Raw genomic sequence first — 72,089 nt, forward strand, 5'->3', positions numbered from 1 at the left:
AGATACCTATAGGAATAGTTTCATTGTTTTATTAGTGTGGCTTTGTGCTATACCTGTGCAAAGATGTTTAGGAATATGTCTAACCAACTGGTTTTATTTCTCCTTCATCAGCTGTTTAGATATAAATCAAGTTGCTCTTATAGGGCAATACTATTCTTCCATCCATAACACTACTCATTTTACGATTGTAACATGTTTAATGCCCTGACAATACCAGGCTGGCAGGCCAGAATTGACAACAGTAAAAGATTTGTATTTTTCCCGATTTTCCTAGATGTTTCTCCACCCCCATGTCCTTTCTGAATGATTTTCTCATTTATTTCAAGTTTTTATTGTATACATTTACACACAAAGATACATACAGTTGTCATCTCAAGTGATACTGATAACTGTATACTGCCCAGAATTCTTGATTTGGGCGCAATACAAATTTTGTGAACACAAACGTACCTGCTGAGTGTTTCATGCTGACTATGCTAATCAGAAATACAGGGTAATAATATCCCAGAAAAGTAAATGCACTTCAGAAAAAAAGTTATCAAATTACAATTTTTACACATTTTTTTTATCATAGACATTTTGATTCTTCCATATGTATTGTTAATACCTGGGATAGGGGATGGGAAAGTGTTTTTGATGACAGTGGCTAAAATATTCTGTTTCTCATGGAAAATTTAGTTTAAATACTTTATCTTATCACATGCAATAAATTGTATGGCATTTAATCACTCTCCCCAGTTTGTAGAAACCAACTGTATCACAGAGGATGGACTATAGAGGTATAGATGTGAACAGTGCTCTCTCTCTCTCTCTCTCTCTCTCTCTCTCTCTCTCTCTCTCTCTATATATATATATATATATATATATATATATATATATATATATATATGTGCCAGAACTCACACAGTGCTATATATATATATATATATATATATATATATATATATATATATATATGTAGGTCTTTGGTTGTTCGGGTTTTCTCCCGCGTAAAATTGGAAGTGTCTTGGCGACGTTTCGACGAAGTCCCATTCGTCATCTTCAGGCTGGAGTTTTCAGCTTCGTGCTTCGAGCAGCAAATCACGAAGCTGAAAACACCAGCCTGAAGATGACGAATGGGACTTCGTCGAAACGTCGCCAAGACACTTCCAATTTTACGCGGGAGAAAACCCGAGCAACCAAAGACCTACATACAAATACCCGCGAAAACCTCAGAAAACAAATATATATATATATATATATATATATATATATATATATATATATATATACACATACATACATACATACATACATACATATGATACAAATAAAATACGAACACCAGGAGAGTATAAATATAAAAATATACTTTACTAAAAGCTGCCAAGCTTTCGTTTGGAAACTCCAAACATCATCAGGGCTAAGGAGCCAGTAAACAATGATGACTTAAATGGGTTTTGCCGGCATATCTACCCTACAAGGTTCCATCCAAAAAAGGGGCTGGAACTCCGTTCTGGGCGTTCTATGAGAAAAAAAGCCCTGGATGTAGATATATAGTGAATTTGACATTCCATTTTGAAGCAGGCATCAATATCTTAAAAGAGAACTAGATAGGGTTACATTCAGCAAAATATGCATGAGATTTTTCTACAAAAAATATCCCACTGGCTTCAGTTTGGTTTAATACAAGATATAGTTTGTTTTGTTTTAAGATATAGATTTTATCTGAGAATGTTTTTAAAATACATAGACTATTTGCATGGAGTGGCATTTCCAAGTACTTAGAAAAATAACAATAGTGAAGTTAATCATGTGTATGGATTGCATTTCATGTAAGCTTTCCATTTTTGAAATATTAGAAATGATTGACTGATGACATAGTTCTGTAATTGTAATTTGTATAAAATAGTTATCGATCATTTCTTATTACAAGTAATCTTAAAACAGTTTATAATAAACATAAAACAATACTTCACAAAGCAATCCATGGAAAATATAAGCATTAAGTCATTTAGCAAATTGCATTATTTGATATTTCAATTAAAAATAGCACAACAGAATACCAGTGAGGCATACAAATCAGCATAATAAACAGCAATAGTTTATCAAATTAAACTGCTTTTTGTTTCATTTTTCTTTCGATATTTCTTTTCATGTAGTGATTTTTGAGAGTTATAGGTACAAGTAAACAAGTTGAATATAACATTTGAGGTTAGATAATAATACTTTTATGTTTTTTAATCATTTAGCTTCAAGTGACAGATTTTATTACTTTTGAACTTAAAATCTGTACAAAGTGATTCCAGGGCTGCACATTTGTGTTAAAATCCTGCCAAACATTAAGTCATCTTTTCTAGAGATGAGCTGTTCTTAAATAACTAAGTTTAATCAGTCTATACTACCTGAAGTCTCTGTCAGTGCACACACATGCACACAAACAGATGCCAATGTTTATGATGGAAAAGCCTCAGAAACAAATTATACAGTAGATGTTTGCTGCCTTAAAGATTAACACTTAGACTAAAAGTTTGTCTTCACAACCTCCTTGGCATGGTGTGATCATGACTTATTGTTTCTGAAAGACAGAGTGCACAACATAATTCTTAGTCAACACTCATCCCACAGTGAAGGCAATGTCCACTTATCTTCTGTTGCTCTATATCAAGAGTACAGTTGTTGACTTCTGGTTCCGGTTCGCGGCATCACTAGTCGTATGGGCAGACTTCTCTCCTCGTCGACTAGGTTTCCCTCCGTCGGTGGACCCTTATACAGGTCCAAAGTCGCCCTGGAGGGTGCGACTTCTATCAAGGAGGCTGTGGTCTGCCTGCGGAGGAGTGGTGGCTCCTCCAGCTGTCCAGACGAAACTTGAGGACCGACGGAGAAGAAGATAGGCCATGAAAATGGCCAATTGCCCTGCCGCTTCAGACCGTAAGTTGATCAACATCTAAGCTTTTAGTGCCCCCGTGGTGAATCCGGGTGAGAATTTCTTTTTATTTTTCTCTCTTTTCCATTTATTTTTTCGATTGTGTGCCTGTAAAGAGCTTTTGAAATTATTTCCCTGGCTTGGAAAGGCAGCTTATGCTTTTTTATGGGAAGAAAGGCATTTCATAAACACTGAAAGGCTATAATCTATTTTTATTGGGACACTAAAAAGGAAAAAAAAGGAAAAGATTTCTCTCTCTTTTCTTTTTAAGAAATTTACTATTTCTACATATATATATATATAGAGCGAAAACCTCAGAAAACATATATAGTGATATATATATGTATGTATGTATATATATATATATATATATATATATATATATATATATATATAGTACCTTAAAAGACAGAAAAAAAAGAATTGATTTTTGGAAAGGACTCTCTTAACTTACTGAGGACATCTAGTGGCGAAAATTTAATACTGCAACTATGCTTATTTTTTCTTATGAACTTTAAAACATTAAAGGTAAGCTCTGCACCTGTGAAGATGTGTGGGTGGATGTTTCTACATTAAACAAAGCCTCTACAAAAAAGAAAAAGAGATATCCTTTTAAGCATTAGTATTAAAATGGAGAAACCTCAGATACAACTGAATTGTATGCTTATATTAGAAAAGATTTATGAGGCCACTGCAGAAATTTCTGCTACATTTAAAAACTGTACTTTAGAATCAAGATCTAGAGACTCTACTATATTTGCCCAAACTGATGTCCAGGTTACAACTGATTATGACATAAATCAAAATGTGCCAGAAGAGGAATTTACAGAAATAGAAGTGGAATTTATTTCATCAGACAATCCTTTCACCAGCAACTTAGAGAACCAGAAGAAGCAAAGACTAAGACTTCAAAATACAAAGCAACTACATCACAAAGAGAACAGAAAAAGATGTTTACTGCAGACGAAGAGAGTTATACTCTCTCAAAGATTATTACAAGCAATAAGAATTGATCTATTGGTTGAAAGAGAAAAAAGATGCTTACTACAGAGAAAGGGACATACATTTGCTCAAAGATTACTACAAGCATCGAGAATGGATTTACTGGTTGAAAAGGAAGTGTCTTCATGGAAGTCGGTGTGGCAGAGAAAGAAACCCAGAACTAGACTCAAAAACAAATTTAAAAATGTTTAATGGGGTAAAAAGCAATATTGATTTTATGGATTGTTTTAAGGATAATGATTTAGAGCTGAAAAATGCAATTATACACATGTGTGTTTAAATTAGTAAAAATTGTTGAATGGATTAAAAGGCAATGTTGGTTCTATGGATTGTTTTAAGGATAATGATTTAGACTTAGAAGTAAGAAATATACAATTATATTCATGTGTGTTTAATTTAGTTTGATGACTTTTTTGTTTCATGGAAGTTTGTTTGGTATAGAAATATGAAAGTTAAATGTGGAATAAAAAAAGAAATTTGGCTTTACAGAGACTAAGAATGTATTTCTTGGAGTAATAGATTGATTTAGATTGGAATTTTGAAATGTTTAATTAATTAGGAGATTTTTGTGTATAATAATATGTTTCGATATGGTAATTAAATGGATGGAATTTGGTTTGTTTAATGAATGGAAATGAATTAAGTTAATGATTACGATAAGCAACAAAAATGGACTTACTGGCTGAAAGGTTAAAGATAATGATCTAGATTTAGAAGTAAGAAAATTATAACTATATATATGTGTAATGTTTAATTAATTAAGAGATATTTGTATATAATAATACAATTTGATAAGATAATATTGTCTTTTTTCAAACTAAATTAGCTATTATTGGAAGAAGAAATAAATAAGATTGGTGATAAAAAAGGGATGAGAGAGATTAAGAACTAGAATTTATTTGCAAGAGATATTTGAAGGGGTAATATGTTGATGTAAAACATTATTTGATTATGGTAATTGAAACTGATAAAGTTTTAATAAACAGGTTTAGTAGTAATTGAAATTTAGGATAGAAATGAAATATATTAAATTTATTATGTTACTTGAGGGAAATAGAAAGATGATAGCGAATGTATTAAGTTGAGCTGTTATTCTGTGATTTTATGTTGGGAATCTTTGTTTACCCAAACACCATGATGTGTATCAAACACTTTTTGTTAAAACTATAAAACCAATAAAATATATTTAAAAAAAGAGTACAGTTGTTCATCTTCATGAATAGTGCTGTGTGATATGCATAGAGTCATTGGACTCTGCTCTCCAGAGTCATTTCACTCTGGGCTGCTGAAGTGTCTGTCTTTCTGAATAGACCTTCCTATGGTGAACAGGGGAAAATCATTCTATTAATGCTCATATTAATATTTCCACATACCTGGCATGACCCATCCATGGTGTTCTATAAGTACTCCTCACAGGTTCCTGCTTGCACGTGCTAATAGCATGTCAATAGTTGTGGCAATTATAAATAGTCAGAACACTAATGAACCATTTGACATCCCTTCTTTTCCAGTCTTCCACTGGTAGATCAGTGAAAGACCAGAGGAAAGCTTTCTTTCACTAGATTCATTCTAGACCATTTTTTTCTTTTATCTAGATGAAATTGACAAGAGTACTACAAGTTTACACTACTGGTGAAAGTGATAGGAAAAAAAGCTATATCTGTGGGATTTTTTTGGGGGGGGAGGTAGAATGAAGACTAGAAGACTAGAATCTAATGAAGGCCCATTGTAATTGCAGAAACAACATCTAAGCATCATTGTTGCCAATATGGGAGAGTAGATTGAAAACTGAATATTAGCTTTTTAAACTGGTTTTTTTTTCAACCAGTTTCAGCATGGGAATTAAGTACTAGAAGGCTGCCATGTGGAAAAGCCCTGACACAACATCCAGTTGGACTTATATTTTTGAATGCAAATAGAAATAAAGTAGGAAAGAAATAAAGTAGGTAAGAAACAAAGTATAAAAAATAATTGGATGACAAAGTTATTTCCCTTCCACTCCTTGAGAAATTCAATAAGAAACAAAACCTTTTACCTTGTACTGTGAACAACAGCAGTATTAGCACAATAAGCAACAATAATGCAGCTTATATGAATTATTAAAACAGTATCACAGAGATATAGTTGCTTCAAACAATACTCTTATTTATGAACTTAATGGTATGAATCTCAAAATATTATAGTTAACAGTTTGTTCTTTCTCTCTTTTACTCACAGATATGTATACTTTGAGTTGCTCCCTTTCCAAAACTGCTGTGTAGCTCTTTGCTTGTTGCATATTTATTTGATGCTGATCCTGCCAAACATTGTATTCCCCCTCCTACCAGCAAACACTTTCTCTCTTCCACAGATACAAACAGCTGCCTCCTTTACTTGCATTATCTCATCAGAACTCCTTAAGCCCTTGTATTCTTGGGTTGACCCTACTATTGTTTTGCTTCTGGACAGATCATTATCAAGAGAAAATTCCTCTGTTCCATCTCTTGTATCTCTTTGTGTTCTCAAAAGACATCTTTCCTTTACCTCACCTTTCCTTTAGAGTAGGGGTGTCAAACTGCTGGCCTGCAGGCCGGATGCGTCATCCAGAAGCTGCCCACACCCATTGCCAGCAATGGTAAAACCGTCCCGATACATTGTGCAATGTCACATGATGTCGCGAGTTTGACATGTCTGCTTTAGAGAAAGGATTGACACCCTGGAGAACACTCAACTGTTAATATAAAATGGCTGCTATTCAATATCATCTTGTGTAAGCCAACATTATTTTTGATTGCATTAAATCTTTATTAAAATAATGGAGAATATAATGGCAGGATCACCATTAAGATGCCACAGCTGTATAGCTTGTCCAGTATGGTTGTTGGTTGCATTGCTCATCCCATGAGATTACCGGGGTTATCTGATAGACCTTTAAGGCAACTGATGTTATCTGGGTACCTGGGAACATGTTGTGAAATGCTAATTATATTTTATGTGAATATGATTCAGCCACATGGTTTTAATTAATAATTGGAGCATTGTAATGAAGGGATAATGTTGGCTGGATAGCACATATTAGGTTTATTTTAAAAAAAGTGAAATAGAGGAATATATCCAGGATACCAACATTACTTGACCTTGATTGCTTATTTTTAATGCAATCAAAAATAATGTTTCCTGTACACATTAAGCAAAAGACAAAGAATCAGTGATACTGAATATGATTTATCTTCCCATTTGCAATGCTTAATGGTTTTATAAATTGTAATAGGTATGGGATAATTTGTATCAACATCAATTCACATCAATTTTGAGAAAAGCCGGAATACTGTCATTTAGCAAATTAATAATCTAAAATTCACAGACACACATATTAATCATGGACTTGTTATGAGGACAATGACTTACTAGCATACATGGAGGATAAAGTAAATACTAATTACCTCAGTGCTGCAGATATAAAATGGTTATCTGCACAGCAACAATAAGTGCAGCTTCTATGGAATCCTGTGTTTGTTTAGCTGATAACATTCAGTGAAAGATCAGTCTTCATTAGAGTTTCCAAAGATCTTCCTCTGGTTTGTGAGAAAAAAGAAAAGAAAAGAAGCTTCACTGTTTTTTTTAAAAAAGAAACCATCCTGATACATGTTTTTCTGCTTCTTTGATTAAACTTTGACTCATCCATTTTGGGGAGGATTGAATTCATTTCATTTTTATCATATGTTGAATCACTTAATGCTATGGACTACCACTGGCAAAAGCTTTCAAGCTACAGTTTTTCAAATGTGTTGAGGTTGTGTTTCTTTGTACTGCTACTTTAACATGTTTATTAATGAACCCAAAGATAAGTATTGTTCAAAAATATAAATAAGCAAAAACAAACAAGCAAATAATCTTATAGCCCTTTGTTGCTTATATTCAGTTTATATTTGGAGAAATCATTTTGCTACCCTACATATTCAAGCAGAGAATTCCCAGGAAGATTTAGAACTAGATGTCGTCTGTCTTCCCAATCAGGTTCTGATTCTGGAATAGAATTAAACAGTTCAAACCAATGTGCAGTTTCTGAGTTGTTGTTGTTATTGTTGTTTTTAATAGATAACTAATTTAGTAGAAATCATTGATTTTTCTAGCTGGAGCCATATAAACTGATCCTTAATTAGACATAGAACAACATTCATAGACCTACATTTTTAATTTCAACCACTGATCTATCAGTTGAGATCTTGTAGCACAACCCCATCAAATAATCAAATAACAGAATAACAGAGTTGGAAGGGACCTTAGAGGTCTTCTAGTCTAAGCAGGAGACCCTATGCTAGTGGTTCTCAACTTTCCTAATGCCGTGACCCTTTAATACAGTTCCTCATGTTGTGGTGACCCCCAACCCCCCATCCAGCTGGCCGGGGAGGGGGGGCAGGAAGGCCGCTCCGCCGGCTCCATCAGCCTGGTTGGAAAAGCGCCATTCCTCTCCCTCTTTCTCTCTTTCTTTCTCTCTTTCCTCTCTCTTTCCTCTCTCTTTCTTTCCTATCTTTCTCTTTCCACTCTCTCTTCCTTCTTTCTCGTTCTCTTTCTCTTTCCTCCCTCTTTCTCTTTCTCTCTTTCCTCTCTCTTTCTCCTTCCTCTTTCTCTCTTTTCTCTCTTTCTCTTTCCTCTCTCTTCTCTTTCCTCTCTCTCTTCTCTCTCTCCCTCTTTCTTCTCTCTTTCCCTCTTTCCTCCTTTTCTCTTTCCTCTCCCATTTCTTTCTTTCCTCTCTCTCTTTCTCTCTTTACTCTTTTTCTCGCTTTCTCTTTCCTCTCTCTTTCTCTCTCTCTCTTTTTCTGTTTCCTCCCTTTCTTTTTCTTCTCTCTCTTTCTCTCTCTCTTTTCCTCTGTTTCTCTCTATTTCCTATCTCTCTCTCTCCCAGCATCATCAGGGGTCCCGGCCGCCCTGGCCTCCATTGTGTCCTCAGCCGAACGAGCGGGGAGGGAGAGCAGGACGGGAGGCAGCAGCTTCTTTCTCTCGAGAATGGGGGGCTTGGGACACACAGGAGTTCCGCATGCTGGGCAGCGGCCATCTCTTTTGCCCTGAGCAGATTCAGGCCGGGCAGCAACAGTGAGTGCGGGAGCAGCCACCTCTGCCAGTTGCATGGCCCGGCGCATTTCTCCGCGCAGCTGAAAGCTTCGGTCGGGTGCCAGGCCTCACCGCCATGCAAGCTCAATCCAGTTACCGGGAGTGGTGGCAAGTTGTGGGGGTCTGCAAGTCCCAGGCCCGCGGCAAGGTGAGACCGCAGGTGAGAGGCCAAAGTCGCCTTCGATGGGGAGGAGCTAAAGCTTCCTGGACACCCCAGCCAGAGGGAGTGAGCTTCCTGCTCGGCCTGGCCAAGGGTCCTCCCGGGCTGCTCGAGAGGTGCCACCGGGAACTTTGGAAGAGCCGCCCGGCCACCCCTCAGGGCTCCCTCCTGCCGCGGCCCCCACGTCAAACTTGCCGCACTCCAGCCTCACCTCCCCGCCCTGTTCCCGGGCCGGCCATAGTTTTCTGCCTCACGTAACCTCACCTAGCCTCTTTTCCCGAAACCGGCAGCAGGCCAGCCTGTCCAATGAGAGGCCACCGGGGGAGGAAGCACTGCAGGGAGAGTCAGGCAAGAAGGGGCCGTGCTCGGCAGCAATGCGGAGGGAGGCCATGGCCCTTTCGCTCCAGAGGACTGCAGCCAGAGCTCAGCGGCAGGGCTGGCCTGCGCTGTTTTCCTCTACCTTGCAAAGTCTGCCCCCAAAGCCCAGGGCAGGAAGGCTGGAGCCTCGGAAGGCCCGGAGGCTGCTGTGTTGTTGACAACTGCGAGCATCAGTGGGTGTGTTGGTTCTGTTGTGGGTGTGAGGCAGAGGTGCTCCAGAGTGTTTGTATGTGTCTGTGTGTGGGGGGGGGTGGTTCGGGCTCAGCAGGCATGTAAACAACTCATTAGTATGAAATCACGTCTATCGCTCCTGCTCGGTTGGCCCTTTTCTGTTTTGAAGTGATTCCTGCAGAATGAAAGGCAGGTTTTATCATGAAAATCCACAATTCTATAGCTGAAGGCCCTGTCTGCGTTTCCCCCAGGTGTCAGCTGTCCTCTGCCTGCTGCTGACAAACTCCAGACATAGAAGGAACAAGTGACCAGCACCCGGGCGCAGAAGGAACAAGTGGGGCACCAGAATGCAGGGCCAATCAGAAGGCCTGCAGGAGATAAGTCCGCCTGAGAGAGAGAGAGAAGGGAAGCAAAAGTGCCTCTCTGTCTCTCTCTCTCTGCAAATGGCGGAGGAGGCCATATGGAGACGGATGCGGAGTGGTGTCTTGGTTCCTTAGACCATCGGAAATATGTGTTTTCCGATGGTCTTAGGCAACCCCTGTGAAAGGGTCATGTGAGTCCCCAAAAGGGTCGTGACCCACAGGTTGAGAACCGCTGCCCTATACCATTTTGGACAAATGGCTGTCCAATCTCTTCTTAAAAACTTCCAGTGATAGAGTATTCATAGCTTCTGAAGGCAACCCGTTACACTGGTTAATTGTTCTCAATATCAGGAATTTTTTCCTTAGTTCTAGGTCACTTCCCTCCTTGATCAATTTCCATCTATTGCAGTGGTTCTCAACCTTTTTAATGCCGCAACCCCCAACCAGTCGTAAGTCGAGAACTACTCAACTGGTCGTAAGTCGAGGACTACTCAACTGGTGCAGCACCGTTTGCAGAATGGGAATCCTCCATATTCAAGAGAGTCTATTCTATTGGCTTTCAAAAGCCAATAGAATAAAAGGGAGTAGCACAGCTAAGGAAAAGGGGAAAAATGGCGGACTGCGTTGTTTGGCGACCCCCGTGAAATGGTCGTTTGACCCCAAATGGGGTCCTGACCCACAGGTTGAGAACCACTGATCTATTGCCTTCTGGTGCTTTGGAAAAAGGTTGACCCCTCTTCTTTGTGGCAGCCCCTCAAATATTGGAACACTGCTATCGTGTCAGCCCTAGTCCTTCTTTTCACTAAACTAGACAAATCCAATTTCTGCAACCATTCTTCATGTTTTAGCTTCCAGCCTCTTAATCATCTTTGTTGCTCTTTCCAGAGTCTCTACATTTTTTTTATATTGTGGTGACTAAAAATGGATCCAGTATTCCACATGAGGTCTTACCAGGGCATTATAAAGTGTACTAACACTTCATGTGATCTTGATTCTATCCCTCTATTAATGTAGCCTAGGATTTTATTGGTTTTTTGGTGGCTACAGCACACTGCTGGATCATATTTGGTTGCATTTAATGGTACTGGTCAAGCTATGATTGACATGATTGAGATTTATTGTTAAGGCTTTACTTGTGCATATAGATGAAGAGCCTGTCATATTTATTAATTTGTTACATGTTTTACAGGTGATTTCACAAATACTGAGCCTGATGCATGCTTATTTTTTCCAGTATAGCTTAAAAAAAAACCAAAAGAAGCCCACCTACCAGATCTGGAACTGAGCATATATATAAATAACACATCCTCCATATTTGTCATCATTGAGCATGTGAGATCAGGTAAATAATGCTTAAGTCTACTCTGTGTCACATTTTTCTTACTGTCAATCACTACTATAAAAGGTGCTATCAGAGACCCTTTTTGCTCCATGATGTGCTTTCGTAACATTGCATGTTCAAAGTGTTTAATTTACTCCCTGGGATGTAACCTTTCAAAACCTTCAATATAGAAAACTTTCCATCGTTTTATTTGCACACTCTGCATTGCTTTGAAGGAGTCCTACAGTTTTGAGTTCAGCTGAAGGCTCCAATTTGAATAAAAGCCATTATATTGTGGATGAATGTTTTTTCAAATCTGGTGTCTGTTAACTCTGTCTGTCTATTTCCCCTGATCTTCAACAGATGTTATTTTTGGTCCAATTGAGTGATAATCAGAAAATTGTTAATTTTTTTCAGAGCATTTTTAATTTCCTTTTTTGGGGGGGGGGTAAGCATTGGTCTAAATGGTGGATAATGAAGAACTGTATTTTCACATTGCACTGAAATAAAAGTGAATCTATTTATAAGCTTTCTATTATATATTTTTCCCACTGTGATTTGGTTGGTTTATCACATTATTTAGATATATTAATATTCCTGCATGTGTATGTAAATCTATGAAGCCTTCCAGAATTAAGTTTACAAATGTGATTGTTTCAGTATTGTACTGTATAGTTTCATAAGAATTTCTTATCAAATTATTCTGCATGTTTCAATATTGATGCTAATTAATATTGTGGAAAATGAAAATATTGGCTGTTGTTTTTCTATGCAAGGTTAGGTGTAGGTGAACTAAATCAGGTCTCATTGAAAAAGTATTGAACCAAAGTTTGTGCTATGCTCAATTTTGCAATCCAAGGAACTATTTGTAATCTAAATTTTAACTGTACTTTACTTAATATGATTTTGCTAAGCTTGCTTGTTTCAAATATATTTAGAACATAAGGACTGGAACTATAAGAAATAAGGAACTGAAAGTAGCTGATGGATGTGGGTTCCAATGTACATGAGTATGTGGAAGGTTATGTTCAGCAGAGGGTCAGCAAAAAGTCAGCAGAAAGTGCAAGGTTGCTGACCATCTGTCTACGGTCTTGAGAAAGGGTATAAAAGGTTTAGACTGGACATAACAACAACAACAACAACAACAACAACAACAACAATAAAGTTGGAAGGCACCTTAGAGTCATCTAGTTCAACCCCCTATACCCTATACCAGGCATATCAAACTTGCGACGTCATGTGACGTTGCACAACATATCGGAGCTTTTTCGCTATTGCTGGCAATGGGGTGGGTGTGGCTCTGGTATGATGAAACCGGCCCATGGGCTGGCGGTTTGATACCCCTACCCTATACCATTTCAGATAAATGGCTGTCCAGTCTCTTCTTAAAAACTTCAGTGTTGGAGCATTCACTGCTTCTGAAGTTTCTCCTTAGTTCTAGGTTGCTTCTCTCCTTGATTAGTTTCCATCCATTGCTTCTTGTCCCGCCTTCAGGCACTTTGGAAAATAGCTTGACTCCCTCTTCTTTGTGTCAGCCCCTGAGATATTGGAACACTGTTATCATGTCCCCCCTCATCTTTCTCTTTGTTAAACTAGACATACCGAATTCCAGCAACCATTCCTTATATGTTTTAGCCTCCAGTCCCCTAATCTTTTTTGTTGCTCTTCTCTGTACTCTTTCTAGAGTCTCAACATCTTTTTTGCATCGTGGTGACCAAAACTGGATGCAGTATTCCAAGTGTGGCCTTACCAAGGCATTGTAAAGTGGTATTAATATTTCATGTGATCTTGATTCTATCGCTCTGTTAATACAACCCAGCACTGTGTTGGCTTTTTTGGCAGCTGCAGCACACTGCTGGCTCATATTTAAGTGATTGTCCACTAGGACAATCACAGTTACTACTATTGAGCAAGGTACCTCCTATACTATACCTGTACATTTGGTTTTTCTTGCCTAAATGTAGAACCTTACTTTTTTCACCATTGAATTTCATTTTGTTAGATAGCACCATGGCTTTTTTTGTCATAGAACACTGAGAACGGAGTTCTGGCACCTTTTTTGGATGGAATCTTGTAGGGTAGGCAAGGCGGGTTGTATAACGTGTGTGAGTTCCAGCACTTTTTTTTTTTTACAAAAAAACACTGGATAGTGCTCAGTGTTCAACTCTATCCAGATCCTCCTGTATCTTAAGCCTGTCTTCTGGAGTGTTGGCTATTCCTGACAGCTTGGTGTTGTCTGCAAATTTGCTGAGTTCCCCATCTATCCTCTCGTCCAAATCATTGATGAAGATGTTGAAGAGCACTGGGTCCAGAACAGAGCCCTGGGACACCCCACTACACACTTCCCTCCATATTGATGCAGTTCCATTGAGGACCACACGCTGAGTATGGCCGGTCAGTCAGCTACGAATCCATCTGGTGGTGATGCTGTCTAACCCACATTTTTCTATCTTATCGAGTAGTAGGTTGTGATCTACTTTATCAAATGGCTTACTGAAGTCCAAGTAAATTATATCCACAGCATTCCTCTGATCCACTAATTTTGTCACTTAGTCAAAGAATGCAATAAGATTTGTCTGGCATGATCTGTTTTTGACAAACCCATGTTGGCTGATTTGCCCTTGGCTTATAGCTGTCCTTATTGGAACTGCTATGTCACTGGACCTCATTGCAATAGATTCTTAATGTAAGTGATGTTTATGTGTGTGTTCCAAATTATTGCTGAAATAAACCTCTGAATCTTAAAGTAAGAAGTATTGCTTTGTGTTGCTGTCTCTTGTTTTTTTCACTGGGTTTTTCCATGACAATATATTGCTTTGCATTAAACTGCCCTTTGTTTGCTATTTTTCCAACTTCTATAAACTACCTGGGATGCAATTTTTTTGTGAAAAAGAATGAATAAATAAATTGATTAAAAGATTGACTGACCTAGTAATGGATCTTGAGACTGAATCAAGTAAGTGCCTCAAGTTACTGCTAGACTGAAGGAAAAAAAATAGATTTTATAAAACAGACACAATGTTAACCCAGTAATTTCAATAGAAGAATTTTTAAAAATCTTGCCTCCGAATCATTCTACTGTTTCTTCAGGATATTTCTCATTTTATATAATGCTTCTATTTTATAGGCATAAGACTGTAGTTAATGTGTAAGGTGCTTAAAATTAATTTCTAGTTCTGTATCTTTAAAAAGAAATATGCACACATACACATACACTCTCACACAGAGAGAGACTGAGAAAGAGAGACACACAGAGACAGAATTAACAGTGTTATGGCATGGCTAGATTAAAGGCTTTAGGCCATCTAATTGCTGAAGATGCCATATAGGAAAGAAAAGCCAAAATTGTAAATATAGAATTATAGTAGGAACATGGAATGTAAGGAGCATGAACACAGGGAAAACTGTGGTGGATTCTCAGGAGGGAGAGGATGCATTCCAGAGGAATAAGAAGAACAGCTGAGTACCTATAACGTATGTGAAAGAGGTTGAAGACAAGCCCTCCATAATAGGTTTTTAAGTATAAGCTTGGCCAAGTGGTTTATTTTGGAAAGATTCTGTCTATAGGTGAGGAACAGTAAAGAACTCTACTTGGAAGAACAAAACCTTTCTTAGTTTTAGAGCCTTGACACTATTCAGCATAGTGAAAAAATGATATTAAACAACTACAAATCAACATCTTAGACAAGGTCCCTTCCAACTTTATCACTACTACTACTACTACTGCTGCTGCTGCTGCTGCTGCCTTTTGCCATCACTCAGTGCCAGACTGCTATGAATTCTAGGGGGACTGGATGGGAGGGGGGAGGATTCAAGGAATATGAAATGTTCACTATATCTCTCTGAGACATGGTTTCAAAGTTGACCAGAATGGAATACTGCTGCATACCAACCCACATTTGAAGCGACAGTTCTGAAAACATATTCTTTGACTTTGATTTGACATGGGGAGGCAGCATGGGGAGTAAGGGAAGAAAGGTTAGATTTGGGCATTTTGGTGTGCGATTTTCAATTCTGGCTTTGCACTATTGCAGTTCACTTGACCTCTAGTAAACTATACCTTTCTCAACAAATGGAGTTAAGGATCATTTTTTCTTAGAGGCCCAAGCTAAGACAGGTCTGACACATCAACAAATTGAGCTGGATTAGGATGGGACACTCTCTGTGAGAGAGATTGCATTGTTTATTACTCAATTCAAGAAAAACAAATGAACAGTATTATTTTTATAGTTTGGTAGGGTCTAACAAGAACAGTACTTGGCAAAAATACATTTAATGACCTAATAATATCGATTAGATTTCATGAACACTTTTGATTGGAAACTGAAATGCCAAAGTTGGAAACACGAAAGAAGAAAATGTAGTTGGATGTAAAGCTTAGGAAACTGAAATGCATTTATTATTTTTATAAATAATTCAAGGCAGTGAACATATGTAATAATATTCTTGTTTTCTTTTATTTTCCCTACAACGACAACCCTGTGAAGTAAGTTGGTTTGAGCAGAATTATTGGCCCAATATCTTCACACCTAAGGTGGAACTAGAACTCACAGGCTTCTGGTTTCTAAACTGGCTTTTTTTTCTACTTTATCATGAATCTTTGAATGTTCCAAAACAATATAAGGACTTTTTCATCAACTAAATTGTTCAGACGTGTTCATGTCCTGAGATGAACTTCCAAAAGTGACTTGCAAGGATGAAGGAGGAGAAAAAATATTACTAATTAATTGTATTTTATATGTAATCATATTTACATATAGCACTTAGCAATAGCATTTAGACTTATATACCGCTTCACAGTGCTTTACAGCCCTCTCTAACTGATTTACAGAGTCAGCATATTGGTCCTCATTTTACTGACCTTGGGAGGATGGAAGGCTGAGTCAACCTTGAGCCAGTGAGACTTGAACTGCCAAACTGCTGGCAGCTGGAAGTCAGCAGAAGTAGCCAGCAGTACTGCATTCTAACCACTGCGCCATCACACCACATATAATGCATTTAATATTAGACTTATACAAAGACCATCTGATTGAATTCACAGCCCTTAATCAAAGTTCTAAATCCAGTATGGGCTGTTACAATCTCACATGAGAGAAATACAAATAGCTGAAATATGGGAGAAGCAAGGGAGTGGGCTCCAGCTGATTTTTAAGCAATGTTCCTATAATATAATTTTCTTCTTGTTATTGTTTTCACCCTTACAACAACATTCAATTGAAACAGAAATTTATGGAGTAAATTCAGGATCTTTTGTGACTCTTGTTATTGCTCACATGCTAAAGTAATAGATGTTGACCTAATTCCAAGGTTAAATCTGATAGTAGATATTTTGCCAATATATTAAGTTATTTCTTTCTCTCCCTACCCTCCGTAACATTTTAAGTATATGCATAAAGATCTTGACATGCTAGCCATGTTGCTGTCATTTCATTTATGATGCTCCTAACAGGCAGGTTCATACTTTTCTTTTTGGTCAGGTGAAATGAAATTCTGGCTTAAATTAACCAATTCCACATCAGTATATAGAATTCAATTGAATTCAATTCATACAGGTTTGGGGTTCATAACAGGGTACTTTTTATGGATCTGTTGAAAATAATTGAAAAATACGTATTGTAGCTTTGTTACAAAGCTACACATTAATTAATATTAATTAATTTATGTGAACTTTTTCAAATCTGCACCTGCTAAAATCATTTATTAAGCAATGTACAAGAGCTGTATTACTAAACTAGAGCACAATCCAGGGATGAATTTTCCAGCACAAGTAATAGAAGTTGTATAATACCAGCTAGGTCCTGTCAGCATCATTGAAGTCAGCCTTTTGGAACTTAAGGATGACTGCATTTCCCATGCTTCACTTGACAAAATACATTTTGCATTTAATTTGAAACTCTGTTCCAGTAATATAAAAGTCCCTTAATATTACATTAGTGAACAAGTAGTGAGCATCAAGTTCAATAAAATGGATTTTTGTCTGCTTTATAAATAAAAGAAAGTAGATAATGTGCCATTTACAACTTTTGTTATATGAATAGAAAATCTAATCTGGCAAGTATCTGGAATGAAATGGAAAATATCTAGGATTTTCTATTACTCTAATAGATCTATTTGTATATTTTCACTATCAGTTCATATTTGACACAAATATTCTTAAATATTCTTTTATTTGTACAATGTTCCGGGAAGGAAAGACATGATATATACATGCATAATCCTTTTGATTAAATTACACATATATTAGGTTTGCTGAATTTTTATCAGCAAGTTTGTTATTTTACTGCCTTGTCCAATAGGCTGGCAAAGAGGACAGGCTTTGGAACAGTTTTTTTCCCTTCTTTTGCTCCACTTCATTACCTACTTACAATTATTATTGATTAAATTTTAAATAGCTTTTGTAGTTACATATGCACATGAAGTATATGGTGCAAACTATCTGTTCATGAACAGGAAATCTGCTCAGAATTTAAAATAACTACCTCTGCTAGTAAAATGCAGAGTTTGCAAGGCATTCTAAAAATAAATTGGTGTCATATTTAGCAATTTGACGATAATGTTTATTGCACTGATAGATATTACTCAGAATTGTTTAACTGTGCAATGTGGAGGGAGAAAAGGCTGCCTCTAAACTGCCCATTTGGCCAAGTTCTTGTGTAGAAAGTTTCACAGAGTGCCATGGGCCGCATCACTGGAAGAATGGTGAGATCACAGGAAGAGGAGAGGAACTTGTGCAGAAGGCCAGAAAAGGAATCTTCTGGGAGGTTCTTTAGCTGCTTTTTAAAGAGATCTTCTGGTAGGCAAATGATGATAATGGATTTCATTATAATTGTCGAAGAGATCATTTCAACACCCTTAAGGTAAGTAATAGTTTTGTCAGAACTGAATAGCAGACATGTTTTAAAGTAACTCAAAACTCTAAAGCAACTCAAAATCCAATTGATTCTATCCTTCAGCAAGCTCACAAAAATCTTAACTCTATATTTATTATAAGGAAGGAAGGGCACTAGGAAGGAAAATAGAGAAGGAGCAAGCTTGTGGGAGAGAGTGTCTTTCCCTGTGTTTTTTTGTCTTCTGAAAACCTTCCCATAAGAAATTATTGTAACTCATGTCTACAATGCCTAGGTTTTGTAAAATTTAATACACACCAAACAATCACATAGATAAAAATATCTGGAATATTCCTGTTCATATTCCAAGCATAACTTAATTTATAATGTTGTTTTCTTCACTAGAATTCAATGTCCCATTCTGGATTGTCAGCTCTGATGTTTGCTGAGTTTCAGTTGGAACTTTACTGATGTTTGTTCAAGGTATTTTCCATCACTAATGTTCCACTCTTAGGATAATTCTACTATTGGATTAATTGTGATTGGAAGCCTATGCATAACAAATAATATCATTAAGGAAATTTCATGCTTGGAATTAAATAAAGATATATATGAACCTGGCCAGATGTTTTTCTGCTTCCACAAAATAACAAGACCTGGTGCGTTTTTTTTTTGGTGGGAGGAAAGGGTAATTCTAGAGCAGGGGTGTCAAACTCGCAATGTCACATGATGTGTCGCGATGTATTGTGACTTTTTTGCCATTGCCGGCAATGGGGTGGGCGCGGTTTTGCTATGATGCATCTGGCCCATGGGCCAGCAGTTTGATAGCCCCGTTTTAGAGCATGACAAACTATGGCAACATGGCAAACTTTGAACTTTCCATATTTACATAAAATGTAGTGATAAACAGAAAAAAAAGAAAATAATTGAATTTAGTGTCAAAAGATATAGTCTCAGATTTATCCTTGCATAAGGCCAGCTTTTGTGAGAGATGGATTACTAGTACCTTATTAAGTAACAACTGCACTATGGTTAAAAAACTTATTATTTTTGTTGAGGCTGGAGATTGCTTAAAACCTATTATAGACTGTATTGGACGGATGAACTGCTCTCATACTACCATGTCCTTGTTTTGAGTCCTGATGTCAAATTTAAATTTATTAATTATTTTATGCAAAGTTTGTCCTGTTAATATATATAGTATCTAGAGCAGTATTTCTCAACATCAGCAACTTTAAGGTATATGATCAACTCCCAGCATTACCAGACCAGGAACATTGTTGGCAGATGACGGCATATATCATATTAGATAAAATACATGTTAATTTTTTGTGTATATTTGCTTGGGTCTTTAAACATTCTGATAGTGTGGATATGGTGACAAACTAGACATCTGAGTTTGTTTCAGAGTTTGGTTCCCATGTTAGCAATTATTATCCTATTGTTTCTTGCTACTTGTGATTTATGATTCTCTATCATCTTTCAAACAGTGGTGCTTAGTTGCTCTGCTTCTGTAGCCTGTCTTTTTTCAACTAAAGCAAATTTTATTTTATATTAGCCATTTAACTATGATGTGGTCATATCATTGGCTGAAAGAAATGACCAATTTATGGAAGTAAGCCTTCATATTTCAGTCCATTACATATGCATGCACAGAAACACACACCTAAACTGTTTAGTGTTTTGTTGGTCTATAAATTACAATAATTTTGTCAAGATACAAACACTTTTAATGTAAAATTTTAAACTGACAATAAACACGTGAAAGATCCATGTGTTCACTCTCTTCATTTACATACTTTCCAAATAACTCAATAGCTGATATTTTCATGATCAAAATGAACTATTGCTATACATTGAAAGTTGTGTTCCTAAGCAAACTAGCTAAGGAAAAGTTACTTTAGCAGTATAGATTAGATTCTGATGAAATTAATAATATGTTGACTCGGGAACAGTTTAAAACAGAATTAAAACTCATTATAGGTATTAATAAACACACAAATGTCATTTCAAATTTATTATAAATTATAGCGATTGAATTATAACCTTGCCTGCCATGTCCCTGTTTAGTGTAGGTTGATGTATATTTTACATTTTTATTCAAAATTAAATGTTCAGTTCACAACAGCCATGTAGCTTGCCTGAATCCAGAAAGAGAACACTTGGCTGCTGGAGATATGCTGAAGTAATTCTCTTTAACTTCATTAACTTTAGAATCCCAATCTGTTGATTGAAAACTGATCTGGCAAGATTCATAGTAGCTGAATCTTATTAAATTAATAATTTTATAATATCACAAGTCATGAACTTTCTTTGGAATAATAGGAATGGTAGTATTCCTTCAAAATGTGGGCTACAAAGAAAAAAATGAAGGAAATTGAATTATTAAGTCAAACATTTTATCATAAGGTAAGAGAAAACACATTGGACAAGCACTGCTGATAAGTATAATGGTGACCTGCCATTAAGTTAGTTGCCCTGAATGTTGGTAGAATCAGGATATATTATAATGATAGATCAATCGTCCATGGGACAGAAATACCTTTTTCTCTATTAGAAAACTGTATGCATACTTAATATAGATTTTAATAATTTAAAGTTCATTGGCAAAGCTTTAAATATTAAATACTTATTTTGGGAAAGAGAGAAACACACAGAGAGAAAAGTTTAGGTTCCTTATCACATTAGTACCTCTAATTAAATAATGCTAGGATTTGAAAGACAATTCAAACTGAAGTGGCTAGCATTATTTTTAATTAAATAAATTAGTGCATATAACATGTGCATTAATAGATATCATTACTGCTTTTTATTGGTTTTGAGCAAAAATGGGAAATCCTGTTGTATTGTCTATTTAAATCAATTCTGCTTTTTCCTAAAATAATAATTATAGTTTCTAAAGATATTACAACTAAAAATAGTTTTATAGATAAATTATTCTTGTGCCCTTTAATATTTAAAAACTATTATACTTGGCATCTTAAAAAATAGTACTGACAGAAATATATTACAAACATCTAACAGACTACTTTTGAATACTTGTACACTTCCCAATAAACATGTAGGCATATATTAGATCTTACCACAACAAAACCAGAAAGATGTAATATAGTCATAATTTTATTCCTGTAATGACCAGTCAGATAGCTATCAAAATTCACAAGTAGGGCACAAATTTATACTGTCTCCTCTCTGTGCTTTCCAATAAAATGAATTGGAACTCCCTCCAATATAGAAGTAGAATACATAGTTGTCATAACAAGAAACAATTGACATATAAATTCCATTGCTGTATGTAATGCTTCTTTTAAAATCCATTTAATTTGTCATCCACTGAAATATCTAGTGGAATTCAGTTTCACAATTTACAATTATCCAATCAGTTCATTTATTGGTTTGTCTACCAATCATAACAAATAAGTTAAAAGCTACATGAAAGTGGCCAAACATTAATAAAATACATTTAAATGTAAAAAAATCAGTAAGAACATTAAAACATTTTCTCCAGTTAGCCGCAGCCTGTGCAAGGGTTGCAAATCTCCATAACAGTGTCTCCTTGTCTAAATTCATTAACTGTTTAATTTTATGTGAATCAGGCCACATTTTCTGCCAAGAAGAGGCCCTCCCCAAAAAATCCATGCGCTCTAGAGAAATAAGGAAGTATGATAAATAACGTGCAAAATTTATTATCATTTCCTTAGAACATGAGCAGAGGCACATATTCTATGGGATATTAAAAAACTAACCCTCTCCAGCTGCTAACCCCATTTGCTAGAATCATAGTCTTGTAAGTGCCTGTGGAATGAAAACACTGTAACACATCTCAGATAATGTTCACATTCCATTTTGGTCTTTTTAAGTGCATACCAAGAATAAATTGTATTCTGTGACAATTAAAACAAATGTCTATGGACAAAGAAATCCAACACTTTGTTTTTAAAAAGTGTTGTCTGAATTACTAAAATTTAAAAAGAAATCTGGAGAAAATCAAATGTATAAATAAGATTGGATAAAAACGTAAACAACTGGTAGGAAGAGGAGTGGAGAAATTCACTTACTTTAGGACACATCTCTTCACAAGTCATGGAACAGACAGTTGAGGAGTTTAATCCAATAATTAAATGCCCTAACAATTGTTTTAGCTTTAATTGGATATATACCAGTTTCTGCCTAGAGCAAGGGTCTTCAAACTTGGCCCTTTTATGACCTGTGGACTTCAACTCCTAGAATTCTTCAGCCAGTATGCCTGGCTGAGGAATTCTGGAAGTTGAAGTCCACAAGTCATAAAAGGGCCAGGTTTGAAGACCCCTGGCCTAGAGAAATGGAATAGGAGTACAATTGGATGCATCTAAAATAATTCTGAGGAGCTTATTTTGAAATAATTCATAACATGAGGAGTAGACTTTCCCTATAACTCTACTGTATGAGAACAGTAAGGGACTAACTTGATTTTGGGGAAAATTAGAATTGGTGAAATTTGTTGGCCACTATTTGTACGCTATAAAATTATTATTACTGGCAAATCTTTCCAGATATTTTTTATTGTTCGTGATAATGAGAATGGCAATTACTGGCATGATCAAAAGAATGCTCAAGTATCTGTAAGATACTATACTATATATTATGGCTTCCAATTCTCCATTTGTATCTTTTCTTTTCTCCCCAAATATCACCACCTTTGTTCATGCATTCATGATTAGAAAATTCAAGGAACAATATACACAATTTATGAACAAAGTACTTCCTTTTGTTTCTCTTGATCCCTTTATTGTTCAGTTTTATCAGATGATTTCAGGTTCTGTTATTATGAGAGAGGAAAGAAACATTCTATGTTTTTATCACATTTGGCATGTTTCCTCCTACTCATTGCATTTATTTTAAAGAGAAATTGTTTTAACACAGGGGTCTTCAAACTTGGCCCTTTTATGACTTGTGGACTTCAACTCCCAGAATTCCTCAGCCAGTGTGCCTGGCTGAGGAATTCTGGAAGTTGAAGTCCACAAGTCATAAAAGGGCCAAGTTTGAAGACCCCTGTTCTAACACCTTGATCATTTTCAAATTTTATTCAATACTATTTTTGAAATATATATATAATATTGCAGATATAATTTCACACATTTTGAACAGTTATAGATAGATATAGTTTGATCTTAATTTTCTTCCTAATGACTTCCAACATGGATTTTGTCTTTTTTCACAGCAGCTTACTTCTATAAAACTAAGATCCCTTCCTTGGTCAGCTGCTGTCATATCTTAAATTAGAATCTATTTACATTTAATCACTTTATAACTTGTTAAAATGTCTTCTCAGAGAAAGAAAGCATAACGAGAGGAAACAGTGCAAAGAAAAAAAAGAAAGAAAAAAAGAAAAAGGAAAGACTGAGATAAAAAAATACATAAAGAAGTGACTCCAATCTTCATCAAAACAAGTATAATTAAGTTTGGTAGTTTTTCATCCACTATCAAGTTACAAACAGATATTTCTTCTCCCCATAACCTATCCCTTATCTATAAGCAAATCCATAATATATCAACTTTTCAATCTTAATGTCAGCAAAAATCAATAAAAAGTGCCAGAATTTAATAAAAACATATCTTATTTAACTTTTATCAAATAAGCCAACTGACATATTAATGGATTCACAGACTTGGACTGAAAGATCATGAAAAATGATCTTGACACCTGACTATATGGAATATGAAAATAATGACAAAGGAAACAAACTGTACTTCTGAAAATAAAACCCCTTGGGAATCTCTCATTTACCTCTTTTTGTTATATATATTCTCTAGAACAACAGTCACTCCTCCTACTGTGTGTGTGTGTGTGGGGGGGGAAGGGACACAAGAAATTTATGTCAAATGCGTCACAATGTCATATCAATAACGCAAATTGTATAGCTCAGAGTGTCTATGTTATGATATCATGACATGTATGACATTAACATGGCTTTTATTTGATGCCTTTCTTCAATGCCAAGGAAATAACCATTCATTATATTTCCACTTTTATCTTCTGTACCAAAATAGGCAATGTATGGGTCCCAGATCTTTTTTTTTTTGTTTTGTAACTCTCATTATTTCCTAATGTTGTGCTACAGATAGGTGGAGTTCAATGACATCTGGAGGATTCCATGGACAATACTTACCCTTTTAGTGATATATTTCTGGGCTCCAGTTCAACCATTCTTTATTCCAGGATAGCTTATAAATAGTGCTGAGAAAATTGAGTTAAACATAGTGTAATTGGAAGAGAGTTTCTTTCTTACCCCTTTAATCTTATGTATCTCCAAATTTATTACTTTAAATGAAGGATATTTATCTATTGCATATGAACAATGTGGTGTCATCCTTGTAGATGTTAGCAATAAACAAATCTCACATGAAGGCCAATGAAAGTCTTTTTAATGGTAATGTTACTGTCTCAACAAATTTATGATTCCAGCCACAGCTTCCATTCCATTTTAGACTTTGATTTACGAGTGGGTTGACCTGGGCCTAACCCTGTCAGCTTTAGTTCTGAGACAATCTTTAGGATTATGGTCCTCTGATCTGGTAAATTCCTGAGAGGAAAAATTTAACTGAGGAACGCTCTCTCTGACAAGTGATAAAGCCCTGTTCTTTTCAGGTTACACCAGAGACCGAACTGCAGGAAGAATTAATTGAGAGAGACATGGGGACAAAGTATAGAAAAAAAGAAAGAAGAGACTTATGGAGACTTATTGCTCTGAAAAAAGAGATGGGTTGGAGGAAAGCAATCAATTCCCATTTATAAGAAAAAGAGTCTCAGACAATAATTAGCATCAGGAAAGAATCTATTTTCTTAGGCAATGCATTCTATTAGATTGTTACATGACAGGATGCTAATTAAAACTGATTGGCCTAATTAGAATAGCATTAATAACATGGCAGATACTGGTATTGTATTACTTGTTCACCATGTTCTCAGAAGACACAAATGTCATTGTGTATGCTTTTTTTTTCACCAACAGACACAGTGGTAATTATTTGAATGTGCATATGATCTTGGCCAATTTTGGAATGGGATAGGAAAGAAACAAAAAATGTCAAATTAACTATAATAATGATAAACAATTTGAAAAAAAAGTTAAGCCAGGAAAAAGTACTACTATATAAAAACATAGTAAACAAACACATGTGTTTTAGATTTCTTTTCTGTATGTTCCAATTTCTGATAGGGTTGTTATATCAGATATATCTCAGAAAATATTTATTCAGTTTATTCCATTGAAAGCAAAAATAGGCAATCAGCATAGATTGAAGAACAAACTATTAATTTACATGATCTGTCCAGAAGTGCCATACAGAAGAAGTAGCCTTTAAGAATCCTACACAATCAGAAACACACATAGAAGCAGGCAGGCAGTCAAGAAGGAAGGAAGGCTAGGCTTCCGGTTCCGGATTGCAGCGCTGATGGATGTGCGAGGCGATCGCTCCCTCCGCAGTCCGGTTTTCTCCCGCCAGGGGACCCTGAAAGGGGTTGAAGGTTGCCTTGGAGGGGTGATGAGCATGAAGAGGACCTCCTGTTTGATCTCAGAAGGACAGTAGCCCTTCTGTTTGATCTGGAGCAGCTCTTTGGACTGATGGGGAAAAGATCAGCCATTTACATGGCCCATCATTAAGCCGCTACCTGCCAAGATCAAATTTACAACCAAGTACTTTGAAAGCACTGTGGGGGAACTGTGTGAGACTTTACCTTCTTATATCCCAAGTACTTTCCTGTCAAAAGCCTTCTGAAACTTCTTCCTCCTATGAGGAGAAAGGGAAGGGAACGTTTTCTTCCCGCCCTCTAAGATGGCGGCGCCTGACTACGTAGGGAAAATAAAGCCCTGAAAAATACAATTAAGTAACTGGATTTATATTACCTTGACATCTGGGGACCCAAAAATTCCTACTCTAACAGGAACCTGTCACCTTATCTATGAAAAAGAACTCTATCTGGATGAAAACCTAGATCTAGTTTTGAAAAAGATTTTAAATGCTGTCAGGGACATCTTGTGGCAAAGCTTGGTATAAATAAATATTTTTGTTAAAGAGACCTGCTTACAACCCAGATTTGTCCTTGGTATTATCTAAAAGAGATAAAAAGTTGGGAGAACAGTTGGACAGTGAAATTGGTTTTTAGGAACTGTGGAGGTGTACATTTACTGACTTTCATCTAAGAAATAGCCTTCACCAAAGGACTATCTATAACTGTGTTAGAAATGGAGGAAGATCAGCAACAAATTAACTATAAATTTATACTTAAAAAAATTCTTGAAGCTACTGAGATAATTAAATCCAGACTGAAAGACAAAGGCACCAGCTTAAACCTACAAAATGAAACTCTGATTTTAATGAAAGAACCTATAATCCAAAACCCAATAGAAGTGGAAGAAATTAATACCAAGATAGAGGACTTTAAAAATCAACAAATACAATCTACTGAAAATTTTGATAGTCAAACCCTGACCACAACTAAAGAACCTACAACTCAAAAAGCAACAGAAGTGTAGCAAAGCAACACCAACACAGAGGCTGTTAAAGACCAACAAATACAGCATACTGAAAACCTAGATAATCAAATAACAACTATAAAACTGGACATGACTCCTACCTAAACCAGAAGAAACTTGAGGAACAAAAAGACCAAACTGAATTGAAGGAGCCACCAGGACAACAATCTATTGACTATGAATGGGCCAGCCTTTCTGGAAAACTGATAACTAGATGGTCTCCCTTGGTTCAAGTAATATGTACAAGAATAAAGGGAGATTTATCTGATGATTTAAAGGCATTGGTATGGAAGCCTGGTTGGCACAAAAAGAAAGCCAGAGTTAGATTTTTTTTTAAAAAATGGGATCTTTTGATTCAGGATAGAGGATCCTAAAGTCTCAACTAATGGGCTAAAGGGAGATTTTAGAGGAATTAGCTTCGAATTATTGTTTAGCCCAGATAATATAGATGATGGACTTGAGACAATAAAGGACACTCTATTAGTAAGTGGTTATGTATTAGGATGAGAAATAGAAAATGTTTAAGAAATAAGATAAGAATATATTTAAGTAAGTAATATGTATATTATAGATATAACTTTTATGTAGTGAAATAAAGGAAATTTGGATTACCCGAAATTTAAACACTATGGATATTAAAGGTTAAATTGTAATATTGTAATTAAAAATTAAAAAATTAGGTAAAACTCAAAGCAGGACATGGATATGTATAACCAAATAATATATTAATAAATGTTTTAACTAAGTTTGTTATAATTAGAAATCTACTAGCCCAAATGTGATATAGCAAATGTTATGGGAAATAGAGAAGGAATTTCTGATGATGTAACCTGAGATATGTACCAAAGATTTTGTTATTGAACCATTGATTACCCAGTCATCACACTTCTTTCTGAATATTTAATGTAAAACTGGAAAACCAATAAAATTTGTTTTTTTTAAAAAAAGAAGGAAGGAAGGCTTCAAATATTTTCAAAAGTAATTTTAATCTTTTACTGCCCCTGAAGGGAGCAGTAAATTTAGGTCTAATTTAAGTTGAAATTCCAGAACTATTATTATAAGTAAAATAAATCACATTTTACATGTCTTACATCTTATTCAGCATTGTCTACAACAGGGGTGTCAAACTGCCGGCCCGCAGGCTGGTTTCATCATACTGGAGCTGCGTCCACCCCATTGCTGGCAAAGGCAAAAAAGCTCTGATATGTTGCACGATGTCACATGATGTCACGAGTTTGACATGTCTGGTCTACAACAATCTTCCCTTATCTAGTCCCTACATTCCCTAGATATTTGTATCTCAATGCATTCTAATTTTATGAGATTGTAGATTTGGGGTTTTCATGAGCTGTAAGCCATAATCATCACAATTATGACAAATCACAGCTTGAACTATCTTGCTTTGCATGTAATGAGTCTATCTCATATATTAGTTTCACCTTTTAAGTTGCATTACTGAAATAAATGAACTTTTGCACGATATTCTAATTTTTCGAGTTTCACCTGTATAAGTTCACTTATGCAAAACTTTTATAGTTACTACTAAGGTATTTCTAAAACTTTTAAAGTTCTCATCTGAAGTCCTAAAAGAAAATATATGAACTTCCTAGGAACAGAAATTTGTAGTGTACGAATAAACATTTTTATCATGTGTGTTTTTTCCTGTTTTTCCTTACCAAACAGGCAATTAAAGCTTCATTGTCAAGATAATTGGTCTTGCAATGCACTCATTATTCTGGAGAAAGTTTTTAATTGCTTGGCATCATTCATGTAGAATTAAAAGGAGATTGTCTTCTATGTATACGAACTCTCAACTTTTCTTTTTGGTGTTATTATTAAGGTAGACAAAAATGCTACTGCTAGTAGGTAACTTGTCTTTTATTCTCATTCTATCAATCCTATTATGCTGGAATTCAAAATCTGAATAAGAAAAACTGAAAGAAGTCAAATCATATACTTGGAACTCTGAAGATTCAACTTTTAACAGAATTCTAAGGAATTCAGATGGAAAGTGGTCAGTTATTCTGGCTTGAAATTCCATAAAATAAATAAACTGAAATTGCTTGGGAGATCCTGAACAGAAAATATAGCACAAATGATCCATATGAGATGGAAAAATGGGAAGAGATTTAAGAAGTTTGTATAGATAAATAGAATGCAAGAAGACATTGGGAACCAAAATGAATAAAAGTAGAAGCTGTTAATCTGTTGCAGGGAGAAAGATGTAATCATGGTGAATAGAAAAAAAAAGCAGAATTGTTTTCCACTGAACATATTTTTAATCTAAAAAGAAAGAAAACAAAATTCATAAAAGGTGTGGGAATGCTGCTGAAGATTGATTAAATTTCAGTAAGAATCACCTTTGCTACCTTAAGTGAAATCAACTCTCCAGGATTAGACAAATTAATCCAAAGTGTTGAAGAAACTGACAGAATTGATGTCAGAACTCTTGGCTGCAACTGATGAAAGATTGGAGAAGACCAAACATAGCTCCCATATTCAAAAAGAAGGTTTAGAACTTCCTAGGAAATTATAGGTTATTCAGTTTAATGTCCATACTTACTAGAGATGATCAAGTTGTTGCTCTAGAGTATTTTGGGGAAAAAAAATCTACTTATATCCTCTTCTATTCATAACAAAATAACAATAATTTGGTGGGAACATATAGTTGAAAATGTAGTAAAAAATGAACAGATTAAAACATTGGACCCCAACCACCAGTCTGTGGCCCAGTGCCAGGCCTCAGTCTTTTGGGAACCGGGCAACGCCAGTGGTAGGTGAGCGCATGTGCACGCAGCTGCATTTGCACAAGTGGCACGTAAGTGCGTGTGAAGCCAGCCCCTCCCCCTTCTCGCCACCACTAGTCCACAGAGCTGGAAAGATTGGGGACTACTAGGTTAAAATATTGTGGGATTTCTAAATAAAAACTGATAAGCTCATAACACACTAGATTTAATTGTGGTTGAAAAGAAGAAAGTGTGAATAATTGATATGTCTACACAGTACCAGATGGTAGTAGAATAGAAGACAAATAACTGGAGAAGAACACAAAGTATCAAGATCTAAACACTGAAGTCGGCATTAAGTAGCCATGGTAGTCTTAGTAGTTATTGTCACACTGAGTGCCATATCAAAAATGTTGTACGGTACTTAGAAAATCTGGCATTGACAAAATTTCCACGTATCAATTAGGAAAGACCAAATCACCTGAAAATGGACTCGCCTAACATCCTGGTCCAATGCCTAAGGGAGAAACCCTGTCTTTGATGTCTCATTAAAGACTGGCAAGATCAGGGCCATACTGATCTCAGAGGTATCATCATTCACAGGGCTGGTACAATGACAGAGAAAACACACCTCTTGGGTCCCATTGTTGGAATATTGCTGCAGGTAATATCCAATTTTGTTTGTAGCCAGAACACCCCTGTTAACCTTTCTATCCAGATCAGAGCAAGCACATCTGCAACTCAGCTGAGCTAGCAAATTATCATACTAGCATGATAATTAAAGAACAGCTAACATAAAACAATAACAACAGCCAACTGGCAAAATGGGACAAAAGGTAAGCAAGAGCAGAGAAAGAAGAAGTCATGTACAACAGGGATAGTTTAACATTACTTATATCTCTTAAAAGGCACAGAACTGTCCAGAATCATTGCAAATACTACAGTAGGTGTTAGTTGGACAGCTCCAAAGAGAATAACCTTTGCTTATTCCAGCCTTAACCCTGTTATGTATGTAATGGCAGCAGAATAGAGATAGAAAGTAGGACATCAGTGATATCTTTATTCTGCAACATAAAACAATTGGTGGATGGCACATATCAGATATATTATTAATAGAGGAGATCCAGCCAACTGTCAATTCTTCTGTCGGAGTAGACATTAGAAAGATTTTCCTGACCATATTTACAGCAGAAGAATCTGCATGAAGAGTGATGAGTTTTCCCTTGCTAGAATTTTTAAAGCTGAGATTAGATGACATCTGGCAGGGATGGATTAGTGGATACCTACACTTGGCAGGAGGTTGGACTAAATAACATATGACGTTTCTTCTAACACTTCTAAAGTATATACTCTTATATATTTTAGTTGCACAATACATTTTAATGTTCCACATTTAAAATCTGCATAGTTAAGTTTTTAAACCACAAGCTCAGGAGATGTCAGCATTACAATAACAATGTATAAGTAACCAACAGCCTTACAATAACCATATATAAGTAATCATTGCCCCCCACTCTTTTAAACATGAGATAGTCAGCCAATTGTGTCACATGACTGAGAGAAAGAGGTAGAAATAAAAAGCCTTGCTTTCACTATAAATAAGCCTTGCATTTTAGGTCAGCAGTTGCAAGATTGCCTATCTGACTTGTTCTTACAACTCTTAGAACTAGAAGTCTCGTAATTTCAAGGCTAAACCTCTCTGAAAAAGTAGGTGTATTGAGAAAACTAGAACATCCATTAAAATCTAGCAACAATCAAATATTGCATACCATTTATATAGTAGAAGCAAGATTCATTTCTTTTTCCCAGTCATGCAGTATAATGACTTGAGAGATACTAGTGAACTGATATTGTGATAAATAGGCTGTTTGTGACTGAGCTTTCCAGAATATTTCATTGCTGATTGCAAATCCAAAGTAGAAAATCACAGAAAAGAGAACATTTTCAGAATCTCCCACAAAAAATCAGGAACTACCTAAAACAATCTGAGATATTTAAAGTGTTTGCCGACCTTACTGTTGTCTCTTCCTTTCCGCTGTTATGTCATTCTAATATCATTTTTCTCCCTGTTATCAGCTGGAACCTTCATGGTGGACAGGCAAGATTTTTAAAATACTTGCAAGAATGTTCAGTCAGAATGCTCTCCAAGAAATTAGAGAGCTCACAATGAACAAATTCCAGAAACTTATCCATTATTCATGTTGGCTATAACAGCCCTTTTCTATAGAAAAGGGCTGCTATAGCCAACATGATTTTTCACACTTTTTATACTGTAGTCTCATAAGTGTGATGTAAATTTGAGAGTTAACAAAATCAGAAATGCCATTTATATTTCTCAACAAAAATGTATATATGGAAATCTTAACTTAAAAAAAAAAGCATGCGTATTAACAAACAAAAATAGCTCCTGCCCTCTCCTTCTTTGAAAAAAGAAAATGTTTACAATGAAACCCTCAAATTCAATTTTCTGCAGTGAACCTTGGAGCAAATTTACAGTGGTCAAGTTAACAAATCGTATTATATGTATTGAAGAACAAGTAACATTAGATTAATTTACAAATTATTTGGCAATGTTTCTGGGCTCAGACAAAGGCAAAGGATTATGAAATCCATCACATATGAATGTATTACATATAGTGCAGGACTTCAGTAAGTGCTACTGAGTTCAATAGGACTTATTCTTAGTTTGTATATACATGAGTTGTAGTCTGGGAACACTGTACTATAAATATGCAGATAGTCCTTTACTTACAACATTCATTTAGTGACTGTTCAAAGTTACAACGGTACTGAAAAAGTGACTTATGACTTACAACCATTGAAGCATCCCCTGGTTACCTGTTCAGAATTCAGACACTTGGCAACTGACTAATTTTTCTGATGGTTACAGTGTCCAGGGATCCCGTGGTCAACTTTTGCAACCTTCTGACAAGCAATGGGGAAACCAGATTTATTAACAACCATGATACTAATTTCTACTAATTACTAACATACTGCAGTCGATTCACTTAACAAGTGACAAGATAGGTTGTGAAATGGGGCAAAACTCACTTAACTCACTTATCATGTTTAGCAATAGAAATTTTGGCCTCAGTTGTTATCAGTTGAGGACTACCTGTAAACATATCAGCTTGGATCTTATCTAATGTCTTTTTCTATATAGCAACAACAATATTCTTTACTGCCTCCTTGAGATGAGAGGAAAGTCTTTCAATACACAGAATACTTCTCCACAGCCTACCCTTGCTATGATTAGCCAGGAGGCTGGTCCTGCATACAGTTGATTGTGTGGTAATTAATTTCAGGGCAGTAAATGGTGGGTTCCTTTTACCTCAATTCCTTTTCTACTTGTCACTTGTTCCTTTGAAAGTAGGCAAGCCCTGCCATGTGAGCCTGATTTTATAATCTGCTTTGAAAAAAAACGATAAACCATAGAAAGTCTTAAGATTAGAAACATCATTCAATGATTTCAAGCCTTCTTGCTGGCTCCTTTGCCCTGATGCAGAAGGCAGGGAATGAAAGTAGAGTGCCTCTGCTTTTTAATCTGAAGAAACCTGGTCCATATCCCCATCTCTCTTCCGACCCCTCTCACTTAATTCATATGCAAAAAGGGTGAGAGGGTGTGAGGTGAAATTGCTGAAGCAATACAGAGGTTGTAGCACATGACAGTCATGGAGGCTGAAGTGATCAAAACCAAAATGATTCATTTAACTTTTCTGCTTGCTTGTTGGCACCCTGTAGTACTGAATGTACAAACATGGTATTTTCCTTTCTCTGCCAGGTTGATATTTAGCAATATCAATGTTCCTGAAGTGATATAGTGAACCTCCCCCAAGATTCCCCTGAATATAAACTGTGGTTCAGAAAAATACAAAACAATCAGCTTCAAAATAACCTAGGAGTATCCTACACAGGAAGTGATGCTCTCTTTATTTCCATAATTGTTATGTCCTGGGCCGGCAGGCACAGGCTGCAGCAATTGGCCTGGGCAGACTATGTGGATGCCGGGACAAGAAAGGCTGCTCCCAGCCTTGTGTGCACACGCACGGCGGGAAAAGATCCTTTGCAATGATTGGCCAGCAAGGTATTGTGCAGAGGGGCTATAAAAGGGGGCTGCACCATTTTAAAACCTGTTCTGTTGGTGTTTGCAATAAAGGAGAACTGTTGGAACGTTGCTTCATCTCAATGCCTCTTTTCCTGAAACAGAACATTGGTGATGAAGGTGGGATGCCAGCAAGACAAACAGATTAAGAAGCCAAGCTGACTCACCACAGTGGGGCTTGCAGCTCAGAGAAGTGTGGCTCCTGGAGATTGACTTAGCCTGCCAGCACTGAGATGCTGGAGGTGAGCTCAGGAAGGGGGCCCTTTCTCAATCCTTGCAAAAAGAGGCATGGACGAAGTTCCTGGGCTGAAACGATGGCAAAGATAGGCCAGCTTTCAGAGTTTGACACAGCTCACCCAGAACGCTGGAGCTTGTCCATGGCCTGGGTGGAGAACTACCTCCAGATGAATCAAATTCGTGAAGATGACCTCAAAGCTGTCACGCTGCTGTGTGTGTGTGGGCAAGAGACCTTCGAGACTGCGGAGAATCTGGTTGCACCAGCACCACTGGAATCAATCACCTACACAGAATTGAAGAGGATGCTTCGAGAGCATTTTGAACCCAAGCTCTCAGTGATTGCCTGATGACACGCATTCGAGCAGAGGGAACAGAGGCCTGGTGAGTCTGCAGCAGAGTTTGTTGCGGCCTTGCGACAAGCAGCTAGGCCCTGCGAATTCAAAGACTTGGAGGAGAGACTGAAAGATTGGCTGGTCTGTGGCCTGCGAAGCCGGGAGTTGCAGCAGAAGCTCTTCGTGAAGAGAGGCCTCATGTTCCAAGATGCCCTGAGGGAAGTTTCAGCCAAAGAAGCAGCAGGCGGAGCTGTGAAGGCCTTGTGGCTCGCCAAGCTCCCTCAAGTTCCAGCCACCATCCATCAAGAGGTTGCTCATGAAGAATCCGAACAGAATCTGAATTAGAAGTGGACCGGCTGCATCAGACTCCAGGGAGAAGGCCTCATGGAGGGAAGGCCCAGCCAGCATCATCCTCTCAGTGCATCGGGTGTGGAGGCCGCCATCGCCGCGCAGACTGCCGTTTCCACTCTGCCATCTGCAGGGCCTGTGGGAGGCAAGGCCACATTGCCTCCGTCTGTTTGGGTCACCAGAAGGAACATTACCCAGAAGAACTGCCTCAGAAAGGTACCAGGGTCCCCAGCCAGAACAGGTGGGCTTCTGCACGTCACATAGGAGCGTTTTTAGAATGGGCGTCCACAGGCCACTTAGGAAGAAGCTTCACATCGACGTGAAGTTGTCAATGGAGCTGGACACTGGGTCTGCTCTATTGATCATCTCCCTAGACACCTTTAACAAGGTCTGCAGCAGAAGCGGCCTACGGGTGAAACTCAGGCCGTCAAACCTCATCCTCACAGATTTCCAAAATTCCAGAGTCAATGTGAGAGGGGAGGCCACACTCAAGGTGCAGTGTAGGAATTTTGAGGGGCTACTGGATGTAATGGTGGTTGGGGGAGACCGTACGAGTCTCATTGGACTTGACTGGTTTGAAGCCCTGGGAATTCAGGTGACTGGAATACACAGCGTGCAAACAACAGGCCTGGCTGGGGTCTGCAAGGAGTTTGCAGATGTGTTTACTCCAGAACTTGGCTCCTACAAAGGCTTCCTATTTCTCTGAGGCTAGACCCAGCCATAGCCCCCATTAGAATCAAGCCACGCAGGGTGCCCTTTGCCTTAAATGGAAAAATAGATGCAGAGCTAGATAAACTGATTCAGCAGGGTATCTTAGAACCTGTGGACAGTAGTCCATGGGAAATGCCCATAGTTATGCCACTGAAGGCCAATGGTGAAGTCTGAATCTGTGCGGACTACAAGTGCACGCTTAACAAAGCGCTGCAGCAGCATTCGCACCCAGTACCAGTGGTCAGTCACATTCTAGCCTCCCTCAAGGGGGGCCAGATCTTTGCTAAGCTTGACCCGGCTCAGGCCTATCAACAATTGCCAGTTGATGAGGAAACGGCTGAGGCCCAACTATAGTGACTCACGGGGGCATTCAAGGTAAAAAGATTGCAATTTGGAGTAAACGTGGCCCCTGGCATCTTCCAGAGTGTAATGGAGTGAACGCTCTGAAATATCCCTGGTGTTTGCCCGTACTTTGACGATGTCCTCATCGATTTTGCTACATTTCCGCCAAGGGGGGCTGAAGCTTAAGCAAGACAAGTGCAAGATCGGGGTTACCTCCACGGAGTTTCTAGGATGCCGCATTGATGCTCAGGACATCCACCCTGCTGAATCCAAGCTGCAAGCAATTCAGCAGGCCCCAAGCCCCAAATCCAAGGGCGAACTTCAGGCCTTTCTGGGACTGCTAAATTTTTACCACTCATTCCTTCCTCACAAGGCTGCGGTGGCCAAGCCGTTACACCAGCTCTTGGACAAACAGGCCCCTTGGCAGTGGACACAAGCACATGAAAAGAGCTTCAAATAGGTCAAGGCCTTGCTCTCTTCAAATGCGGTCCTCGCGCACTTCAATGAGAACTTGCCAGTGTGCATTGCCTGTGATGCGTCTCCTTATGGGATTGGGGCTGTGTTAAGTCACTTGAAGGCTGATGGAACGCAAATCCCAATAGCATACTACTCTAGAACCCTATCATCAGCTGAATGCAATTATGCACTTATAGATAGGGAAGCCTTAGCCATAGTGGCTGGCATAAAGAAGTTCCATGACTTTGTATATGGCTGCCACTTTACGGTCTTTACAGACCATAAGCCACAGCTGGGGTTGTTCACAACAAACAAACAAACCCCACACATAATATCCCCACGAATGGTGAGGTGGTCTATCTTCCTGTCTGCATATGACCATACACTGGTTCATAAGCCAGGCAAAGAAATGGGTCATGCAAATGGTCTCAGCAGGTTGCCATTATAGCAGATAGAGGCAGATCCAGCACCTGCCAACCGCATCCTGTCTATTCAGGACTTGTCTGAATCTCCCCTCAGTGCTAGGGATGTGGCTGCAGAAACAGCAACCGATCACACGCTAACACACATGCTGACCTGGGCGTTGTCTGGATGGCCTGACACATGTCCAGGCTCAGAATTGCAGAGCTTCTGGCAGAGGAAGCACGAGATTTCCACCTTCAAGGAGTATGTCCTAGGGGTAGTTGGGTAGTAATCCCAACCTCATTGAGGACTAGAGTCCTGCAGTCTCTGCATGAGGGACATCTGGGAATAGTCCGGATGAAGGCATTAGCGCGCAGCCATCTTTGGTGGCCTGGGCTCGACAAAGACATCGAGGCCCAGGTCCACGGGTGCACTGTTTGTCAACAGTCAAGGCCGGAGATGCCCCAGGTCCTAGTTCATAGGTGGGAGGAGACTCATACCCCATGGTCAAGGGTCCATATTGACTACGCTGAGCCCTTTCAGGGGCAATTCTTCTTAATTCTCATGGACAGCCATTCCAAGTGGCTAGAGGTCATGCCTGTCTCCTCCACTACCACTGCTAGGACCATCAGGTGCTGAGAGGGATCTTTACCGCACATGGACTTCCAGATGTCCTTGTCTCTGACAACAGGCCCCAATTCACGTCGTTTGAGTTCAAGGCATTCCTACAGGCCAACATGAGCCAGCATGCCACATCTGCACCATTCCATCCAGCTTCCAACGGACAGGCTGAACGAATGGTGTGCACAACCAAGGATGCCTTAAAGAGGATCACTCACGGGACCTGGCATCACAGGCTAGTGGACTTTCTTCTGTGCCACCGCACCACACCTTGCACAGCTACTGGAAAGAGCCCAGCTATACTCCATTGGGCTCGCCGCCTCATCATGAAACTGGATAGATTGCACCCAGATCAGGTGGCTTCACAGGTGTCACATCCATGGGCACCTAGGAGACTACAAGTGGGTGATCCAGTCTGGGCAAGGAACTATGGACCAGGACATCTCTGGGTCACAGCAGTGGTATGCAAGGTCTCTGGGTCGCCTTCAATGATGGTCGTGTGATCTGACGTCACATTGACCAACTGCGCTGGAGGCTTCCCAGCAACTCTTCTACTCCTGGCTCAGCTTTCGGGGACCACAGTCTCTCCAACAGGCTACAGCTATTGCTCCAAACAGGGAGTCCGGAGAAAGGGGGTTTGCCATGGAGGCAGCTCCGGCCTCTGGCACTCAGGCCACTCCAGCTGCTGGCCTAGGGCTTAAAGGACAGTGCTCCCAAGAGGAGTCCATTGTGGACTTGGGGAATTCCACCCCACCACTGGACTTGGGGAATTCCACCCCCTCCAGGAACCCTGGCTTGGATTTAGCAGATCCAGCCAGTCAGCAGCTGGGTGGGTTCCCTGGGTCTTTGGGGCAACAAAGTCCTGGTCTGCCTAGCCTGGCAGGCCAGCTGGCAGGCCAGGCACACACACCAGCCATGAGAAGATCAGGGCAGGCCAAAGGTCCTCCCAAATACTTACAAGACTATGTACGGTCCTTGTCAGTTCATGGGCAGGCCTAGTAGACTGGGTTAAGTAATGCAGCTCAAGGGGAGTGGGAGAATGGCAGTAGCAAGACTGTAGTGTTGTGTATATATAGATGCAACGTAAGCAATGCAATGGAATGTTGGAGTATTTAAAATAATAAGTGTTCAATAACATTTGGTATGTAACCTCTCCAGCACATTTCTAATCTTTTTAGCTAATAATTGCTTTGAAAATATACTTCAAGATGGCAAAATTGCCCCATCAGAGTGAATTAATCTATCATTAATACTGCATTTCAAAGTGAGATTCAAGTGTGAAAAACTATGGCTTCAATTCCGTTGTAAAATTATAATGATTGAAACATCATGAGTCACCTAAGTGATGGTTAGAAAGGTTATTTAGTAAATCTGATTTTCTGTTTGCTTTTAGCAAGATTCAGAGCTAGTGACATTACTGCAAAACACGAGTAGTTGCTTCAGGTAGCAGATGCCAGTTGGTGGCAACAAGATGTTACAAATATGAGAATGGAGTTGCTATGTACTTTCACATTCTTGTCATCTTAATATACATAGTAGAAGCAATGTCATTCTTAGTTTTCCATGTATGCAGTAGAATCATTTAGGAACCATTCATAGCAATATGTGTCTGGCCAACAACAGAAGACAAATAAATAAATGATAAGGATATGTGGATATTTCTTGTTTACACGGGAGTTTTAGTTTTATTCATTTGGATTTGCAGTCTACAGTAGTCTCTAACAAAGTTTTAAAAAATAGCATCCAATGAAAAGTCATCTATCATCAAATATTTATACACCAGGCTGTATCACCAAGATCTGCTGGGGCCCTTTCACAGATATACCCAGATAGGGGTCTTGGATGTGACATCAGCTGAGATCCTGCAGCAAGAGTGGAGGTGTTGCAATTGTAATATGCAAGTTGTTATCTAAAAGTTTTTTTATGGCTTTCAAGGGTGCTAAACCACAGGTCACTGGATGCAAAACCTATTCATTAAATTGGGTTCTAGGGAATAGCTGGGATTGCTGCTGCTGCTGCACCAGCTTACTTACTGTATAGCAACTGCCTTGGTTGAGCTCTTAATTCTGTCTCTGGAGTTTCTCAGACCGATGTCCTCAGACTTAATCTGCCTTCTTCTGGGAATGGAGTCTGACACAGTCAGAAGTTCATGGTCACCATCCAAAGTCTGATAGGAGACAGTAGTCACACATTGGATCTGGTGTTCTTGTTCTTGTGGTTACGTGATCTGAAATTGTGGGAGTTTTCAGTGTCATTCCTGTCATGGCCAGGTCATGCTTTGCTTATCATAAGATTTTCTTGCACCACCATCCACTGCAGGGAGGCTAGACCCATTAAATCAGATTGGCCCTGGTGACCGATGGACACAGATGGGTCTCAGAGAGAGCTGACGATTGTATATGTTGGTCTGTTCATGGTCCATTTGAAGCCTTGGTTACTGCTTAGAATAAGAGGGCAGCTGAAGCTTTGGATTAGTTCACACCTATGTGATCTTACTCTTCTCCATGGCTTATTAATTGTTCATGGATATGAAATGAGAGATGACATCTCTAGACCATTGCAGATGTTCCACAGGGGACAAATAACTGAATTTGAGGTAGATCCTATCTTGTGTGTAAGGGTAGCAAAGCATTGTACTTCTCCACCCTTGATGTAATTCTTAGGTATACAAGACAGAAACACAGCCAGATAAGCTAATTCTACTTTATTGCAAAGTTACTTTACCCTAACTTATGGAAGCTATGCTAATAATACCCAATTATACATCTTTAGCCTTGGTGAAATAAGTGAGGCATTGGATCTTATTTTGGTGCCTGAAGGCTATGAGGGTCTGGTTGGGAAATATCAGTCTTCAACTTCTCATCCTGGAAAGACCCAGATTTGATTTTGGTTTGGGGCTTACCATTTTTAGGACTTTGCTATCTTTGCTGTTAAAAGTGGTTGTAGTACCCCAATCTGGGGGTTCTAGACTTACAACTCTTACTCAAAGAGCAGATAGCAATGGTGGCTAGTAGGGCCTTTGTAGAACTTCATATTTTATACCAGTTCTGTCCATTCCTAGACTGAAATCACTCTTGCCCTGTTCACTTCCTGGTTAGACTACTGTAATGTGCTCTACATGGAGCAGTTCTTGAAATATCTGCTGGTGCTCCACAAGCTGCATTAGCTACCAGTTTGTTTCAATTCAAGATTCCTATTTTGACCTTTAAAACCTTACAAAGCATGGAGCTGAATCGTTTTAGGAACTGCTGCTCTCCAATTACTTCTGCCTATGCCATGAGATCCAGAAAAAAAGACATGTTATGGGTCCTGTTGGCTATGGGCAGTGGTGGGATTCAGCTGGTTTGCATTACTTCAGCAGAACCGGTAGCTAATTTTTTGTTGCCCAGGCCCAGAATGGACTTCCAGAAGCAGCATCCACACAGAGAACCGGTTGTTCACATATTTGAATCCCACCACTGCTAGGGGGCTACATTTAGCAGGGTGCCACTTTCCAGAACATCATTCTCCTCAAAATAAGGCTGGTTCCATCTCTATTGATTTTCTGGAAGTTCCTCAAAACCCAGTGGTACCTGGTACCATCAGGCCTGGGAATCCCAAGGGACTTGTAAAATATTGAGGTGGTTCCATTATTAACATCTCTTTTTTTTAATTCAGTATTTCTTCTTGCTTAGCCATTTTTATTTTATTTGTTTTGGTATATATTTATTGTTTTTAGCCTTATTGTACACCAACCAGAATTACTTGCTTGTGAGTTGGGAGCCATATAAATTTAACAAACAAATAAATAGAAAAACAGCCAGCTAAAGGTTATATTAAAACTGCAATGTCTGAATTTTCAAATAGAAGCAACTTAAATAATAGACTATAATAGGGTATAAACACAAAATATTAAAGGGGGGATAATTAACAAATAGAACTGATCCATAGCATAGCTCACTTTGAATTATATGCTTTCAATCTGAAAATCCAAAATTTGCTTTTGTAATGAAGGAGAAGGCGGTTGTTCCTTGCTATGACTAGGAAGTAAGCCAATAACAGCATTCTTCCTTTTATATATTTCTTATTTAAATGAATTAGTTTTCTCCATACGGATGAATATTAATAAATATACATCCTTACCTGCAATTTGCTGTATTAGACTCTGGGAAAGAGTCTAATATATGAAAAAAATAAATATGTCTTTCAAGCTTTCAAGTTGTAAAATATAATAATTTACATAGATTTCACCTCATTTTAATACATTAAATCTGTAACATTCTAATTAGGATTATATTTGGTTTTCATTTTATTTTATTGCTACTACGTGTTTGGTTTCTTGTGAATAATGTTGGGGTTTCTGGTTGGTTCTCAGGGGCATAAGCTGAACTCCCCCCCCCCCCGATGTTTCAAGAAGAAAATGGATGTAAGGACACCACACAGACTATTGAAAGTTGTGCTGCTGGTGATGTTGGACAAAAAGGCTGTGTCAGTACTCTCTCTGATACTAAGGAATGAATAGCTACAATATTTAGTGACAACTTAGTTGTGACGGTAAACCCTCTTCTTTAAAAATATGAATGTCTATATGTCACAGAGGGCTGTAGATTGGAGTTCCCTTTCTGTTAGTTTGGGGAAACTTTCCTTGGGGACAGGTTCTAGCAATGTTCAGGATTTCTTTGTCTTGGTGGTGACTGCAATTCTCTTTTCAGTAATCTCATGCCTGATCCACATAGGCTGACATTTCTTGGGCTTCATCTGTATTTAAGAGCAGGTGCTGATTACTATGGAGAAAGAGGCATGTGTGTGAATTATGATAAGAAAATTTCTTCAGGCTGGGAAGATTGGTTAAGATGGTTCTGCCCAGTTATCTTATGAAACCAAAAGGGTTCCAGAGTAACCTTGAGGATTTTTCCAAAGGATCTGACAAGCAGTTTTGTCTGGGACTTGACTAAACAATGAAATCAGAGAAAATTAAAATGTTAAATGAAATTGCTCCAAAATGGACTCTCTATCTGCAGATCCCAAGGAACTTTAGGAGATGACATGGTAAAAACAACAGTTGGAACATAAATGGAAAAAAGACTATATAAATGAATTTGAGCACGCTTGAATAATATGCTTATTTCTCTAACTTTACTGCAAAGCTGATTATCATATAGCACCCCCATTAAAATTCTTCTGTCTTTGTTAGGGAAGTATTATATTAACATAAACATGATGCTGCTGAGAGAGGTTACCCTTTGGTGTGTGTTTTTTTTATCATAAGAATGTTAATGCTAATGTTGTTGTGTTATTCCTCTAAATCCTCTAAGTCAGAGGTTGAAAAGACAGACCATACAGACTGAGCAGTCAGCAGGCAATCAGATGCTTGAGACAGTTCTGAAAGACAATGTATCTGAAACTGGTGGAGATTTACTCAGATAATGAAGGGGCAGATTCTAGCAGAGTGAAGTAAAAGTAAAGCAAAGATAATCAATCTCCTTCACAGAGATATAACATGCCTAATTAAACCATGCCGGCATTTGATTCTATATAAAAACTGCTTTCTGGCCTTTTTCTCTCCTTTGAATTTAGATTTTAGTCTTGACAGTTGGACCAAGACATTTCTGAATCTTTGGCCATAGAACCTTGGATTATTATGGACAACTCTTATCTCTGCCTCTGTCTTTCTGCTGCTAGCATATCTCCAATTGAAATTCCTTAGTAGTCGGGCAGCCTCTAATTTATATGTATGTATCTTTGCAGAATCAAGCAATCAATAAGTTACCATAATTACCTAATTTCCAGCTACTAAGAAGTTTATGACATGGCAATAAAATTTCAGCTTTCTATTTGGCTAGTGTTCTGTAATTGACAACTGTAATTCTAATCAAATAATTATTCTCTCTTTTTAAGAGGTGCCCAGGGCCTGCTAGACACTTAATCCTCATTAATATCTAATGTTCCTTTGCTGATGTCTATACTGATAAGTTCTGGAGTGGAGGCAGAAAGAGAAATTGCAGAATGGTTAAAAAATGCCCAGTGAAAATAACCCCTTTGTGAGTCTCATGTTCTGGAAACTCCGAGTATGTGGGCACATCTGACTGTTTGCATCCTTCTGATGTTCTAAATATGTTCAGAGACAATTTCTTAATAAAATCTTTCAAGATTTGTTATTGTTCCAGTGTCTTCTTTAGTGTTCTTAATTTTTGATAAATTCTAAATTAAGCATTGACACACAGATTATGGTTTCTGTTTGCTTGGCTGGCAGAAGTATACCCAGTTATATATTACCACTTCAAGCCAGGCTAGAAATGTAATAGAATTCTTAACTTGGTGCTTAGAAAATATTGGAGCATGGGTGGAAATTTATAGGCTGAAGCTGAACTGTAGAAGGAATGAATTGCTGTTCAACCAGAGACCATCTTGTTCTCTATATGCTCCACTTTTAGTTTTAGATTGAGCAGCATGCCCTGCAGAGTAGAGTCCATGACAGGTGTCTTCCTAGTTTAATAGCTATTGTTGGCTTCACAGGTGGAGATTATGACCAGGGTCTTTTTTTATAATCAGCTTCAGTACTATCTAGAACCAGCTCTGCTGGTGACAATGATTCATGACTAAGATGATGAGGACTCTAACAATGTTTTCAGGATGCTGCTGCTTTTGAACATTGCTCAAAAGCTGCAGTTGGTTTCGATTTTATTTTCCAATGTATCTTTGAATGCCTGCACTAATCTCATAGAAGAATCAGGATAAAAATAACTTCAGACTGAATCTCATCCAACCTAATTACCAACCTAATCCAAAAAGAAACCTCCACTAAAATCCAAGACAGAGAACAAAAAAATGGCAAAGCCTTCCTCCCATACATAAAAGGCACCACAGACAGAATCAGCAAGATCCTCCACAAACACAACATCAAGACAGCATTCTGCACAAACAGAAAAATATCCACCATTCTAAGAAACCCCAAAGACAAAATTGAGTTAGAAAATCAAGGAGTATATGAAATCCCATGCACTGCTTGCCCCACCACATACATCAGACAAACCAACAGAAGAATAAGTGCACACATTGAAGAACACAAGAACTCAGTCAAAAAAGAGGAACCAACATCTTCCCTGGTCCAACACCTTAAAGCCACAGGACATGAAATTGACTTTAAAAAGACCAGAACTATCGCCAAAACCGAACACTTTAATAACAGAATAATCAGAGAAACCATCGAGATAGAAAAACGCCCACACAGCATGAATAAATGAGATGATACCTCCCGCCTACCAACCATTTGGAAACCCGCCCTTATTGACAAATAAGTCCCTAACACAAAGAATGACACCAGACCCACACTCATGAAAACCACACAGGATGTCACCACCACACATCCATGCAAAAAGCAATCCCAAACCCACACCGATGATGAGGCACAACCACAAACCAGAAGCCAGACCACAGCTGCATCATTAGCCACTTTAAACCCCTCCAATCCATACATGAAGCAAACTGACACCCACCATGAAGATGAGGCACAACCCCAAACGCAAAGTCAAACAACAGCAACACAGCTCACCATCTCAAATTCCCCTGCAACTCAGACTAACCTGAGTACAACCAAACAGAACACTCCCCCAGCCAATCAGAGCACAGCCAACCCCCCAGCCAATCAGAGCACAGCCAACCCCCCAGCCAATCAGAGCACAGCCAACCCCCCAGCCAATCAGAACACATCTCCACCCAATCAGAACACAGCCAAGCTCCCACCCAATCAGTTCATACCCCCACTGGTGGTTAAAAGGAAGAAACAGCTATGATCACACATTGCTCCTAGAAGCACGAAGCCGAAAACACCAGCCTGAAGATGACGAATGGGACTTTGCTGAAAAGTTGCCAAGACACTTCCAATTTTACATTTGGTTTTTCTTGCCTAAATGTAGAACCTTACCTTTTTCACCATTGAATTTCTTTTTGTTAGATAGCACCCATTGTTCAAATCTATCAAAATCCTCCTGTATCTTAAGCCTGTCTTCTGGAGTGTTGGCTATTCCTGCCAGCTTGCTGCAGACTATTCCTGCAAATTTGATGAGTTCCCCGTCTATCCCCTCGTCCAAATCATTGATGAAGATGTTGAAGAGCACTTTGCCCAGAACAGAGCCCTGGGGCACCCCACTACACACTTCCCTCCATGTAGATGTGGTTCCATTGAGGACCACATGCTGAGTATGGTCGGTCAGCCAGCTACGAATCCATCTGGTGGTGATGCTATCTAACCCACATTTTTCTATCTTATCGAGTAGTAGGTTGTGATCTACTTTATCAAATGCCTTACTGAAGTCCAAGTAAATTATATCCACAGCATTCCTATCTCTTCCAGAAAACCTCCATTGATGAATTATCTACAACTTCTGAGGTAAGCCGTTCCACTGATTAATTGTTCTCACTTGTTCAGCAAATTTTTCCTAAGATTGAATCTCTCTTTAATTATCTCCCACCTATTATTTCTTGTCCAGCCCTCAAGTGTTTTTGACCCTTTCTTCTCTGTGCAGCCCTTTAAGTATGGGAATACTGCTATCATATCCCCCCAGTTAGCCTCTTTGTTGGACTAAACACACCATTTCCCTTTATTTTCATCAAATGGTTTAGCCTCTAGACCTTTATCATTTTTGTTGCTCTTCTCTGCACTCTCTATAGTGCCACCAACATCTGTGGTGACAAATAGTGAAAACAGCATAGTACACATTGAATAGAGCTGAAAACTTAGATTTATTTTTGTATCGTTTTAAAAGATTTTGTATTAATTTTATGAAGCTTGTCTTAAATGTTCTTTGCAATTTCTCTTATGGAGAAACTATCACTTTTCCTGTGGAATGTCCTCAAAGTAATGGAGCATTCCAATGAACATTGTGGTTTTAAAATATTTTTAAACTGATAAATTCAAGTTGTTTTTAGAAGGAGAAAAATATAATAAGTAAAAGAAAAATGCTCAATTATTAATTAACAGTAATTATCAATTGTCTATTCATTCCATTTCTACATTTGGAAATTACTATGTAACTGAGCAATCTTGAGTATTTCATATTGGCCAAAGAATCATTCCATCAGAACGATTGCAAAAACACTCTGGACTTTTTCAACTTGGCAACCATGCAATTGTATATTTTTCTCTTCACAATCTTTCTTCTGATATGACTAGTAAAATGTTAATTAAAAATAGATAAACATAAGTAACAGAAAATATAGAGTAATTACTATGAAGAAAATGCTCAGTATAACTTATTTTACTTATTTTTACTTTAAGCTGTTCTTTTATTATATTTGTTGTTGCTTCCACAACTTTTGTTTATTTCCATACTTGAATTATTTTATTCAGTTTGAACCTTTATTTCATCAAAAATTAATTCAAGGACATTTTTCTTTCCTTATCTAAATTACATGAGTCAGATTGCAATGAAAACTTTGTGGTTTTCTGCATAAAGCTACTTTTAAAGCAGCTATAATTGGATAAATCTTTTAGTACAAATTTAGACATTACCTTTCTTAATTTAGAAAGAAAATGGAAGTCTATAGAAGAATTAATGGAAAACATGTTTCTGTTTAGAGTTCGCTTTAGGGAAGAAATAATAGTAGATTTTCATGTTGTGCTTTCTCCCATCCAACTACCCTGCAGCTATATTTAAATGTTAATGGTTCAAGCTTATAGCTGCCAATTGTCTGTTAAATGACAAATGTCATTGGAGGCACAGGTGGCAATATGATGTCATTTATTAAGGATATCACATTTATGTGAACATATGCTTTGAATGGTATAATAAATTATGTCTTCATAATAATTATTGGAAAAAGAGATTGTGTTCTATTTTTATATTAAAACAACAGCTTTATCTTAATATTCATTAGACAATATGGCCTTTTGTTCCTTAATAAGATAGATCTCTGAACCCAGTTTTATTATCAAAAGCTGAGCATATTTACAGTTTGACTGATTGGTATAAAGAACATTGATTTGCAGAATCCAAAATGGTAAAACAACTTAAAAGTCAGAAAAACTAATAAATTCATATAATTCAGATGCATACTTTTAGAATGTTTTTGGAGACAATAGTAGAATAATTCTAATTATCTATATATGAATTCTCCTAAGCTTATATCCTTCTGCAACCTGAAAAACCAGGTTGGGGATAGATTGTCATGAAGAAAATCTATCAATGTGACTGCTAGGAGTTAAAATTGACTTAGTGGCACATAATCATCACTCAATCACTCAATCACTCAATCAAATAGTGTTAATTTGCCTAGTCATTTTCCCCTATTAACTTATCACAGAATACTAATGGGATATACCAGTGGTGGTGAACATATGGCATGGGTGCCAGAGGTGGCACTCAGAGCCCTCTCTGTGGGCACGCGCACTGTCACCCGAGTCCTAGGCCTTCAGCTGGGTTTTATAAAACCTTTTTGCTTTAGGCCTCTGCCGCCATGTAAAAAAAAAAAGGTTCAATCAGTCAATTTCAACTTCTCGTGGGGAAAAAGATCTTGCAAAGTTGGAATTGATTGATTGAACTTTTTAGTCCACCCAGTCTGCCATGACCACCGCAGCCATGCCCACCCAGTGGGCCATGCCCACCCAATGGGCCAGACCCACCCAACACCCGATGATGCATAAGTGGGTTTTGGGTTGCAGTTTGAGCACTCGGTCTCTAAAAGGTTCGCCATCACTGGGATATACCATTTGACTTGTAAGCAAGTTAAGAAGGCTATATTGGTAGTTCTTGACTTACAACAGTTCATTGAGTGACCATTCAAAGTTATGATGGCACTGAAAAAAAGTGACATAACCATTGTTCACACTTATGACCATTGAGCATCCCCATGGTCACATGATCAAAATTTAGATGCTTGGAAACTGTCCCATATTTATAATGGTTGCAATGTCCTGGGGTCAAGTGATCCCCTTTTGCAAACTTCTGATGAACAAAGTCAATGGAGAAGCCAGATTCATTTAACAACCCTGTTACTAACTTAACAACTGCAGTGATTCACTTAACATCTGTGCAAGAAAAGTTGTAAAACAGGGCAAAATTCACTTAATAACTCGGTTAGCTACAGAGATTTTGGGCTCAGTTGCAGTTATAAGTTGATCACTACCTATATTCTACAGTGTAATTAGGGAAAAGTGCATTTGCAAAGCAAAGAGACCCAACCCTACAACATAAAGACATAAGAAATCACAATTGTTATCTCATGTTGTCAACATGGACTGGCAGAAACTTCTCAAGATTTCAGACCAGTTTGGGTTTTTTTCAAAGATTTATCTGGAAATGCTGGTGACTGAATTCAGGAAATTTTATAGTAAATAATGTTACATATAAATGTTGTGTTTTTCCATAGATCTGCAGCTGAGATTCCACTTGCAATTTTCCAGTACAGTCATAAATTTCTCCAATTTTAGTATTAATAATTGTCTAAAATTAGTTTCTGAAATTATTACAACAATTAGTTTGCACTCAGAATATATATATGTGTTTCAACAATAGACAAGCAAAATATTATCTATTAGGAAAAATAAGATGTAGATGTAGCCTTGATCTATAACCACTTGGTCAGCAACTGTTCCAAGTTATAATGGCACTGAATATATGGTGATTATGACTAATCCATAGAATTCCAACTGTCCTAGCACCACCACACATGATCATGATCTAGGTCTTTGGCAACCTGTTCACACTTATAATTGACCATGTGATCACTTTTTGTAACCTTCTCTGTCTGCTTCCCAGAAAGTGGAAAAACTAGTAGGAAAGATCATAGATTTCTGGGAATGTCTAACCCACCTATGTACCCTCCCACAGTCCCTCCCTCTAACTATTGCCGTGCCTCTCTTGCACCATTTTCCCCAACTTGTGTCACACTCTGCACATCATCTATAAATATCTAGTGCATACCTTCTCACACCTCCACCAATCTTTAACTTGCCAAAGTTAAATTTTAGCTATCAAGTTTATAAATTTCTAGAAATTTTAATGCACCGCTTCTGTTAGCATAAGGATGGGGTGAAAGTCCCCCTCCTTCACTTTCAGAGGTATTTTGCTTCTTGGTGATCTTTTCCAGGAAATTAAGTTTAGGATAGAAAAGGGAAAATCAGATTCCTCACCCAGTTTCAAGGATGCTGTTTACTGTAGTGCTGGTTAGTTCTTTTGGACTCCGGTTGCAAGTAGCTTAGATTGATGAAATACAGCCTTTCTCCTGTCGGGTTAGAAGGCTTTCCCCAAGATGAACAGAACAACCACAATCATTCTGGAGTCGCTGGGGCACCCTTCTTTCTTTGCCATCTCTCCAGGGCGGCTTGGACCCATTACGGTCTCCAGGTAGGACGAAATTTAGCCGCGGGGGTGCAACAATCCGCAAGTCTGCAACCAGTCGCTACCATGCAGGACCAGAAGTCTGCATTTTCACATACTTGCCAACCCATTCAACACCTCTTGCATCCTCTCATGTACTTTCCCTGACCTGTGCTAACCTTCTTGTACACACCCTCACACCCTTGTCCCCCTCATTTACCCTCTCCAACATTCCTACACATTTTTGCACATTGCATCACTCCTTCCCCTGCTTGACAGTAGCCACTCATCTGACTGAAGGCTTAGCACTTTGAATTTCCTGCTGGCTTCCCCTCTGATTTTCTGGGAAGCTGGCAGGAAGTTGCCTCTCCTAGCAACCATGGTATTCAGTTAATATGGCAACTGGGACTCCAGAGAATGCTGTTACTAAGCAAGCACAATGCTTAGCAATGGAAATTCTGGTCCCAATTGCAACTGTAAGTTGAAGACTACCTGTACTTTCTTAATAGAGGGAATATTGCAATGTGATTTTTTATACATATCTGATTAGTTGCATAAATTGAGTTACTGATAATTTGTTGACCATTTTGTATACTGCTCACAAAAATAAAGGGAACACAAACATATAGAATCCTATAGGTTTGTGTTCCCTTTATTTTTTTGAGTAGTATATATATGCTACAGTAAAACTTATTTTTTTTACCACTAATTTCTATTCAGTTTTATAGCAAGTTCAGTTTTTATTTTAATTTTTGAACTGTGTTTTTATTTCAGTATTATGCAAAGATCATCATACTGAAAATCTAAAGATACTAGAATCCTATTTATGTGATTAAGATATATTGCAGTCACGTAATTATTTTATAGTTGATATCTATGTTTGCACTAATTTTCATTTTCATTTACTTTTTAATTATAGGGGTATTATAGCTTTTTCAAAGAAGAAAATGTCTTGGTGGCAATCTGGTGCATAATTAGGCTAGTAAAATCCCACTGAAGCTTATGGTGTTAAGCAGTCTAGCTGTATTCAATAGTTCAGCCTTTCCATTTAGTCTCATAATAACTGCCACTCATAAGAAACTGCTGATTCAAATTCTCAGTTGATTATATACTTGGCATAATTACGGCAAACTGCAACTTTTTGAAGTTATTATGCTAATGTTCATGATGCTCTGTCCCCAACCTGTTATTGAATTGCTTCCTTATGTGAATGTGGTTCCCTTGCGGACAACTATACCAGTACTTCTAATTGCACTATATTTACTTTGTTCCAGAATTATCATTTTGCTTTCATCAGCACTTATGGGTAATCTAATTGTTCCTAAACAAATTACTTAACATCACAACACTAATTAGGTGGCCTTGTCAGACTGTAAGTATTTTCAGCCTTCCGATCTGTTTGTGTTAAACCAATTCTTCAGCTTTTCCCCTGAAATAAAAGTACATTCATCATAGGAATGTGATAGATGGGAAGAGAATGAATTTCAATTTATTTGACCATTTCCCAATTAAAACTAAAAGATAAGGGACACCTTGTTATGTAGTGAAATTATGGCTGAAATTCATAAATGGAGATTAAATCAGTTTTTTGCAACAAATATATAGAAATATAAGAAAATCGATAACTAATTAGATAGAACATTGGGTCTTAATACCTCTGGCTTATGTTTTATGGCAATTGCTATTTGGTAATTTATATTATCTTACTGAAAATGATACACCACAATCTTAAGTCTAGCTATTTATAGCCATTTATTTGTTTAACCTCTTTCTAAAGCTGTCCAAATTGGCATCTTGTCTTTATTGCAGCTTTATTGCAGCTATTTCACAGGTTAACTTTAGTCTTCTGTGAAGAAGTGTCACTTCCAAAGCTGACTGATTTTGTGTTAGCCAAGTAGGGTGAAAAGTGATAATATCTAGAGGGAATGTCAGTGGAGATGCCACTGGTATTGTACACTTTATAATTTGGGGGTGTTAGTTTGTGGTGGTTGGGTAAATAAATGGTACAGAAAGATCTCAATTTTTGTTTTGACCACTTAGATTGCTCTTATGCTATCATTCAAGACCTCGGAACAATTGGCAGTGTGCTAATTGGCAAACATTTTGGTTATGGAACCAAAGCTGGACACAATCTGATACAGAAAACCTTATTTCTTGGAAATAATCCAGGAATGCACAATTAGGGAATGCTGAGTTGTGAACTTGTTGATTTTTAGCCTGGTCCCTTTGGTGAGATCCAATGTGAACATTTGACCCAGGTGCCAACAGCTTCTTTTGGAGGTGGCACAAGAAAACCACAGCTGGAGCTTACTCAATGAGACAAGTGTGGCCAGGAAGCACAGTGACGGTCATCATGTAAGTGGGTCTTTTGTTCCCCATACAGGGAGAGTCTGACCTTGAGAGAAGTGACCAGTGACAGGTCAGTTGGACTGGCATTTGTTCCTTCGAAGTGTGGTCTATGTTGAGTCCATCTAACCTACACCTCATGGCTGCTGAGTACCAATAATAGGAGTACCTGGAATATTATGTAGGATTGGGGTAGATGTAGGTTGGATGGCCTGATAGGGTGGGAGTGAATTCTCTGTGAAAATTGAGAACTAATGCTATTTGTGTCTGCTTAATTGTGTCTGCTTACCATGTAAGATTGGACAGAACTGGCTTTCTTCCAGTTCAATTGCTTAAAGAATGTCACCTACCAAAAACAGGAGACAAATCTTCTCTGTTGCAGTGTCTGTTCTCTGGAAAAGTAACCCCTTGTAGATTCATTTGTCCCCCACCCTACCTTGCCTACTCACAACATCACGTGACATTTCACGATTTATCACAGCTTTTTTTCCATTGCTAGCAATGGGGTGGGTGCGGTTTTGGCATGATGCATCCAGCCTGCTAGCTGGCAGTTTGACACCCCTGCCTTAGACAAACTCTAAAATATGTTTCCTCAGACCTTGGTGTAGGATGTTTGGCAGACCTCATCTGTTCTAGACATTGTGGGTGGTCTAACACTGGAGATTTTAAAGAAAAGATTGAACAGCCACTTGTCTGAAATGGTATAGAGCTTTCTGCCTATAGGACTAGAAGACCTCCATATCCTTTCCAACTCTGTTATTCTGTTTCCTCATGATAATTGTAGCTAATATTTGAATATATCTAAAGTCATTTTATAATAATAATAATAATAATAATAATGCCCCACAAAAATAACATTAAGAGTCTGGATGAGGAAGATTACTACAAATACTTGGGTATCCTTCAAGCTGACAACATCAAGCACACTGAAGTCAAGAAAAAGATTAGAGGTGAATACATCAAGAGAGTGAAGAAGATCTTAAAGTCCAAACTCAATGGAGGAAATACCATAAAGGCAATCAACACCTGGGCAATTCCAGTCATTAAGTACACAGCTGGAATAGTGGACTGGACTCAAGCAGAACTAAAAGCAATGGATAGGAAGACCAGAAAAATAATGACAATGAATCATGCCCTTCATCCACGCAGTGACATTGACAGACTTTATCTACCAAGGCAAATAGGTGGGCGTGGAATGCTACAAGTACATCAGATGGTTGAAGAAGAAAAAATGGCTTTGGAAGAATATCTGAAGAACAATGATGAAGATGCACTGAAATTAGTATATCAGGAAGGCTTATTGACTACTGGAGAGACCAAACTGGCCTACAAGAAAGACCAAATGAAGAACAGAATAGAGGCATGGGAAGACAAAGCACTACATGGCCAATACATTAAAAAAATAGTTGGGAAAGCAGATAATAACAAGACCTGGCAATGGCTAAGAGCAGGAAAATTGAAGAAAGAGACCGAGGGACTAATTCTGGCTGCACAAGACCAAGCCTTAAGGACAAATGCATACAAAGTCAAAATTGACAGTAAGTGCCGCCTATGCAAAGAATCTGAAGAAACAGTGGACCACCTGGTAAGCTGTTGCAAGAAGATTGCACAGACTGACTACAAGCAGCGGCATGACAAAGTAGCAACAATGGTGCATTGGAAGATCTGCAAAAAATATCATTTGCCTGTAAGCAAAAACTGGTGGGATCATAAAATAGAGAAAGTCATAGAAAATGATAAAATTAAACTGCTCTGGGACTTCAGAATTCAAACAGACAAGCACCTGCAACATAACACCCCAGACTTAACAATTGTCGATAAGAAAGACAAAAAAGTCTGGATAGTGGATGTGGCAGTGCCTGGAGACAGCAGAATAGAAGAGAAAGAACTGGAGAAGATAACAAAATACAAAGACCTACAAATAGAAATAGAAAGACTGTGGCAAAAGCAAGCAAGGGTAGTACCAATAGTCATAGGCTCCTTGGGTGCAATCCCAAAACAACTGGAGCACCACTTGAACACCATTGGCATTGACAAATTCGCTATTAGTCAATTGCAAAAGGCGGCCTTACTAGGAACTGCTTCCATCCTGCGACGATATCTGTAATACCATCAAACATCCACATCTGCCTATCCCAGGTCCTGGGTAAGGACTCGATAGGTAGACAAAATGCCAAATCCAGTCTGAACATCTGGCTGACTGTGCGATGATCCATAGTAATAATAATAATAATAATAATAATAATAATAATAATAATAAATGCATACAAAGTCAAATTGAGAAGACAGCAACAGACAGTAAGTGCCACCTATGCAAAGAAGCTGAAGAAACAGTGGACCACTTGGTAAGCTGTTGCAAGAAGATTGCACAAACTGATTACAAGCAGCGGCATGACAAAGTAGCAACAATGGTGCATTGGAAGATCTGCAAAAAATATCATTTGCCTGTAAGCAAAAACTGGTGGGATCATAAAATAGAGAAAGTCATAGAAAATGATAAAATTAAACTGCTCTGGGACTTCAGAATTCAAACAGACAAGCACCTGCAACATAACACCCCAGACTTAACAATTGTCGATAAGAAAGACAAAAAAGTCTGGATAGTGGACGTGGCAGTGCCTGGAGACAGCAGAATAGAGAGAAAGAACTGGAGAAGATAACAAAATACAAAGACCTACAAATAGAAATAGAAAGACTGTGGCAAAAGCAAGCAAGGGTAGTACCAATAGTCATAGGCTCCTTGGGTGCAATCCCAAAACAACTGGAGCACCACTTGAACACCATTGGCATTGACAAATTCGCTATTAGTCAATTGCAAAAGGCGGCCTTATTAGGAACTGCTTCCATCCTGCGATGATATCTGTAATACCATCAAACATCCACATCTGCCTATCCCAGGTCCTGGGTAAGGACTCGATAGGTAGACAAAATGCCAAATCCAGTCTGAACATCTGGCTGACTGTGTGATGATCGATATAATAATAATAATGGTGATAATGAATCTCCTTGAAATATTCCTCTCTTGATATTAACCTCTCCCAGAATCTCTCACCATTGATCTGCAACTGTGTCTTCCATTGTGCCATCGATCTTTGCACAAATTTTCTGATGTTTCTACTGACTCCTGTTATTTCTAGGCACTTGATTATCCATCATGTGGCAGAGAGTCAAATGCCTTTTTGTAATCAATCCATGCCACATTCAGGTTGGTCTTCCTTCTCTTGCAGTTTTCCAAGATCATTTTGTCTATTAGGAGTTGATCTTTTGTTCCTCTGCTATTGGGGCGGTTTCCTTTCTGCTCAGGTGGAAAGAGATTGTTTTCAACTAGATGCTGTTGTACTGCATCAGCTATCACACCAGTTAGTAATTTGAAAGTTGTTGGTAAGCAGGTAATTGGCCTGTAGTTACCTGGTGTTGCCCCTTTTGCTGGATTTTTCATTATTAGGTAGGTTTTCCCAGTTGTTAGCCACTTTTCAATTTCTCCTCCTTGTAGTATATTGTTATTGCACTGTTTCCTCTGTCAACAATACTGAATAACTCAGGACATGGCTATCAAACATCAAAAACATCTGCCAGACTATCCCACCTCCTTTACATGGATGATGTGAAGCTGTATGGAAAAACATCATCTGAAATAGAATCGCTGCTCAACACTGTCCGTATATATAGCCAAGATATTGTAATGGAGTTTGGCTTGGACAAATGTGCCACACTTGCTATCAAACAAGGAAAAATAGTGAAAACTGAAGGAATCAGATGCCCCACGAAAATAACATTAAGAGTCTGGATGAGGAAGATTACTACAAATACTTGGGTATCCTTCAAGCTGACAACATCAAGCACACTGAAGTCAAGAAAAAGGTTAGAGGTGAATACATCAAGAGAGTGAAGAAGATCTTAAAGTCCAAACTCAATGGAGGAAATACCATAAAGGCAATCAACACCTGGGCAATCCCAGTCATTAGGTACACAGCTGAAATAGTGGACTGGACTCAAACAGAACTAAAAGCAATGGATAGGAAGACCAGAAAAATAATGACAATGAATCACGCCCTTCATCCACGCAATGACATTGACAGACTTTATCTACCAAGGCAAATAGGTGGGCGTGGAATGCTACAAGTACATCAGATGGTTGAAGAAGAAAAAATGGCTTTGGAAGAATATTTGAAGAACAATGATGAAGATGCACTGAAATTAGTATATCAGGAAGGCTTACTGACTACTGGGAGACCAAACTGGCTTACAAGAAAGACCAAATGAAGAACAGAATAGAGGCATGGGAAGACAAAGCACTACATGGCCAATACATTAAAAAAATAGTTGGGAAAGCAGATAATAACAAGACCTGGCAATGGCTAAGAGCAGGAAAATTGAAGAAAGAGACCGAGGGACTAATTCTGGCTGCACAAGACCAAGCCTTAAGGACAAATGCATATAAAGTCAAAATTGAGAAGACAGCAACAGACAGTAAGTGCCGCCTATGCAAAGAAGCTGAAGAAACAGTGGACCACCTGGTAAGCTGCTGCAAGAAGATTGCACAGACTGACTACAAGCAGCGGCATGACAAAGTAGCAACAATGGTGCATTGGAAGATCTGCAAAAAAATATCATTTGCCTGTAAGCAAAAACTGGTGGGATCATAAAATAGAGAAAGTCATAGAAAATGATAAAATTAAACTGGTCTGGGACTTCAGAATTCAAACAGACAAGCACCTGCAACATAACACCCCAGACTTAACAATTGTTGATAAGAAAGACAAAAAAGTCTGGATAGTGAATGTGGCAGTGCCTGGAGACAGCGAATACAAGAGAAAGAACTGGAGAAGATAACAAAATACAAAGACCTACAAATAGAAATAGAAAGACTGTGGCAAAATCAAGCAAGGGTAGTACCAATAGTCATAGGCTCCTTGGGTGCAATCCCAAAACAACTGGAGCATCATTTGAACACCATTGGCATTGACAAATTCACTATTAGTCAGTTGCAAAAGGCAGCCTTGCTAGGAACTGCTTCCATCCTGCGACGATACCTGTAATACCATCAAACATCCACATCTGCCTATCCCAGGTCCTGGGTAAGGACTGGATAGGTAGACAAAATGCCAAATCCAGTCTGAACATCTGGCTGACTGTGCGATGATCCATAATAATAATAATAATAATAAAGTTGGAATGAATCTTGGAGGTCATCTAGTCCAACACCCTGCTCAGGCAGGAAACCCTATACCATTTTGGACAAATGGCTGTCCAGTTTCTTCTTAAAAACTTCCAGTATTGGAGCATTCACTGCTTCTGGAGGCAGGTTGTTCCACTGGTTAATTGTTCTAACTGTTCTAGGTTGCTTCTCTCTTTGTTAGTTTCTACCCGTTGCTTCTTGTCCTGCCTTCAGGTGCTTTTGAAAATAGCTTGACTCCCTCTTCTTTGTGGCAGCCCCTGAGATATTGGAACACAGCTATCATGTTCCCCCTCGTCCTTTTCTTTGTTAAACTAGACATAGTCAATTCCAGCAACCGTTCCTTATATGTTTTAGCCTTCAGTCCCCTAATCATCTTTGTTGCTCTTTTCTGTACTCTTTTCTGTACTCTTTCTAGAGTCTCAACATCTTTTTTACATTGTGGTGACCAAAACTGGATGCAGTATGGCCTTACCAAGGCATTGTAAAGTAGTATTAACACTTCACGTGATCTTGATTCTATCCCTCTGTTAATGCAGCCTAGCACTGTGTTGGCTTTTTTGGCAGCTGCAGCACACTGCTGGCTCATATTTAAATTATTGTCCACTAGGACTCTGAGATCTCTCTCACAGTTACTACTTTTGAGCAAGTACCCCCTATACTATACCTGTATATTTGGTTTTTCTTGCCTAAATGTAGAACCTTACTTTTTTCACCATTGAATTTCATTTTGTTAGATAGCGCCCAGTGTTCAAGTCTGTCCAGATCAGTGGTTCTCAACCTGTGGGTCAAATGACCATTTCACGGGGGTCACAAAACAACTCGGTCCACCATTTTTTCCCCCTTTTCCCTAGCTGTGCTACTCCCTTTTATTCTATTGGCTTTTGAAAGCCAATAGAATAGACTCTCTTGAATAGAGTCTAATTCTATTGGCTTTCAAATGCCAATAGGAATTGTCCAGACTGTCTCTGCCCTGCTGAGCCCGCCAAAAATCCCATTCTGCAAATGGTGCGTCACCAGTTGAGTAGTCCTCGACTTACGACCGGTTGAGTAGTCCTCGACTTACGACCGGTTGGGAGTCTCGACATTAAAAAGGTTGAGAACCACTGGTCCAAATCCTCCTGTATCCTAAGCCTGTCTTCTGGAGTGTTGGCTATGTGTGTTTGTGGCCTATAAATTGTGTTTGTGTGTGTGTGTGTGTGTGTGTGTGTGTATACATGTGTGTGTACACACGTATGTGCACACATACACGTGCATGCTATTTCACTGTGCTGGTGGCAGTGGGGGAAAGAAAATCTTGGGAACTACACCCACCAGTAGAAACAGGATAAGCAGATAAGGAGCCTAATGGTCCAGGCCTAGCTGAAATAACACCAGAACTGGTTCAAACTAGTCTGTGACTGTAATAAAGATTTGATTTGACAACTGATTCAAATCTGTTTATCCTCCTGTATGTATCAACCAGGAAAGGTTAAAATTTGATCCGCTATTAGATTCAATGTGCCATAAATTAACACAAAGTTTAATCTGGCATTTTTTCTGATAGCAGTGTGGCTATTTAATCATAAATAGTTTTAGATATAATTAAAGTTGGTCTTTTTATTATTGTTTTGATCCATCATGAAGTACCTTGGTAGAAGGCTTTTTACTTACCACAATGACATGAACTGTAACCATTTTTAGATTGTACTGTCCCCTTGGAGATGACCATATGTATAAACAGAGAAACAGGTTGATCAATTATTTGAAAGGCACACCTAAATAACTGATTTATAAAGCTTAATTTTACAAATTGTATGAACTTGGTGAATGTGTGGGTATTTGTCAGGCACTGGTACTTTAGCAATTATTTAAAAATAATTAAAAAAGAACAAGCTTCTTGGTCCAATTTGGTCATAATAAAATTAATGGATGAATAAATAGTCAATTCTTCATAAATTGAGAATGAACAATAGCTCTTTGGAAAAAAGAATAGGTCTTTGAATGCAAAGAACACAATAAGGGAGCTAAATTGCAGGGAAAGTGGGGTGGAGGATGGTAGAAAAAAATAAAATAAAAAAGGGGAAACAGCATTTTGTATTCAGATAGCAGAGTAGAAGAAAGAAAGAGATTTATAATTGTGTATAAATAAAACAAAATTAACAAAAATGCAAGCCGCCAGATAAGGAAAACAGCTGCCAAGACAATCATGTAAGATACCCAAATGCCTGTCCACAGAGGCTTTCTTTCCATGGAGCCTGAAAAACATATTATAAGTGGCACGACATAGAAGTCCTTTCAGGGAACACATTAGCATGGTATTTATTGGAAAGGGCATCTGAATGCTATCCACACCTACCAGATGTGTGATGAAGGGAGACTTGCCATTTCCTTTATATAAGGCTAACCAATGCCTGCTTGCATTCATTTGTTAGCAAAACAGTGCTCTTGTATTACTAAAAAAAACCAAAACCCATCAGCTTGGAGGAAAAATGAATTTTCTTGCAAATGTGAGAATGTTCAACATTCATTTTCAAACTACTGCACATTATGGACCTTTCATTCTTTTTCTCTCTTTGTTGGCTTGGAGACTTATTCTGGGAATTGATATTTGGTAAAGGGAAAAAATAAAACTTTCAAGATGCATCTATTTTATCAACTTTGAAAGAGCTGTAAGTGTTGCAAATTGCTTAGGACTAAATAGACACAATCCCTTACTGCAAAGAGAAAATATGCATCATGTACTTGTGACTTAGTTAAACATGACAGACAGAGCTCACTGATGACAAACCTGGTTGAAGTCAGCATGTTGAATGCAAAAATTCTCATAAATTCTCACCAGCATTTTGAATTGTTTTAAATGGCTAGGAAGTATCTCTGATCTGGAAATTTAAGAAAATAATATACTAGAGGAAGCATTTGGGTTTAACTCAGTATCACTAAAGAAGGACACAAATTGCTTTCTAACGTTTTCTACCAAATGAACCAAACTTATGAATATAGAAATGTAGTGGAAATTATCCCTGAATTTTTCAAGGATGAAAAAATCTGCTCAATTTCTCAAAGGCAAGATGCCCTTTTAGTGGTGATAATAGCATTCCCATTGAAAAAGCCAATAAGAAGATTTCCCACATGGTTTTCACCATAGGATCTGAAGTATAAGAAACCAAAGAGACTGAAAAATATTGGAGATATTATTGTACAACTAAGGGAAGTTTCTGTTAAAGATTCACATCCATGGTACTGTTTCTTCAGCATCTCATGGTTCACTCACCACAAGAAAGAAGTAAGGTGAAGATAGAAAGTAAAAGATTTATGTCATGTACCTGTTTCTCTGTTACTCTTCTTTTTTAAGAAATTGCTAATTTGATATCACTTTCTTTTGCTTTCTTCCCAGATAATGCACTCTGAGCACATTGAGTGTCCTTCTAGTAGAATGCAGTTGGTCACAAGCTAGAATTTACCAATTCCTATGATCTACTTTTTGTAAATATATCTCCTTCCTGTTTCACTTCGAAAACCTGCTCCATATTTTCTAAAATAAATTCTCTTGCAGCAGATTTAAGAAGAATTGGTAAGGAAAAGTATATAATTTTTAATAAAAAATTGATAAGAAAAAAGTAGAAGTTTTCTGCATAGCACTAAATGTAGGGCAGTGGTGGTGAACCTATGGCATGGGTGCCAGAGGCGGCACTCGGAACCCTCTCTGTGGGCACACGTGCCGTTGCCCCAGCCTTGCCTTCCACCATGACCCCTTCCTCACCAGCAACCCCCCTGGAGGAGAGTCATCCCCGAGCATGGCCCACGCAGAGCAGTGCAGCCAAGGACATGACAGCCAGGCAGTGTAGACAAGACTCTGCTCTCATGCCCCATCCTGCACAGTTGATGCTGTGGGGTTCGGGCAGAGGGTGTGGCTGCCATGGCACCGCTGGGCTGCCTGGGCAATCTGCAGCGGGCCCTGAGCTGGTGAGTGGCCCTGCGGGCAGGCGGGGTGGGGGTGGGGCAGGGGATGGAGTGGGGGCAGGGCCAGTTTTTGGGCACTCAGTCTCTAAAAGATTCACCATCACTGATGTAGGGCATCTTATAATCCCAAAGAACTGTACTTTTTAAATTTATGTATTCTATAGGAATTCTTACTATTCTAGTAAGTCTAAATGCCTGCTATCTACCAAGAGGACTATATATTCTCCCCACAATAGGTTTACATGTTACTTCATGATTTGATTTTCTGGACCTTTTAAATGTGAAATGATAGAATAGAAATTATGCAATTAAAATTCTACTGAATCCTGTTATGCCATTCCCATTTTAAAGTCCTTTTCTGCTTCATTCTCGGTATACTTTAAAATTGCCTTTGAACGTACTTTATTGTTGCAGCCATAAGCATTGCCTCACTCATTTTCTGAAACACACATCTCTTTATTGCCTCATTTTCTTTATTTGTGCAGTTACCAATGCTTCTTGATTCCCTTATGATGTCTTTCCTTTGGAGGCTATTGAAACTTGGGAAGTCAAGAAACCTGAAAATCATTAGAGAGACAATGGTATAATAAAAGGAAGGATTTCACATCCATTCTTTGTTCATAATTAAACTCTGCATAAACTCTCACAAAATGTGTTTATTTCTTCTATATCCCTCAAAATTTAAATTTAATAATAAATAATAGATGCAGAAAACTTCTGGAGCCAGCTGCAATCTTGATGTGTACCTTATTTTCATACCAGACTTTGCATGTATTTTATTTCTTTTATTTACACGGTATTTTGGAGCCAAACATTTGTCTGGTTTGCTTATCAAATGCAGAAGTGAAAATTTCACAAAACTCAGCAGGATCCATTGAGAGGCCTCAGTTTTGTTATCAGATGGTTGCTTCCGGCTACATATGGTGTACTATTAATGGCTTCCAACAAGAGATTATGTTCATCCTTTTATGGCTTCAGGGATTCACACAGTGATGGCAAGGGTACACTCTGACTAATCACCATCTCCAAGAGACTGTCACACCTCCCACATGAAATCTAAAATATAACCAGAGGCAGATGGAACTGACATTGATTGCAAGGACATACGAGGTGAGAAGAACAAGTCTGTATCGTATAACTTGGTCAGCATTCTTTATACTTGAATGAACAGATGCTGGAATTAGGATTATCGGTGGTAGGTGGAAGTGAGAAGAATTACTGTGGAAGACCAAGAATGATGAAACTTAATTAGAATCTCTGTCTGTTACAATTTTAAACTTTTTCAAGAGTAGACACTTGACTTCCATATTAAGTATTTTGCTGCAGGAGAAACTGCAGTCATAATTCATTTTTCTGGCAAATTTCATCAACTTTGGGGAAAGAAAGAGAGACAGAAGAGAGAAAAGGAAGAAGAGAAATGAAGAATCAAGTAAGAAGACAAATTGCCAGCTGTTTCTGGATTGCTGTTGATAGATCATTGATATGAGTGAAATATTGCTTACTGCTGACCTACATGAGGCAGTTTCAGGGAACAAATAAAGAACTTTGGAAGGAAGTGACCACATCAGTTTAGAGTTTGAGATATTACATGGAAGAAAAAAAAAAGAACTTAGTTTTATATGCAAGCTAGATAACAGAATAACCAATTCCATTGATCTACATTTTCAGGTAAACCGAGTATAGAAGAGTTGGGAACATTTCAAAATGAAGTAAAGCACTCTGGATGCATAAGGAGTTTTATATACAGCTGGGACTTCAATAGGATATATACAAAAAATGAAAAGAAGCATATTAGCAGGATCTGCAGAAAGACAATTTAAAAGGCTAATAGTGATTCAGCAGGTCAGTACTAGAAGGAAAAAAAAAGGAAAATATAGAAATGATATGAGAGTGAAAGGTTGGAGCTATTCAAGTCCTACTTTTCTACAATCCTATCTTTAAATGGACAAAATCCTAACAACTGACAAATAAGATAGCGGCAACTCAAAGTAAATGGGGGGGGAGTGTTGAATTCACTTAAAGCAAAAAAAAGATGCGCTAATGAAATAGGCTGGTTGACAGAAAATATTACTATAAATCAAAGAAAACTAATTAGCTTTGTTTATAGATTTGGCTTGGTACAGTACAAAGATTGCAGCCATTAAAAATTGGCATTGTGGAAAAGAAAAATCTTCCTGTAAACCAAAAGGAGCAACGTAAAGTGGAGAGATAGACTTGTAGCTTGAAGCTATTTCATGTGTCTGTCCTTAGTTTTTTTAAGAGGAGATAGTCACCAAGCAACAGGAATTGCTTTGGTTCATCCCTTGTCAATGACAATGTCAGGAGCTGCCATTGCTACCAGTTACTATCACTTTAGCTGTTTTTCAGCTGCTGTTGTTAATCAACACTATGCATGGCCAGACAACAGTTGATCAGGGCTAAACATCCTTATAGTAGTCATCACTGGACTGCACCTCAGTAGACTATTCAGGGGACAACCAATATTTGACCAGATCACAATGGATGAATGACCTGAAGCCTGTGAGTTCAAGTTAGATATAGGAGTGGATATGTGATTAAGACTAGCAATGGGGATAGGCATGGCGGCTTGAATTGTGAGAAATCACAAAGTGAAAGAATCCCATGGTCCACCCCTGTAGATTCCCCATCTCAAAGAACTTTTGGGATGGCCAATTAAGAGGGGATAATGAGCTGTAATAGTTTGTTCTTACATGCTAATGCTTGTTATATTAAGTAATAATCTAGAATATTTATAAAATATAAGCCTATATATATAAATTTAGAAAACAAGCACAAGGCATAAAGTTATAAAATTATAGATGAGTAAGTAATGTGTGTTAAAGCAAATGCATAGTGGCTTAAATTTAGGCTGGTTGGAGACAGAAATATTTCCATTTAGTGGGAAAAAGACCTCTTCAGAAGATTTTCAGATTTTTAAAGGAAGAAATCTATTATCTGATCCTGAAGGTTTAAACATGTATGTTGAGATTCTTGGAATAAGTCTGAATTAAATGTATTAAACGTTGTAGCCTTTCAGATATACATGAAAATTTATTTCAGAATAACAAGAAAAAGAATAATTAAAGTACACCTTTCTTCTTTTAAGTTGTATTTAGAATGCACAAATAATAAACCCTGTCAGGTTGGCTGAAAGAACTTTGTAACAGAAAAGTGTAAAAAAGATAGAGGGTGATTGAGAAGACTTATGTCACCTTTTGAAAAAGAGGGAGTCAAAAATAGGTAACTCTTATATTGCACTATTAAAATAATAACATCATGTCCTTGATTTAAATCTTAGTAAGCAGATGTTTTGTTCCCTGAATTGATGTAGAAAATTGCATCCTGAAACTGCCTACCCAGAAATATTTGTCATTATTTTTTTTAAAAAAAGTCTTTAAATTCCACTTGGACACCAATTAGAGTTTGCTATGTGCCAATTACTCAAGCTCTAATTTTATTTGGTTAGCAAAAGCACATATATTTTCCTTGACTATAAAAATTATCTGCTAATCTAGGATTCGAGAATATTCATCAGTGATTTTATGTGATTGGTTTTGAAAAAAAGTGTTGTGTTTATATATAAACTGAAAATGAAGAAGAATTCATTCCAGGGGGAGGGAAATAAAATAATTATCCCTTCACTGCGAACAATAGGGGTGGGGTGGGGGTTTGGGTTAATTCCTATTTCACCTATAGGGAACCGTCATTATTATAAATAAAGGGCTATTTATAGAAAAATACAATATTTCAGAGTGAAGCTATTGAAATAAAAACAATTACTTTATTATGTATACTTTAAATACAGACTTTTAAAACATGAAATCTCATGAATCATTTTAAAGAATTGTTCCTTTTCAAACAAGCTTGGGTTTTTATACCCCCCCCAGGGGGGAATTCCCTAAGCTTGTAAATTGTTGTTGTGCATTTTAAATGTTATTCTTCTTCTTGTCAGTCCCCCAAAATCCACCCACCTGAAAAAGTGAAAGTGAGTTTATATTTAAAATATTTCAAATTAATTCTTGATAAAAGAAGGATGCATATTTTATTTATTAAGGTCTTGTTTTCATCCTCTCTGGAACAAGATTGCAGAGATTGATTATACAAGGCTGTCTTCTTGAAAGAGGTGTCTTCCTTGCTCCCTACTTTCTTTTTGTATATTTTTCCTCCCTAAAGTTTTAATTATTTTAGCTATAACTCCTTGTTGGTTGCCAAAGTGAAAAGAGTTTGAAATCTTCAGATTGAATATTTTGTAACTGTTAAACATATTTTAATCTTGTGAGATCTGGGTGCTAATATCTGATTGCATAGTCAAGCCTCCCTATTGTTAACAGATGTGTGTAGAGTAACCTTACACCTCTTGGCAGTTTATACAAATAGACTTCAACACAATCATTAGTTTTGTGACCGTTTGAAGTTACAATAGCATTGAAAAAAAGTGAATTATGACTGTTTTTCATGCAACCCTTGCAGCATCCCTATGGCCACATGATCAAAATTTAGAGACAACTGGCTGATATTTATGATGGTTGCAGTGTCCCTTGATCCCCTTTTGGGACCTTCCAACAAGCAAAGTCAACGGGGAAGCCAGATTCACTTAACAACCTTGTTACTAATTTAACAACTACAGTGATTCACTTAACATATGTGCAAAAATATCATAAAACAGAGCAAAACTTGCTTGTTTATCAGTGGAAATTTTGGGCTTAATTGTGGTCATATGTCAAGGATTATCTGTACCAAGACAGACACTAAGAAAATACAGAACTTATGGAGTCAATGTTCTTAATTTTTGATCAGAGCAGTGGTGGGATTCAGCCAGTTTGCACCAGTACAGCAGAACTGGTAGATAATTTTTTGTTGCCCAGGCCCAGAATGGACTTCCGGAAGCAGCATCCACATAGAGAACTGGTTGTTCACATATTTGAATCCCACCACTGAATCAGAGTATATAAACACATAGAAACACACACACACACACACAAACACAGAAACACAGAGAGAGAGAAAGAGAGAGAGAGAGAGAGAGAGAGAGAGAGAGAGAGAGAGAGAGAGAGAGAGAGAGAGAGAGAGACATGGAGAGACATGGAGAGACACACAGAGAGATATTTCAGTAAATGTTATGACTCAGAAGAAAATACTTTTATTATGAACCAAGAAAGTATAATGGCAAAGCTTAATAAATCTTTCTTTGCTGGTTCGGCCATTATTTAAAATGGAGCTGACTTTGCATCCTCATTTTGTTGCTCCTGCAAGCTAGATAGCAACTGAAAGGTCACTTTCTACTTACTGAATGTCAAGAAAACAAAAGGAAAAGTTTAATCCTTGAAAAGCATTAGAGGGAATAACAAAGGTCACCCAAAATTATTTTAGTTCTCTATTTTGTGAAGGGCTTAAAAAAAAAGAATAATTACCAAAACGAAAGGTCTCAGTTCCCTACATTTGGCCAATTCTCAGTAATGTTGCTTACTATGAAGTCAGTGAACAGCTGCTAAAGCCGTCAGCATCTGCTTAATAGGCCATTGGAAAAGAAATACCAGATCACCACTCTATTCTGACTTATTAATTCATGGGTGTTAAACTTGCCACATCACGTGATGTGTTGCGACATATCACAACTTTTTTTGCATTTCTGGAGCTGGGGTGGCATGGCCTCCGCATGGTGGAACCGGCCCGCAGGCCAGCAGTTTGACACCCCTGTATTAGTTCATTGTTGGTTAGCAATTCTATTTGTACTTCAATATTTTCCATTTTGTTATGATAATAGTTTCTTTAATCTCTAGTATTATATACAAAAATATATGAATTTTCAAAGCAGTCATTTTTTTTAAAAAAAAGTCATATGCTGATATACATGAATGCAGTGGTGTAATGTCATTCTAAAGGGAACTTCATATATAACTGCATATACTGTCCATTTAACTAGAAAATTAAAACCACGCCACACATTAAGCAATGTGATCTACCTACATACTCAGAAATGCAATTGTTAAAAACCAGTATGAGAGAGTGGTTTATTGATTTAAATCCCCACTTTGGGCCAGTTTTTTCTTTGTGCCCAAACTAACTCACAGGATTTTTGCTATGAAATATTCTATTCTGTGATTATATTTATCATTGGACCATTTTAGTTTCATTACTCAGAGCTAATTTTTTAAATCATGATATAAGAAATGGAGAAATCTCTGCTAGAGAATTTTTTTCTTAATGTTCATGAGAATGAATAAAAATACCTCTGAAACCAAATCCAGTATGATGCTTTAGCCCATTTTTGTAATAGCTTCACTGTTTTCTTCTGTCTCACTGGTAAAGCAAAAACAAGTATGAGGTTTTTTTTTGCTTCAAATAATTATGAACAGAAATGAATAATTCTCTTGCATTTTTCTCTACTCACTCTTCACAATCTGACAACAGATATTTTATGTTAAAATTCTTTCCCAAAATTTTTAATTAAATGTTCATGGATGAAATATAGTAGTGGCTCTTATCTACTGATAAAATGGACAGAAGTGTTTGTGGGGTGTCTTATTTTAAGAGCACGATCATCTCTTTAGCACCTGCAGCTTTCCTGGCAATTAAATTCTGAGAGAGAAAAAAAAACTCCAGGAGGGAATTTTTCCCATTTTTAAAGCTTATTTTTAGATTTAAAGGCTTGCAATGATGGAAAGATGAGCATCAAGCAACAACATCATCTCTAACACTGAAGGAAGCTCAAAAACACTTCCAAGGAAAAAATGAACCATATACTCAAGCATCTGTAAATAATTTAAAACATGACAGCCACCTTGCAGGAGAAGGAAACTACTGCAAAGTTAGATTTTAGCAAAATGGTTGTTTAAATACATTAGGGTGATACAGCGATGATTTTCTTTTACCTGCTCAGAACAGAAGCAACAATATTTGGCAGCAGAACCTGTTGAATTGCCTAGAAATTCTTAAGCCTTGTGTTAATTCCATCTGGAAAATGCCACAAATATAAGTGCAAACTAAGAGACTACCAAGGGAAGAGATTCAAATGATGTCATCCATTCATAGCCTGAACCACAATAGCTATTCAAGGATGTTGATTATATTTTCCAGCTTTGCCTTAAGTTAGCAACAGTTCAGTAAGTAAACATTTCATTTTGTTGAACAAATTCACAGATTTTAATTTCTTTCATTTTCCCAGGTACAAAGTTTGTTTGGGTGATTCTTAGTATTCTGAAGGTTAGTCAAGCAAAAATTCCATTTGTATTGCCAAAAGTATAATTGTCCAGGTTATTTTACTACAGTGAGCCAATTGTCTGAAATGTGTGATATAGATGTAATAGAGTAACAGTTATTTCACAAAGCATATTTTTTTTCTGTAAGAATATTACAATATATTACTAATACATAAGAAATTGAAGATATCCTTCATTATCTAAAAGCACTGAATTGCAAGAAAAGGACAATAATGCAAATTACTCTATGAACCTTATAAATAGCTTTATATATGAACATTTCTGCAGCTTAAAGACAAAAATGAAAATGTCTAAAAAGAAAAAATGTCTATGGAAATTGGTGGAAATTGGATATGTGGATGTGTTCAAATTATGAAAACTAATTTACCAAGATTCATGAGGGAAAATGACTACAGTCACTATTATATGATACCAAAGAGACACATTGCACTGAAACACTGCAGCAAAAGTACTGAAGTGATAAACATAAATTGAACATAAACTGCTTCCAGGCAAATCAAACTACTAAATTGCAAAAGTAACATTAATTTAAAATAGTGTGTGTGTGTGTGTGTGTGTGTGTGTGTGTATACACACATTATATATGTTCAATGAAGCACCCGGTCTACCAAATACAAAGCAATCTGCCTGCAAAAAATGCTCCTAGACTGGAGCAAAACACACATATATAATAAAATGGATGCGAGTCTATTAGAAGCAATAGGTCAACTGGGGCGGGTAGACCGGTAATGAGTCCTATGAGCAGTGCGCACAAACTGCCGGTCTTATAAGCAGGCTTTCGAACCTCTGGCATTCCACTCTGATGACATCAGCAGTTAGCCGACAAAAGCTAAGTTTATCAAACAGTTGTTAGTTTATTAAACAGTTGTTTCTATATTTATCTCGAGGTTCGAGATATGTATATATATATATATATATATATATATATATATATATATATATATATATAATGCTGTATGTTACACCCAGTTGACCCAAATATGGGAGAGAGAAATCTTTTGTCTTGTATCAGCTCAAACTAGAGCCATCCACAGGCAGCAGTCACAACTGTGACATCATATACATTTCTAAAATTTGGATTGCTAGCAAAGAATTAAGGGAGAACTGGAATAGCTATTTCAAACTCTTTAGCTCTTTTCAACCAGACATACCCTTCTGAGATTCGAACCTAGGCTGTCTGCATGTTAGGCAGCTGTATTAAACCTCTAGCCCACAGGCTATTTCTCACTTTTGCCAGCTGTGTTAGGGAGGGAAGGGTAAGCTAAAGAGTTCGAAATAGCTATTCCAGTTCTCCCTTAATTCTTTGCTAGCAATCCAAATTTTAGAAATGTATATGATGTCACAGTTGTGACTGCTGCCTGTGGATGCTCTAGTTTGAGCTGATACAAGGCAAAAGATTTCTCTCTCCCATATTTGGATCAACAGGGTGTAATATACAGCATTCTAGATAACTCCTCCCCTGTTTCTTCCCTCCCTAACACAGCTGGCAAAAGTGAGAAAGAGCCTGTGGCCTAGAGGTTTAATACAGCTGCCTAACATGCAGACAGCCCAGGTTCGAATCTCAGAAGGGTATGTCTGGTTGAAAAGAGCTAAAGAGTTCAAAATAGCTATTCCAGGGGGAGCCTGTGGCTGTATATTCTGTATTTGTATTTGTATACATGCAACCACACAATATATATATATATATATATATATATATATATATATATATATATATATGTGTGTGTGTGTGTGTGTGTGTGTGTGTGTGTGTGTGTGTGTGTATGTTTAGCTAGCAATAAATGCAAGAACACTAGGAAATTATAAAACTATAAAAAGTTTTAATAAATTTAAAACACCAAGCTTTTGCCGGCAACTGCCGGCATCGTCAGGGTGGTTTCCAGTCGATGGGAGAGGCTGTTTATGGCTGTGGCATTCTTTGCACCCGGCTCATGGATCTCGTCACAGGCCCCAGCCAATCCATCTGCACTTTGATCCTAGTTTTCATGTTACTGATCATTGTTTTCTTGCTTTCCTTTGTACCAACATTCTCATCCTTTTTCTCCTCATGTGGTCGTGGGTTGGGGGAGCTTGCACATTTTCATTGTTTGTTTTCCTTATCCTCCTTCCTGTTATTCCCCCTCCTCATTCTCCTCCCACCTTCCCTCTTTCCATAGTCTTTATTGGCAATTATCACCTCATTGCTTTCTCCTACATAACCAGCTTTCATTGTAGTTGTCTTATCGTGACTCCCATTCTCTGATGTTACTTCACTAACTTTCATTTTCTTGTCAATGGGGGCATTTCCAACAATACCATCAGGGTTTGTAACATTCTTAGCCTGGCTGTCACTGCCCCCTTCACACAAAATCCTCGGTGTGGGGGTCATCCCCTCTCTGTGGCTCATACTTCTCTCCATTCCCTGCGGGTGAGCAATCGTCTTCAGCGGAAGGGAAGGGGGGGGGTTCAGTTCCCGGTTTCTCACTCCCTGCCTATTTCCAGGGGGAATCCCCCTTCTGAGATGTTTCCTGGGGTGTGCGGGAGCTGCAACGTTGGGAGCGATCTCCTCTTCACCCTCCCATGGTTCGCTCACATTATTGAGGTGAGACCATGTTGTTAAGATGCCATCATGGATGGGGTTAATCATGGAGCCACTGGCGGGGGTGGGGGCAATGTTACAGCCCTTCCATTCACGATTGTCTTGCGTCCGGGTGCTGATAAGGGACTGCATCATTACACAATTATTCATATGGCATGGGGAGACCTCAGATTCACCGGCAGTAGGCTCACAGCTGTTAATATGTTTTTCCACTTGTTAGGAGTCAGCACATGCCTCCACACTCGGAGAGTTGCTCAATAGTAAGCTGTTCTCTATCCGGGCATTTCCAGGGCTCTTTCTCTCCACCAACCCTCCTCCCAGAAGGCATGTTGTAGTATTAGACTGTTTCTTTCCAGGGGACTGGCTGTTTCTGGCCCATGCTTTTAACGCTATGTGTGCAGGACATATGTCTATATGCCGGTTGATGGACTCATTGTTTGAAAGCCAAGCTTCCTTAAGGAGTTGGCCCCCTTTCGTGTTGTCATTAGCCATCACCTGGATGTTATCTAAGTCAAACCTATATCCTGACTCTAGCATGTGTGCCCCGATTTGGGAGTATTGATCGCCTCTCCTCACAGCCAACTTGTGCTCGTGAATCCTAGTTCTAACGCGTTTGGATGTCTCTCCTACATAATTTGCAGGGCAATTATAATTCATACTTTCTGTCTCTATTGTTGATCCTAAATCCACTACAGTTTTCCCCTCTTGATATTCCTCATTTATTTAAACAGATGATAGAGAAGTATAGAAGGTCAGAAAGTCAAATAAATAGAACTGATAAGTCTAATTTCACCAGTGTAGGATAATATGTAATTTGGATAATGGAGAAACCTTTTTTTCCTGCCAAAAATGTGACTTCTTGAGTTCAGTTCAAATATCAAAGACAATGTTCTTTAGTCATAAACCCTGCTACACAGTTTAACCTGAATTAAGTCTTGAGTCCAGAAGCTTTTGAATATCCAACTCAGTCATTAGAAATGTGAAATATTTCTTATAAATCAATCATTTCTTTGAATGTCTGCCAAGCATGCATTTCTTTCTCTCTTCTCTTAGCAGTGATTAGACCTCTTACACCTTTCTTTCTAGAATTTAGTTACTAGAAATGATCTTGGGGGTCACTGGAAGTTGCCAAAGTAAGATCTTACTTTGACAATCATTACTACTGAACCAAAGTGGTTCAAGTTGCATTGTACAGTTACCTAGAAACCATGCTATAAATGTGACATTTAAAAGTATGGCTGAAGTTTATTAAACTAGAACTGTATGGTGGGTAATTGTTCAGTAATAACCCTTCCTAAATCATATAAAGCCTTTTACTTTCTTTAACTGGAAACACAGGCTCCCCAACCACTAATATTATCATCATTCAAAATAATGAGCAATACAAACCATTCTATTACCAATCTAAAAGCAATAAACGTCAAAGTAAAGAACAATGCAATATTCCATCCTGAAAGAACAAAGAAGAAAAGTAATGATAATGCTTTTTTATATTTGCAGTCTATTGTATCATGCATAACA

This window comes from Crotalus tigris, unplaced genomic scaffold (genome assembly GCF_016545835.1).
Source record: "Crotalus tigris isolate CLP2741 ecotype Arizona unplaced genomic scaffold, ASM1654583v1 scf7180000017980.1470182205:1502881, whole genome shotgun sequence".
Taxonomy (NCBI): Eukaryota; Metazoa; Chordata; class Lepidosauria; order Squamata; family Viperidae; genus Crotalus; species Crotalus tigris.